Source organism: Balaenoptera ricei, chromosome 3, assembly GCF_028023285.1.
Source record: "Balaenoptera ricei isolate mBalRic1 chromosome 3, mBalRic1.hap2, whole genome shotgun sequence".
NCBI classification, from domain to species: Eukaryota; Metazoa; Chordata; class Mammalia; order Artiodactyla; family Balaenopteridae; genus Balaenoptera; species Balaenoptera ricei.
The window spans coordinates 24,395,341-24,467,429 of record NC_082641.1 but is presented as its reverse complement, the minus strand read 5'-3'; positions in this window follow the sequence as shown (position 1 = coordinate 24,467,429).

Genomic DNA, 72,089 nt, shown 5'->3' with positions numbered 1-72,089 from the left:
TGAATGCTATTATATTATTTTATTTTATTTTATTTTATAGTAAGAGTGTAGACAAATGCCCAACTTAAAACCTAGGCTCCTCAATTGAAAAATCTGCTTTCATGACACATATGTTCCTGATGGTCTGTCAATTTCACAGTCTTTGTTTAATAAACAGAGCACAATAGGACTATGTTTTAATTCATTGATGCAGTTTACACAATCAGTCTCTATGGAAATTAGTGCATTATTAGTTGCCACCTGTTAACACTCCCTAAATCAGTCATCAAAATTATGTTTTCCTATATCTCAAAACATAAGTCATCTGGAATGATTTTGGAAGAACTACAAGCTAATGGTATCAAAGGTTCCTATCAATATGCATTAATGTGCCTAACTGGAACGCTTATCCCCCAATAATACATATGGAGTTTAAAAGATTGTCTTTGCGGTAGTAATTTAATCTCTAGGAATACTCTAGTGGTAGTTATTTCAGGTTCAGTGGCACTCTGATGAGAAAAACATTTTGCACCAGAAATTATTTTTTAGTCTCTCTGCTTCTCCATCTAGTCAAAAATAAAATATTAAAATCTTGAGTCCAAAAGTTATTTATAGAAATCACTCTAAGAGGCTGTAACCTCCTCTTCAAACTCAGAAGAGTTGAAAATAGAATTAATTCTCCTTTGTTGAGTTTTCTTTGGTGGCAAGATTGCATTTGAGTAATGAGAGGGCAGCACTGGTGCCCATGTGGCTATGGGGAGAAATATGTACTTCAACTAGAATGGTTAACTGTATTAATGAAGACATTATTACAATGTTATCACTAATAAAATCTGTTAAAATTGGGTTCAAGACATTATATAAAGAGCATTCTCTAGTACATCAAAAACTAATTGGAAATCATTTAATCTAAGATATAATTAAGTGTTCATTACAAGGAAGTGAAAATTAGAGTAGCTATGCCCTGCAATTATTAGATTTTCAGATAAATGATAATTGTGCTTTTTTTTCACTTTGCAATGGATATTGGAAAAAGGCAGTGCTATAACAGTGTATAGAAAAGTAAGCTTAAGTTACTTAAATATATATATATATATATATATATATATATATATATATACATATACATTTAAAAGGAGCTTAAATTGAGCTGTTTTACATGGAGCTTAAATTGAGGACTCTCATTTGCATCTTCTTACCTCACAGTCCTAAGCATGCCTTTACTCTGTTAGATGCTAATTAATAGATGAGAAAAATTAGGCTTAACACATATTTAGTAACTTAAGTTTCCCCAGTAACGAAGTATGCAACTGGTGCTTTTGAGAGAACTTTACCTCCCAAATTAATTCCAAGTTTGTGTGCTTGATATCAAGTTTTATTCTTACTTAAAGTTCAGGATTTCTAACCTGTTTCTCTCCCAAATATATAATTATTTGCTAATCTGTAACCCCTTTATAAGTTGTGACTTTCTCTGAATCATGTTTCTTTTCTTTTTTTTTTAAGAATGCTTGCAACTTTGCCTAATTTTCTGCTCTTACTTGATTCTGCACATATCAGATTTTCCCTGTATCATGTCATGTTTCATCCCAGCTGATAATTAGAAATTTATGAATGCAGTTTCAAAAACTGCCATTTTTAATTTGACTCTTCAGATCAATTTTCAGCCTTTCTCCACTCTGCTATCCACGCTGGTAAGTTGACCTATATGGACTATATCAGTGGTCTCCCTTGATTTCTGCTTCTGGTAAAGTGTTGCCAAAAAGGGAACCAAGGTTAGAAGGAAATAGGAGAATGAGATAAGGGTGTTGACCCCTTGGCTTCCTCTCTGCAGTTATTGGGGCTCCATTGTTCCAGGTCCATTGTCACTACAACTGTTCTCTGCCCTATTCTACAGTCTCTTTGGGATTAGATACCCAGATCCTGCTACCTCACCAGGGAGGCTGCATTATCTCTTCTTGTTTTCCTCACCAACTGCCAATTGTATGAACGGTCATTTAAAAAAAATTTTTTTAATTGTCCTAAAACATGTTTGCCACTTATTTCCTACTGGCACCATGACTCATACACAGTCTGTTATTTGACCAAAATAATACAAAATAATTGTAAACAATGGCATGATTCTCAGTTTAAACCATCAATAAGTCATTAAAGCATATACTATTCCAAGTGAACCAATAATTGTTTCTTATATGGGAGATAGTTTTTTAATGGTAGAAGAATATCAAGCAGGAAAAATGGAGCATTGGCACATAGAATTCATTTGAAAAAATGACTAGAAACCATTTAGATACCTAGGTAAAATGTATTATTAATAATTAGACATTCACTTTCCTACAGATTTTCTTTGCCACTGTCCTGGCTTTTCTCAGAATTAATTCCTAAGCTGTGATCCCAAGAATGTGGAGCACATGAAAGTAAAAGAAGATTAATCAGAAACCAATTTATGTGCATAATTACCTGGAAATTCAAATGATGACTGAAGGATCTCTGCTGCACAATGAAATGCTTAGTCTTTTGAAAGCATTGTTTAAGGATTTGTTAAAATTAACATCTAATATTTTACAACTATAAACATAAAGTAATACCAAACTAGCATTTGTCAAAAAATTAAACAAATAAGTGTAAGTGTGGTCTTTTTTTCCTTTGTGTTAACTGTATTTACAAGAGCTAAATGTAGATGGGCTACTTTGGGACGCTAAATATAACTGATTCACTCCTTATGTTCTACCTGAAGCACAGTTGTGAGGCTCTCTGACTGACATGTTGATTTCCTCTCAGTAAGGGTGATATAATTAATGTGACCTTTTGATAAGGTGGGAGATATAGGGTGAGACAAGTGCTCTCCAGAGAGCTATTAGCAGCTTCTGAGCAATTTGCTAATAGTAGAGCTACCTGTATTAAAATCATACTGTTAAGAAGATAATTGACAACAATAATAATGAGTATGTACAGGGAAGGGAGAAAGTATAAAGTGAAATAAAACTGTTAATTACTTTAAAAATGAATTTTCAGTGTTAAGTAAACTTTGATCTGGGAACTCTGGCTTTGTAAACACAATGAATAATTTTAATAAGCCTGCAATAAAATGTTGACCTGTCTTGTTGGAAAATTATGTGGCTTTATTTCTACTACAGATAGCATTTTTACTAAAGTTTTTTTTTTTAATTTCTGTAAACAGCCAACCCCAGATATAGTAATGTGTATATGTAATGGAGGCAATAAAAGTTCATACTAAGGCATGAGCTCTCTTTACATTCTAAGTCAAAAAAGACCTCCTTATACTCTAGATTATAAAACCTGCCACATGATATACCTGTAATTTAATCTATCATGATTAACAAAGACTCATGAAACCACGGGTGTGCTTGAAGAATATTTTTCCCAAATTAAAATGATGTGACATAGATTACGGATGCTTTTTCAAGCTATCAGAATTCACCAGTATGCTTACTGGATCATCAGAAGCTCTCTGTTCATACAGACTCCTGTGTTTAGCTGTTATTTTCAATTAATTGTGGTTAACTAACAAGGTCAATTTATTTTTATAAACTGCAAGATTGTAATGAGAAAAGGATGTTTTAGAAAAATGCGAAGCTGGAGAAGAGAGGAAGATAGAGTGAAATATTATTACTATTATGCTTATTTTTCTTCAAATGTACTTCTAATCAAATTTTATCTTTTGGCAGTTCAGGAGAACAAAATAGCCACATTTTCCTTTGTTAAGAATAACAACAGTACTAAAGTAACCTGTGTTATCTGATCATGTGGCTGAATATTATTATTATTATTTTTTTATAACACATGCAGAGATGGTCATCTATGTATGAATAGAAATACCATGTTGTTAGGGAAAGGTCACTGGCTTTGGAGTCAGAAGCCTATCTGATGCTGATGCTGGATAAGTTTATTTTTTTCCATTATAGTTTATTACAAGATATTGAATATAGTTCCCTGTGCTATACAGTAGGACCTTGCTGTTTATCTATTTTAAATATAGTAGTTTGTATCTGCTAATCCCAAACTCTTAATTTATCCCTTCACCCCTTTTCCTCTTTGGTAACCATAAGTTTATTTTCTATGTTAATGAGTCCGTTTCTGTTTTGTAAATAAGTTCTTTTGTATCATTTTTTTTAAAGATTCTACATGTAAGTGATATCATATGATATTTATCGTTGTCTGTCTTACTTCACTTAGTATGATAATCTCTAGGTTCATCCATGTTGTTGAAAATGGCATTATTTCATTCTTTTTATGGCTGAGTAATATTCCATCGTGTATATATACAACATCTTTATCCATTCATCTGTTGACGGACACTTAGGTTGCTTCCATGTCTTAGTTGTTGTAAGTAGTGCTGCTGTGAAAATTGGGGTGCATGTATCTTTTCCAATTAGAGTTTTCTCCAGATATACACCCAGGAGTAGAATTACTGGATTATACAGTAACTCTATTTTCAGTTTTTTAAGGAACCTCCATACTGTTCTCCATAGTGGCTGTACCAATTTACATTCCCACCAACAGTGTAGGAGGGTTCCTTTTTCTCCACAGCCTCTCCAGCACTTTATTTGTAGACTTTTTGATGATGGCCATTCTGACTGGTGTGAGGTGGTACGTCACTGAAGTTTTGATTTGCATTTCTCTAATAATTAGGGACGTTGAGCATCTTTTCATGGGCCTATTGGCCATCTGCCTGTATTCTTTGGAGAAATGTCTATTTCTTCTGCCCATTTTTTGATTGGGTTGTTTGTTTTTTTATTGAGTTGTATGAGCTGTTTGTATATTTTGGAAATCAAGCCTTTGCTGGTCCCATCATTTGCAAATATTTTCTCCCAGCCCATAGGTTGTCTTTTCATTTTGTTTATGATTCCCTTTGCTGTGCAAAGGCTTATAAGTTTGATTAGGTCCCATTTGTTTATTTTTGCTTTTATTTCTATTGCCTTGGTAGACTGACCTAAGAAAACATTGCTCTGATTTATGTCAGAGAATGTTTTGCTTATGTTCTCTTCTAGGAGTTTTATAGTATCATATCTTGTGTTTAAGTCTTTGAGCCATTTTGAGTTTATTTTTGTGTATGGAGTGAGGGTGTATTCTAACTTCACTGATTTACATGTGGTTGCCCAGCTTTCCATATACTGCTTACTGAGGAGACTAACTTTTCTCCATTGTATATTCTTGCCTCCTTTGTCAAAGAGTAATTGATTGTAGGTGTGTGGATTTATTTCTGGGCTCTCTATTCTGTTCCATTGATCCATATGTCTGTTTCTGTGCAAATACCATGCTGTTTTGATTACTGTAGCTTTGTAGTATTGTCTGAAGTCTGGGAGGGTTATGCTTCCAGCTTTGTTCTTTTTTTCTCAGGATAGCTTTGGCAGTTCTGGGTCTTTTATATTATTTTATATAAATTTTAGGGGTATTTATTCTAGTTCTGTGAAAAATGTCATGGGTAATTTGATTGGGATTGCATTATCCTGTAGAATGCTTTGGGTAATATGGCCATTTTAATTATATTAATTCTTCCAATCCAAGAGCATGGGTTATCTTTCCATTTCTTTCAATCATTTTCAATTTCCTTTATCAATGTTTTATAGTTCTCAGTATATAAGATGTTCACCTCCTTGGTCAGGTTTATTCCTCAGTATTTTAAATTTTTTGATGTGATTTTAAAAGAGATTGTTTTTTTACTTTCCCTTTCTCATGTTTCATTGTTAGTGTAAAGAAATGCAACAGATTTCTGTATGTTAATATTTATCCTGCTACCTTGCTGAATTCATTTATCAGTTCTAGTAGTTTTTGGGTGGAGTCTTTAGGGTTTTATATATAGAGTATCATGTCATCTGCATATAATGACAATTTTACCTCTTCCCTTCCAATTTGGATAACTTTTATTTCTTTTTCTTATCTGATTGCTGTGGCTAGGACTTCCAAAACTATGTTGAATAGAAATGGTGAGAAGGGCATCCTTGTCCTGTTCCAGATTTTAGTGGGAAGGCTTTCAGTTTTTGACCATTGAATATTATGTTAGCTGTGGGTTTGTCATTAAAAGCTGTATTATGCTGAGATATGTTCCCTCTATACCCACTTTGGTAAGAATTTTTATATTGAATGGATGTTGAATTTTATCAAATGCTTTTTCTGCATCTGTTGAGATGATCATGTGGTTTTGTCTTTTGTTGATATGGTGTATCAATTGATTGATTTGACTATTCATTTTGAATGATTATTCTTAGCAACCCAACATATTTCTGATTCTTAAGCATATGCACTGTGAATGTTTGTCTGAGACTTTGATTCATTTTTATGTGTATATATGTTCTTATGGGGTTTCCAGGTAATTGAGTGACTAACTTTACTTGAACTTTTAATCCCTTTTATGTTGTACAGTAAAAAAGTCACCTGATAATGTTCACCAATGTTACTTTGGACAGAAACTAATGATTACTACTTTTGAATTATTATTTTATATTTCCTAAAAGGTAACAAATATATGATTATATTTCACAAGTCAAGAAAAAATATATGTTTTTTGTAGGGTTCCAGACTATAGAATTTAGCAAATTGAATGAATGGATTTAAATTTGAGAATAAACCTAGGGATGGTGCCATAAAAAAACAGAATTAAGACTGTTTGAGGAATTCACGATTTCATAGTCATGGGTTGTTCCAAGACCACAGGAGCACCAGATTATTAGAAAGTGATACGTGATTGACATAACTGGAACATAGAAATAATATTGCTTAATTTACATCTTCCAGAATGTTAAATTACAAAGTTGAGGAAGTTCCAGAACCACTTTAACTTCAAATATCCTATAACTTAGCATGGCTTAGGTATGCTATAGAATTAAAGATATATATCACAAAGTTACTTTGGTGTCACATTCTACACTATTTATGTTTCTTTTAAGCAATGTTTTCTTATTAAGTAAGTTTAAAATGACATCTAGGGCAGAACATATGTGATATACCATTTTATATAATGTCAAAAATATTTTTACATATATTTTCTTATCTTTTTATGGAGTAAGGAAAAAGGAGTATGTTATAAATACACTAATATAAAAATAAATACAATTAAATAGTGTTATTTTATAAAGTAGTTTAGGATATATAAAAACTACTCATTTAAACAAATAGCTTTCTTATACCATTTACAATTTATTTCGGAAATACTGTGACTGCAAACTTATTTTAGAGTTTTCTATAATTATTCTTACTGTTTATCATATAATTTCAAAATACCTCAGTTGTTCTAATTTGTTCTATTCTTTTGATTCAGTCTGAACTCACCAAAGCTAGATCTTATTACTACCACAATGTACAAAAACTAGGCCACCTAATAATTTTCTCTAAAGAAGCCCTGGTCAGAAATGGATGATTGCTATACCTGAAACATTTGATTCCCCTTATGTATGCACATATTTTTATTATCAAGAAGAGCAAAAAAGAGAGAAGTAAAAATTAGTTTGCCTTCCTGTGAAATTCACATTTTGTCCCCTACTACATGCTTAAAACAAATTATGATTTCTCAAGTACATCATATTCTATGTGGAATTAATAACCTGGTGAATTGTAACATTTTAATATTTTCATCAAGTTGTTGATTCATCCAAAGCAGAATTTATTTTTATCTGATAAATAATTATAGGTTTCCATAGAAAACAATAAGAACCATATACTAAAAGGTCAACATTATCTGCTTCCTACAGATGTTGGTGCAAAAAAACCCAACCAACCAAACAAAGAAAATTCTGTAATTTCTAAAGCTAAACTCAGCACAAAATTATATTTTATTTAAACATGGAAACTTCCGTAAACACTACACTCAGATAACTTGAAATAGAGTTAAAAAGTTATTTAAAGCAGCACCTACTGAATAGCCAAGATATACATTCATATGTGCCAAGAATGAAGAAAGCCAACAGTATAAAAATACTTACTCATGTAACATCTGTTACCAGTCAATGTTTCAAGTACTAAAGATGCATGAAAATTAAGACTGATTTTCTAATCAAGAGGAGGTGAACAGTTTATTGGGATAGGTATATTTAAACAAATACAGGGATACGATGTGTTAAAGATAATAATAGATGAGTAAAGTACAATTTCATTGATAATGGAGATTAGGAAACAAGAAATTTAATGATTATTATCATTTTTTAGGAGAGAGCATTAGAATCTTAGTCTAGTATTATTACCCCATCATACTAAAATCTTGTTTGGTGGAAAGGGAAAATGCCTTGATTTAATATGTTCCAATATGAAACAGTAAGATTGAGAAGCCAATACAGAATGGAGATTGAGAGCAATGAAACTAAATGTTGTTAGTTTTAAAAGGATTACAATAGATATTGAAGTCATTGAGGAATTGTTTTAAGAAATTACATAAAGTAAGCATATTTGATCTGTGGTTGATTAATATTTTTTAACAGTCATGGTACAACAAAGGCAGAGAGTTATAGTGTCTTTAAATGAGTAGATTAAGATAGATGATTTATACAGTGTTTATAGAAAAATAAAGTTCTGCTATTTGAGACAAAGATAGATGACTTATTTTGTCCTATCTGCTACTGAGTACTTCTCTCCTGATTCTGCAACTTTCCCTACAGATGTACCAATATTTGAAGAGAAAAAACCTTCCACTAGAGAGAAATCAGGTCCCTTGGTATACTATGGGGTATCTGTGTTCTAAATAATGAGAACAGATAATAAAATTATAAACAAGAAATAAATCCTGAATAAACAAGTATTTTTAGAGTTTGGAATGGATCTTCTCTATGTCATAGCAGGATTTATAATTGAGGAGTAGAGAAAGGTCAGCAAAGAAACAATGGAATGAGTGCTCCCAATTTCCAGTAATGGTCTATGAGATCATAAAACCAACTTTTCCACAGTAAACAAATAAAACTAAAATAGTTTGGTAAAAGGTTTAAAATATTTTAAAGACATTGATAAACTAAAGAAGTAGAGAGGAATTGTCAAACTGTACTATAGTAACTTATGTAGAATATGGAAGCCATTTTGATTGCAGGAGTTTATTAAACTTGTCATTAAAAAAATTTATTTTATATTGGAGTATAGTTGATTTACAATGTTGTGTTAGTTTCAGGTGTACAGCAAAGTGATTCAGTTATACATACACATATATCTATTCTTTTTCAGATTCTTTTCCATATAGGTTATTACAGAGTACTGAGTAGAGTTCCCTGTGCTATATAGTAAGTCCTTGTTGATTATCTATTTTATATATAGTAGTGTGTATATGTTAATCCCAAACTCCTAATTTATCCTTCCACCCACATTCCCCCCCTGGTAACCATAAGTTTGTTTTCTAAGTCTGTGAATCTGTTCTTTTTGAATTATTAAAAAAATGAAACTTGAAGCCAAACACTCCCACAAGATAGTCTAATAGAAGACATCATCTATAATGGGCTCAAAAGAGGTAAATTCTAGATAATCCAGCCTTCACACATATTTGCTGGTTTGTATTATTATTGATTAGGTGGTGCAGGGATAAAAGTATTGAAGTTGATTTAAATTGGTCTTCTCATAGTTTTTCCAGTCATTTGACAGGAAAGTCAATTCCTCTATGCAGTTCAGTCCCTTTATCCTAAGTTTAAAATTATCCTGTTTTTCTCAAGTGCTTTAAGCATCACTATATCAGAGATGACCAGACACAGAAGGAAGAAATGGCATCATGAACAAAGCCAGCAGATGCAAAAGACAACATATTCAAACTCACAAAACTAAAAATATTATAATTACCCAAGAAACAACATAAAACAAATATCCTTACTGTATTAGTTTGCTACGACTGCCATAACATAATATCGTAGGCTGGGTGTCTTAAACAACAGAAACTTATTTTCTTACAGTTCTGGAGGCTGGAAGTCCAAGTAAAGATGCCAGTAGGGTTGGTGACCTCCGAGGTCTCTCTCCTTGGCTTGCAGATGGCCACCTTCTTGCTTGTCCTCACATGTTTTTTTTCCTCAGTGTGTGCACACCTCTGGTATCAATCTGTGTGTCTTAATACCCTCTTCTTAAGAGGACACCAGCCAGATCGGATTAGAGTCTACCTTACATCAAGACAATAATCTTGAAGACAAGGCATAGGGCCTGACAAAAACTGGGAATCTGACAAACCCAGAGAAGAATAGGTATACGTTTGGAAGAAAGCCAGTCTTCCCATAAACGTTTAGTTTGGTTTCACATTTTATTGAATTTTCAAGAAAATTAAAACCTGTACACTTTTTAAGAAACCTACTCACACACCAGTAGCCCTGCAAGGAACTTGGGAAAAACAAACGCCATACCCCTGAAAAAAAATCTTTATATCAGGAAAATATGTTCATCTTAGTTCAAAAATAATTCTCTCAGGGCTTCCCTGGTGGTGCAGTGGTTGAGAATCTGCCTGCTAATGCAGGAGACACAGGTTCGAGCCCTGGTCTGGGAAGATCCCACATGCCGCGGAGCAACTAGGCCCGTGCGCCACAACTACTGAGCCTGCGCATCTGGAGCCTGTGCTCCACAACAAGAGAGGCCACGACAGTGAAAGGCCTGCGCACTGCGATGAAGAGTGGCCCCCACTTGCCACAACTAGAGAAAGCCCTTGCACAGAGATGAAGACCCAACACAGCCATAAATAAATAAATTAAAAAAAAAAAAAAAAACTTCTCTCAAAAACATTTTAAAGTATCATGTCCTGAACACTGACTAACAATACACACACACACACACACACACACACACACACACACTAAACAAGACTAAACAGAAATAAAAGACAACAGAACTAGATCGAAAGACTCATGGTTAAAAAAATATATATTCTGTGTAAGATAATTCCAATTAGTTACTATATTCAAAATGTAAAATAATTGTTAAAGTATTTCTCAGAGAACTAAAATTTTCAGACTCAGTTATATCAGATTAAACACACACAGGAGTAATTAAGAACTGAAATTTATAGCACAACACTTTGGAATTCAAAGGCAAATACTAAAAGCAAGTTAGATATAAATGAAAAGAGAACTAATGAACTAAAAGATACTTCAGATGCAATTCTACAGCATGAAGTATGGGACATATAGAAGAGTATATAAGAGAAAGAGAGATTATAGTACTACATCTAACATAAATTTAATTGGAGACATAGAGAATGGAGAAGAGATAATAATTGTAAACATAACAGTGGATATTTTGTGAGAAATAATCCAAGACATGAATATATACACTTAAAAAACAAGTGAAGATGAAACTTTGGAGCTGGAAGAGTGAAATGTCTGAATATCTGTTGTTTCACAAAAGCAATGAAAACACTGGCAATCAACTTTTTAGGAATTACCCAAAGCCTTGTAAAAACTCTGAGTAGCCTTTTTATAAAAGCAACAGCCCAACTACCACCAACAAAGCAGCTGAATCTCTGTAGGAACAACAGGCTATGTTGTAAGTTGACCTGCTCTCAATTGTCTCTCCCCATATAATAGCCTTAGAAAATCAGCAGCCTCTTGACCATAGAAATGGTGAAAACGAGCAGCCTTGCAGACACCAGAGGAGGAAGAACAAGTTTTGAGCTACTCAAAATCCCATTATTAGAGCATTGATAGTAATTGGCTTGTATCACAGTTCCCTGGGAAAACAAAAACAAAAACAAAGCAATTCACCAGGTGTTGTCATTATTTGACTTGACTTGGTGCTCACTCAGCAGGAAAAACCTTATCTCTCTAGGATGTTTCACAAAATATAATCAGCCATTTTTATCATCGCAGTTGTATGAAGCTACAATATCAGTGGAGACAATCAACTGACTTGCCAAAACATAAAGAAGGCATTTGGAGAGGTCATTGTGAGCTTTAAAAAGTTCTGACATATTCTAAGAGATCTAAGAAGGCCATAATCACATATGGTAATGTGTATATGCCTCAGTCAATACCCATAAGGTCTTAATCTCTCAGTCTGGCTGATCTTGAGGCATTGAACAAGCAAGAAGTGAAGGCAAAAGCAGAGCTGCAAACTGCTGGAGTTTGAAAATATTCCATCAATATAAACATAAAGCTTTTGACCAATGTTGAAAAAATTATGAGGTCAAGGCATTTGGGAAAATCTCTGTCCAATCATTATCCCATCATAAACCTAACTGAGCAGAGGCTTCAGAGGCTACACACAACAATGTATACAGACCTTAAAGTATTAGCCAAAGAGGGTCACTAAACAAACAAATACTAACAGAAGCAACTGAAACAACAGCAACACAAAACCAGAAACAACAATAAATCCAAGTTGAGGGGAGCTGATTTCCAGAGTTGTCACATTGTATTATTTAGCATAAATACTTTTCAACAAAATACTATGATACATGCAATGAAGCAGGAATGTATAGATCATTGATAGGAAAAAAAAATCAACAGAAATTGTCCCTGAAGAGACCCAAATGTCAGAATTAACAAATATTTTAAATCAGCCATTATAAATATGTTCTAAAACTGACAGACAATGATGTCTAAAGAATTAAAGGTAAGTCAGGCAATGATGTCTCATCAAATAAAGAATATAAATAAGGAGAATTTACAATAAAAAAAAGAGCCAAATAAAGTGTTGGGGGTTGAAAAGTAAAATAACTGAAATGAAAAATCCACCAGGCATAGCTCAACAACCAATTTGATCTGGCAGAAGAAAGAATCAACAAACTTGAAGATAGGTCAATTGAAATTATTCAATTTGCAGAACAAAAATTTTAAAATAACCAAGAAAAATAAACAGAGTCTCAGAGATCTATCAGACTTCATGAAGAATATCAACATATGCTAGGACAGGACAGAAAGAAAGGAGCAGAACAAATATTTCAGAAAAAAATCCCAAATTTGATGAAAAACATTAATCTGCATATCCAAGAAGCTCAGTGATCTCCAGGTAATATAAACAGATCCAGACCTGGGTACATCATAGTCAAACTTGAAAATGAAAGACAGATATCTTAAGAGAAGCATGAGAAAAATGATTCATCTTGTACAAGGGGTTCTCAACAAGAGGAACAGATTACATTTTATAAGAAATCACGTAGGCCAGAGGCAGTAGGATGTAGTATTCAAAATATGGAAGAAAAAGATGGATAACCAAGATGCTTACATCCATCAAAACTATCCTTCAGAAATGAAGGAAAAATTAAGATGATTCTAGACCACTGGAAACAGAAAATATTTGTCACACTTAACCAGTCTTACAATAAATATTAAGTGAGGTTTTCAGGATGAAATGAAAGACACTAGACAGTAACTTGTAACCACATAAATAAAGAACACCAACATGTATAATTACATCTGAAATTAAAATATAGAATAAATATATTTTTGTAACTTTTTCTTCTATCTAGTTTAAAAATAGCAGCATAAAGGAATAATTATATCATTGTCTTGATGGGCTTCTATTGTATAAGTATGTAATTTTTATGGTAATAATAGCACAAAGGTGGAGATGGAGTAATAATGGAGCAGTTTGTGTATACTATTGAAATTAACTTAAAATTAATCCAAACCAGGTAATTTAAAATTAAGATGCTAATTGCAATCCCCAGGGCAACCACTAAGATATTTCTCACAAAGATTGTATTCGTTTTCCTCTTTTCATAGAACATATAAGCTAAATAATAGGTGTAATTATATCTACTAATTCAGTTAGTATTTTAACATTTCACCAAGAAGTAGTTCAAACCTTTCTCCTTCATGCCTTTGCCATGAACAAAGTTCAGAATGATTTTTGTTGTTTTCAACAATTCTTCACCCACCTAAACCATTTACAAGTTTTAACTTTTGTGATGCTAGATATATAGTCTATTAATACTCATGGATAATTCAAAATTTTCTTGGTTATATTTTCTTGGAAATATTTAATTAATTTGAAGTCTATGTAATCTCATTGCTGGTTTGTTTGTTTGTTTTATATGTTTTTACTTTTTTTTCCTTTTTACCACTGTATTTCATTGACTTAGCAAGTTGGTTTATAATAAAATCTCTCCTTTTCCCATAAGTAGTTCCTCACATGAAGGTTTTCAATTAATGCTTGTGAGCCATTTTTGAAATATATTTTTTGAAATTCCAGGATACAAGTTTGATTATTTTAAACATTGCTTTTCATTGCTACTCAAAATTCTGTTTATTCTAGATCATCTTTCAGATATATTTTGTTAATCGAATTAAAAATACATTAAAATCATACTTCATATGCTTTTGCTATGTAATGTCACTGATTTTAGCAGAATTAAACCTCATGAATATAAGTAAAATTACTTCAGCCGACATGTGTGGAATAAATCTGCAATTTTTCTTATTTATTTTTTATTATAAAAGGGAGTCAGTTTATTTCATACAAGAATATCCTATGGTTTTAGAAAATGTAGTATTTCTCTTAACATCAATGATTTGAATATTTATGTTATCTTGGAAAATATACAGACAGTAACAAATAATATATTTTGTTTACTTTTTGCAAAATATCTAAGAAAATATTTTATCTTTTTCTGTAAGTTTTATTTTATAGCCATGTTTTATCATTTAAAATTTTGTTTTGGAAAATAAGTCACATCAAATTCTAGAGGATTTTACTTTAAGAAACAGTTTAAAAAAAAAAAAAAAAAGAAACAGTTTTCTTTCAATGAGATACAAATCTTAATGAAGAGAGTCAAAATGTCTCAGTCATTATAACAGGTCTATTGCTGATTTATCAGTTCATTAACTTCCTAAATTCCCCATTTATAAATCTGAGACATCTGATTAACTCTCTGGTTTTATTTCAAGTATCACCCATGTATGATGTATCAAATGTATTGAGGGTATATTAAGATTATTTGGCTGCTTTAATAAATGGTATCAGTGTGTTCCACCCTGCTGAAGAAAATGAAGAAAAACAGTGGAACCCAGGAAGTGAAAGCAGGCATCAGCTTTATAGTAAGAAACAAGTTATATTTTGTCTCTTCCTTGTCTCTTCCTGTTTTGCTGTAATGGTAATTTCCCCCACCCAGGGAAATATGAAATATTTTATATTTCAGAATTATAACACAATTACATATGTGAGTCCATAGAACTCAATTAAAATTAATAGATAAGAAGCATTTGGTTTTAAGTTATTCAGTAAGTGTGTATGTACACAGTATTATCCTAAGAATTGCAGAAAGAATTATGTAAGGCACTATGTCTGTCTTTATTGAGAACATAATCTTGTTAGATAAATTTACTCAAGTGCAATACTTAAGTAAGCAGACAAGGCATTACCCAGTTTTCAATGAAAGACTCTAAGTAATGTGAAATATCAGATGAAAATGAAGTCAAGGTAAATTCTTTCATTTATTTCATACACTTCACTGAATCATTTATGCATTAATCAATTCATTTAGTGAATATCAGAATTCTAGTTATTAAAAATAAACTTGTTGAGCCAATACCAGAAATATCTGCATTCATCCATTCTTCAACCAATGATTCAACATTATATGTCAGTAACTGTGCTAGGCACTGATAGGACAAGGATAATTTTAATCCAGCTCCATCACTTCAGGTCATTAGATCCCAAACAAATACATAATTTATAGCGATGCAAAAGTAAGTATCAGGATAGCTTAGAGGAAAATTGAATTTGTGTGTGTGTGTGTGTGTGTGTGTGTGTGTGTGTTGGTCAGAGATCCAAGTTCGAAAACTGTCCCATAAAGTGTTAAGATTGAAAATGAAATCCCTGTAAGTGGCCATTAGAGTCTGAAGCCTAGTATAGTCCACCTACTTAGGACACTTAGAGTAAATAATTGGGATGTTGGTGTGATTCTATGTAAGACCATGGAGTCTGCCTAACAGAAGGAGGAAGAGAACCCTTAAGAAGAGAATCCAAAGTTATAAAAAAAGGAACCAGGAGAGAAGGGTGTCATTAATATCATGAAAATAAAGGGTTTCAACAATGGAATTTGCAACCATGTCAAATGAACAAAATTCCAGTAAAAGGAATATTTAAAAGGTGTCATTTGTTGTTTTTTAACTTGACAATTAGTTTAGATTTCGTTTTGAACTGTCTAACCAGACTGTAATTGGTTAAATATAAATGATAGGTAAAGAAGTAGAGGCAGGTAGCATACTTTATTTTATTTATTTTTAGAGAATGTGGCTGCATCTGCATAGAGAAATACAGGCAGTATAGGGAGGTACAGAGACTATTATGTGCAATAAAAATACTTTTTATTTTTATATTTTGTTCATTTAATGTTCTCCTTGTTACTGTTGTTATTTAGCGTATGTCACTGGCTTAACCATATTTATGGTTTAAGGGATATAGTCCAAAAGAAGAGAAGCATTGAGCATACAAGAGCTAAGGACAGAAAATTAATGGATGAAGATGTTAATAAAGATAGGAAGAGATAATATCTGAAGAATGGATAGAGGAAATATATTGTTTCTATTGTGTAAGACACATTCCCAACCTAATTAGCTGCAGAAAAGGGCTTTAGTTAGGACTCTGATTCTTTGGGATACTGTTATTTGTTATAATGAAAGTGTAAGTAGAAGATTTAGATGGATGAATACTATTGATATATATAGGGATAAAGATGCCTGGGTTTATGCAAAGGAGAAAATCGTAAACAAGATTTGAAAGAGAGACTGAGCATAATATAATGAAATACTCAAAATGAGCGTTTATGTGGGAGAATAACAAGATAAGTTTGAATGCTATATTTGAGATGCTTGGATTGTCATGTTAAGGACTTTGAACATTTCTTATAAACAATGTGTACATACACCTATTTAATATGCAGATGTAGAAAGCAAGTGACTAGTTACATATTTATTGCAATAATACAATTAAATTCTGATTAAGTTTTTCAGCCATCATTTTAGTGATATCAGTAAATAATTGTCATATGTAAAAACATTGCCAAGAAAGATTTAACAAGAATTATTGAATAATAGCTTTGATGAAAAGTGTCAAGAATGATTTTAAGTAATATTGCAAGCATTTAATATTTTCACCATCTGAAGAGTTCACATGATGAAACAAGAGAACAAAGGATAGACAAAAATTATGATAGATAAAATGTTAATGAGAAAAAGTAAAAAAAAAAAAAAAAAAGAACAAAGTGAAATCCACAGAAATGTATTTAAATATGTATATGCCATGTGAGGCTACTTCTGGGCAACAGAGTCTAGTTTTACTAATTTACTTCACTTTGTTAGGAGAGTGGTGTAGTACTTTGCCAGTGTTACCATTTAACCATATGAATATTTATTATTTTAAATGACATGTTTATTTATGATGTATAATATTTTAAAATTTATAAATAATTGGCATACATGAATTGAGATCCAATTACTTTAAAAATGACTTTCCTAAATGCTGTCTAAGGCATTCTTAATGTATTACTAGTCAATAATTTTAAGTAAATAGCTTTATAATTTTATTTTGTAATGAAAGTTCATATTTCAATTTTATATCTAATCTATGTTTACTAATATAAAGAAATAAGTTATTCAGGAATATTGATATGCTGTCTCAAATATTTATATAAATGAACTCACAACAAAAATTTTTCCCAAGTACTGTACAGTTTCAATTAGATTTTGATTAAAGACAGTCTAAAACAGATATTAAATAAAGGTACAGTTGTTATTAAGATTTGATTAGTTACACTTAAATTGAAATTCTGTGGCTTTCTGATGAACTGTACTATTACTTTCCATAAATTTCTGTACACTTTACATATCAGATACATGATTGTACAAAGTAAAGTCAAAAGAGTGCACACATTTTTAATATTCTGAAGAATTAAAATACAAATACAAGTTATTATTATTAAAAAGCTGAAAAAGGAAAAAAATCAGCCTCATTTCAACTGTATGCCTGAAAATGTCTTTTTCAATATTTGTCACTCAATCATATTTCTACAGATACCAATGAATTGAAATGTCAAACAGGTAAAATAATGAGACATATAAAGGAAAATGAACAAATTCAATAGAAAGAGTCAATGAAATGGAAATAAAGTATATTTTATAAATCATGATTTAATCTCCTCTCTGGAATAAAGCTGTCAATTGTTACTTCATGAAATTTTTTCCCCACAAATTCATCCTAGATGGTACCTAAGTTATTTTTTCACATTTAAACATATCGAACTTCTTATTTGACATGGTTGCCCAATACATTTTTATCAGTCATCTAATAACATGAAAACATTCATGAAAGAGTAACAGGAAAGACAAAAATTTCATTATGTTACAATATCTAGCATAAATATTTCATTATGTTACAATAAATATTTTCTATCATGAAATGTCTAATGTATAGGTATATAGTATATACCATGTATGCATACATGCAAGTATATTCACATACCCAAATTATACTTGTTTATATTTACATATTTATATTTTTATAGGGAACAAGCAAATGTTCACAATATAGGTTTTTGTTTAATCATATTGGCATTTATCTTCTTTAAAGCCAAAATGCAGAGCAAACAAACAAGATATCTGTCTAGTGTATCAAGAATTGAAAACATCATAACAGATTTATATATCATTTTATAAAAATGCAAGTTTCATATTGATTTGCTTTTAGGTTGCAATATATGCAGCAAAGAACTGAGCTTTGGTATGTTACCAACTTTGCTTTTCTAATTGAAAATAGAGGAGAAAATTAATAGTTTCTTAGTTTTAATGAATTTGATTCTTTTAGGAAAATGGATTGAGGGAAAATGGATTCAATGCTCCTTCACTTTTCTCAATCTCATAGCCTATTCTAAGGACTGAGAACGATGAAGAAACACACTTCTCATTCATTCTATTTAAATCATAATTATTAAACAAACCAAACTGGTGTGCAAACTAATGGTTTGGTAATAGTGAGTACTGTTATCTTTCAGAAAAGAACTCAGATTAAAGGAATTGTTTATCAAAATGACTGGATGACTGGGATCTAGACTGGGAAGAATAAGAAAATGTCCACATATTCCATAAGTTATGCTCTTTACATAATTAGTGCTTTTTGTTAGGATCATAAACCCAACATTAAAAAGTAAGTTAATCAAAAAGGACAAATTTGGGCATCGTTTCTTCTCCGTAGATTTGAAACCAAGCAGGACCCTATGGAGCTCCTGGGCACAAAAGCCTGTGTCCCCTTCTCTGAGTTCCAAAGGCCAGATTTAAATGGTTGCTAATCAGGAGCGGGGCGGGGGGGATGCAGAGACAAGGGAGGAGCAGCTGAGAAACAATAGTACAGCCTTGGGGGGCAGAGTCCTGGTTCCACCTCAAAGGATATTCATAACAATATCTTTGAGCTCTTCTGCGGAACTAAAACCCTCACCAAATGGAAGATGTTAATTATTTGATGAAGCACTCTTCATTCCAGAGAAGGTCACAGTCCGCCCATCACTACCTGATGCCAGGTGATATCTGGATTGAAGGATTGCATGCCATGCAGGCACCCTGATCCTTATCAGCAACCCCCCCCCCCCCCCGGGCTATAAGACTCCTCACGGCCTCCGCCGCTCCACCCCGGGTTGGGACACACAGTTTTGAGGGCATTAGCCCCATGTGGCCCCCTTTGCCTGGCAAAGCAATAAAGCTATTCTTTTCTACTTCACCCAAAACTCTGTCCTCCGAGATATAATTTGGTGTTGGGGGGTACACAGGGCGGATTTGGCTTCAGTTTCACACATAGAGTGTTTCGAATGATTAATTCAAAAAAATTTTCCATAACAATTTGTTGTGAAGTAAACAGTCATGTTGGTGTTTTGTAAGACTCCAAATTACTGTTTAATTTTCTTTTTGAGTTCTTAAACCTATTATTTTTTAATCTACCAGACCTCATCAAAATGGAAAGACTACAGTTAAAATCTAATGTATGAGATAATCTGTTTTTAAAACAAATTATTTTCTATGTTGTCAATAAAATCAGGTGGATGAATTTTGGTTAATAATAATTTGTATGTAAACAAATGTTTATTTCTTTTAAATAGGACTTTTCTAGGAACTCATGCCTGTTATTAAATATTCATAATTCAGAATTTAAAAAATTCTTGTATAAGGTTAATGATAATTTGATATTATAATGTGACATTACTATTATATATTTATCATATATAAGGATGCATGAATGATTTAATACTACAAGGTAGTATAATTACAATCTACAGTTTAAAAATTCTAATAATAGTGAACAGGCTATATGAAGAAAATATTTCTCTTTAAGTGAATACTTGATTCATGTTAAATGTATCTGTCAGAAATAGATTGACTCATAGTTATAAAAATAGATTTTTACTTTATGAGCTACCTAATGGATCACTTATTAAGATATGAAATAAAATTTTCTGAACCTCTTGTAAGAGCTTACCTTAAAGAACATTTATGATTCATGCATTTATATGGAGTTAAAGCTGAATTTTTAACTCCCATATCAATGCTCTTACATATAGACTGCTGTTTTGTCCTTATGGGTCAAGAAACCCATTCCTCTGAACAGTGAAAACACACACACACACACACACACACACACACACACGCGCATGCATTTTAAACTCTCAGCTTTTTCCATATTCTTCTTTCCAATCAATGCACCTTCTCATTGACTCCCTTACAACAGGATATAGAAGAGGACTTTCTGTATTTTGCATGTTTTATAAATATTGGAGAAAATGTGTGAAAAGAGGCTCTACCTTTTAAAAAGTTTAGGCAATCTGTGCAAGACTTACCCAAACAGCAAAATCAGCCTACACCTGTCCCGCAGAATAGCCTATGTAAGGGAAGACTCTTTGAGAATAAACTGAGGAGATTCTTTGAAGGGATTCATCTAGGCAAAGAGAGGATGCTGTCATCCTCCTACCTCCATGGGACAGGGAAATTTAGGCTAAAGGAAGGTCAAAAAAAATTCTACAGAGAAAAGAGGGATAACTCACAGAAGGGGAAGCTCACACCCCACTCTGTGTTTCTATGGGAGGGAAACAAGTGAGAATATTCATTGTACCTGTTTTTGCTTTTTGAATAGAAAATGCTTAAGGTGAGAGGCTAATTAGAATCACTCGTGGTATTAGAGCAAAGAGAAAGGGCAGGAATCAGTTAACTTTCACTTGCATTAGCAAGGATTTATGATGCTACTTTTGGACCCCACTGAGATTTGTAAATGAAAAGTCGTCTTTAAAAGATTTTGCCCAGACAATATCTGCTTTGGTGAAGAAAATTTAGAAGAAAAAAAGCTGCAGATGCACTATTTTGGGGAGCATAACAGAAGTAGTAGTAGTTGAGTTCAATCACATCAGTGAATGGGACAGAGAAAGAGGCAACATCTTCAGGCTTACCATCACAAAGCCTTGTGGTACGGATGGCCAGATCACAACAGCACCGGTATTTAAGAATTAGGATCGTTTTCTCTAATTCCACTTCCTCCAATCAATTGCCTTGGAAGATCTAGCTATAGGACGGGGATGGAGAATAAAAGAAGCAGGTAGAAAAGTGCAAGATAAAACCAAGTACAGGTTTTCATTCCAAAAGGTAAACAGAGGAACTTGAATGGAACTTGGAATTGCATATGTGGATTTTGAATTAAACAGGTTAAGTTTTTGTTTGCTTGTTTATAGAATCTTGAAGTAACAAAATAGCTACAGGATCTTCCTGACAATTCCAATATACTATATTTGAAAGTGTTGAAAAGAGAAAAAATAATTTCCTGATCACACTGCAATATATTCTGCTAATTTGATGAAATGGCTTTACTTTGTTAGAATTACATTAATAAGTGTTTCAATGCATATGTTCCAGAGTTTCTGAATCTCCCATTTTTCTATGTGATTATTCCTTTATGATATATAACCTGATAACTTACAATTAATACAATTCATTTGTAAATAGCTAATTTCCCTCCATGGAATAAAATAAGCCACAGGGAATATGGAAATAATGTGAAAATGACTTCTACTTTCTTGGTAGGATGTCAGGTACTTTGACATGTAGTATCCTTCCAAGATTATAAAATAGTAAGATGACTCTTGTACATTGTAAAATGTCCAAAATGTAAGGTACATTCAGATAGATATCTCAGCACTGTCACTGTCTTTTCAAAATTAAATCACTATGATAATTTAAAAAATGATTTTAATCCTTATCAACGACCGCATTGTATACTCACAGAATTACACAAATCTTGGAAATTATATGGTTTTGGTCATTTACTCACGTCTATGGCCTCTTTCTGATAAGTTTCTTGCCCACACATTACCATACTTTTATCAGGTGATCTTTGATAAAGCCAACAAGAACCAGGATGATTTAAGATAAAGAAGAATTATTCACATTTGTTAGGAAACACAAGGGGAGAAGCACATTTCCCAATGGGGTACCTATGATCAATGCTGACTTGCTCACCTGATCAGAAAGCAGAGGCCAAAACACACAAAACTACGAGGAAATGAGTAGTAGAAGCCCTATATAAACAAGGGCCCTGAGTGGTCCAAAAAGACTGTAGAATGAGACAAAAAAATAAAATATTTCACTTGGTTACAGATGAGGGGAAAGAAGGATGTATTCCAGAGCATTATTGGTCATGAGAGCTGCTCTCAAACAACTATTTCTACATTTGTAACCAGCATATTGATGCATAATATCTCATTTTGTTTCCATGGGGAAAAGAGAAACACATAGTGAGACATTAGAAAAAGTATTATTTTGACACAGTTAAGCCAATTATTTCAAAGGAATAAACTATTAGAAAGAAAATGCAGTATTTGAAATGCAGTCATATAGAAAATTGTCCCCAGATTGAATAAATAAAGTATAAGCTGTTTGTTGGAATTTACTCTTCAATTTGTTTTCTTATGTTTCATGCTAGAAAGGAAACACTATCAAAGTTAGACTAACCTCAATTTTACACTTTCTCCATCTTCCTTCCATTTTCTTCACAAACACATTTCTCCTAAAATTGTACTACCAGAGATGACAATTTATTTGGTGGGTTACTCCAGCACAAATGACATCTTTAGTAAATTTTATTTGCCCACAGCAAATGGGGGAGACAATGATCAGATGAATACTAGAAATGTTTCTTTCTTTGTAAGAGTGAATAAGTGGATAATACAGTAAACAGGTAGAAGGCCTTTTAAAATCAGAAATTCTTGATGTAAAATGTCCTGTTCTACAAAACACACATTTTATTTGTACTTGCTACTTGCTGTAGTTATAGTAGCCAAAGTTGGAGCAGGAAAAGACAGAGCCTCTGATCTGATGTGATGACTATCATATAGCTATACGATAATCATGGTTTTAGATTTATTAAATTGAACCATAGAAAATCGACATTGTGTTAAAAAATGTCCCAAACCAGCCATTTCTTATGGTTCAATATAAAAGGATGCCTTGACTCAATGACCCAGGTGCAGAGGTATGAGACAGGGGTTGGTAAGTCACAGTGTGACTTTCTTTCCTATCTAGGTTCACAATTAGGACTCCCTTTGTCAAATTTGATATCTATCTTGATATATATATGCTGTAGTGTAAACCGTTACATCTGACTCTTCTTTTTGTAATGCAAGCGCCTGACTTGAGCCTGATAGCCTAAGCATCCACTTCAAAGATGGCTATAGATAAAGAATAAACACATTGTCTGCTGGGCTGCCCATCCTTCCTTTTTTTTAGAGATCTTGATTGATTTTCATAACTGACCATTTGGGCCATTTGATTTTTCTCTTCCTGTGCTTTAATATTCCTGCTCTGGTGTCTTAAATTCACTAATAAAAAGTGAGACCAAGAATCTCTGGGTCCCCACCTCAACCTCAATAAAAGAAGAACCCCAGATCTGCTCCCTCTCTCTCTTTCTCTCTCTCTCTCTCTGCTTGAGATCTCACAATTTGCCCCAGACAGTGCCTTATATGCTCCAGAACTTGTAAGTAATAAACCTCCTTATTTTTTCAGTTTCCTGATGGTTATTACTGAGGTTGTCTTGTAATCGTAATAACCACAAGAGCCAGTCCAGCCGCAGCACTGGTTATCAGTAGGATGAGACTGGCACACTATATATATTCCTCTATAAATAAAATGGTTTGATAAAATGTGTTGTAGTAATGAAAAGATTTAACACTTGATTTCAAGTTTCACCAGTTACATTTGTCCTATAGTTAATACTGTTCACATTATTTGGGTAATTGTAGCTTCTTTGTTAGGCCAAAAAAATAAAGGCATGAGATAAATATATTCTACAGAGAAATAGTTAATGAGAAGAAAAAGCCATATATCCCTGTCCTATCCCATTCATAGATCAGAGCTGAATTTCTAAGCTGAGGTTCTTAGCCAGTACTAAATGAAATATAGACATTTAAAATTGCAACTAAAAACTTTAGTTTTGCTTTCTAAAATGAATCACTTTACTTTGCTAGCCAAATATCACTACATGCTGACAAGTTAATTAGCTACTCCTAGAATCCATGAGATACTGAAGTGCACATTAAATTAATAAGAAGGGAAATAGATAGGAATCCAAGAATTAGGCAACGATGTCCTAATTTTTAGGTTCCATTTTCCAAGAAGCCTATTATAAAAAGAATATTTCTTGAGAAAAAAATAATTCATTCCTCCTGAATTGACCTGTCTCCTCACCTCTAATTATTTTGTACAATAATTGTGTTCTCCATTACAATTGATTGAAGCTGAAATCAAATGTTAAAAATTTTTATCAATAGCACACATTTTAGCATTTTATCAATAGCACACATACACATATATCTCTATCTATCTATCTATAGAGAGAGAGATTAGAGAATATTTGCTCTCAGTAGCACACATACATATATATCTCTATCTATCTCTCTATCTATAGAGAGAGAGAGAGATTAGAGAATATTTGAGAATTAATTGTGAGTTAAACAGTTTTGCTTTAGATTTGCACACAAACTTTTTAATTAGTACTTAAGCCATATGGATGTAAATACTACCTGTTACTGAAATTAGAAGTATAGCACTTATTTGTAATCAATGTGAAATTAAATTAAGTGACACCATAAGACAGACATAGACATAGACATTCAGTACCTTTTGCATTACAATATGTTCACTGATGTTTTGGAGAACATCAACAATCAGTATGCAAAAATTACTGGGCCAGATCATGTCAACTTCTTTAAGGAACAGATGTGCAGTTTTTATGGTTCACTCAAGAGTAGCAAGCACATTATTGTTTCTAGAGTGCACACATTGAAACAATGATAAAGATGTCAAAATTGTGTTCCATCTTTTTCCAATAGGTGTGGTGGAAATTTGTCATGATTTTAGTCACGCAGCAAGTTTTGAATGCCTCCTATTTACATTTAAGTGAATTCTCATACCATTGTTATTTCTCACCAAGATGCATGTCAGAAATTTGCTTTCCTAGCTTCTCTTACAGCTAGGATATTTCACAATGGGTCCATCTTGTCAATTCTAAATACGAGACTTTCATCCAGAAAAGAGGAATGAAGGCAGCAAACACCATACATGATCCAAGTACGGCAAGAATGATGGCCAAATCACCTGGACTTCAGGGACAAAAGTGCAAAAAGTTTCTGGCATCCAGTACCCACATCAACAGTGTAAAATGGCAGTTGTGGGGTCTTCGATGGAACGTTCCCATGTTATGACTTGTGGTTATGTAGTAAGTAATCTCTATGCCTGACTTTTTAACCCACCTAAAGATCCAAATATCTTTCAGTAAATTCCATTTATATTTTAATTGGCTAGTTTCTTGTTTTCTTTTCCTTTTTTTTTTTCTATCTAAAAATACTCACTATATCAGAAATTGATGGAAAACATGATTACAGGAAATGGAACCTCAAGGAAATGAAAATCCATCTCTGGTTATCTGCCCTGATTGCATTACCAATCAGGGAGGATCCAGCTGATATTGAAAGGTAACACTTTGACAGACAGTAACAAAAGAGTTACTTAAATTTTCAACCATGGTTACTGATATAAACTACCTACACTTAATGTTTCTAGTGACATGATGTGGGCATGAAAAATACAAGGTCTATAGGATAGGCTGATTACTTCTAATTTTACTGTAGCCTTAGAGAAAGATAATACCTCTTTCCCCCAATTTCTCAACTTGGGGAATGATCAGATAAATAGGAGTTGTCTATGGTCATGCTGAAAGAATTTATCTCAATGTCACTGCAGAACTAAAGTAACCAAAAGTCAAATTCAAAGATGGCAGAAATTTATTTTCATTTGAATCATCAGCTTTGCTAAGGTTTTTGTTAAAATTTCAGTGACTCATTGTAAAAGTGTGAGACTCTGAGAACCGTAACGGAGCAATATGGGAGGTATAGATCATTCAGCAAATTCCCAAACCCGACAGAATTTCCATTGCCGACAATAGTTTCTCCTCTTTCACTCTCTCATGTGTCTGTTTCTGTTTTGCTTAAATGTTCTATAATAATCTGTTTCAGTCAGGTGCCTTGTTGGGGATGTAGATGTTCCTCCACCCTCACTCTGGCCTCACTTCATTGCCTTCAGTTTTATACTCAAGTCAATTCCTGTTTGCTTAAGAGTGGATGACTAATAAGAACCTGCTGTATAAAAAAATAAATAAAATAAAATTCAAAAATTCAAAAATAAATAAATAAATAAATAAAAGCAAAAAAAAAAAAAAGAGTGGATGAGGTTGGGCAAACCTGGAATAAATTTTTACAGCAAAATAATTTCAAGATTTTGCTAGAAGATATTACCAGAAATGTAGATAATGTATGTGGGAATGGATTCTGATGATTTTAGGTCTTTAAGAGCTTAACATAAGAACTAATATACATATACATACCAGAGAGTCCAAATTCAATGCACTAGTTAAGTGGTGGAAAACTTTCTCTGTAAAAAGCCAGATAGTAATTATTTTAAACTTTTACAGACTACATTATTAAGATTTATCTGGTCTTCGTGTAGAAATTAGACTTGTAGGAGTGTACTAGCAGCAGTGGAGGACCAATTAGGATAAAGTTTGGGAGCACAATGCAGAGTTGATGATGGCTTAGGTTAGATTGGTAACGGCGGTGGTAGTGGGCTAGGGTGGTAGTGGTGATCATAGTAATAGTAGTATTGAATAGGGTTGTTGTGAATACCTTCATGGTAGTAGTGATAGTGGTGGTGGTGATGATGGTGGTGGTAGTGGTGGTGGTGGTCTAGGGTGGTAGCAGTGGGAATAATGATGGTTGTCTCTATTTCCTCCTCTATAAGATGAAGTTATGTGGTTCCTAGAGTGGCTATAAGAATTAAATTAACTGAAACATTAGAAGAATGAGAAATGTGCTGAACAAAGTAAGCACACAATAAATGCTGACTGAATATATTATCTTGTTTCCATAACCACTAACCTGACTAACTGTTCCACTTTCTAACTCTGTGTGGCATACCCACTCATACCCAGTGAGGTTCTCTTCTCTAGTAACATTGAACATGCTGTATATTGTTTTTTTGAACACCATACTTTAAATGAGTAATTCACCTTGCCAGGACATTCTACTTCTTCATCTTCAACTATTTGATCTATATATGTCTTTCAAAGTACAATAAAAAATGATCACTTTTAAAGCTTTCTACATCCTTCAAAAAGAAAAAGAATATTTTCTATAAATAAGTGCCTGCCCAATAGACTTCTTCAGTCACTTAGCATTTGATCATTTTCTAAATTATGAAAATAAATAACCAAAATATATTGAAAAATACATCAATAAATGCATGCACAATATAATATAGGACACTTATAATGTCCATATTCACCAGTGATAAATTAAAAACTCAAAAAATTTTACTATGCCATAGTCAATAATATTACAAAAAAAAATTCTTACAGGTATTCTTTTTCTTTAGGGATATTCAAAATGCTTACAATATTTAAGGCACAGTTATTTTTACTTCTTATAGTTTTTTAGACCAAAGCTATAAAAGGGAAAATAGAATAAGAGCACCAATTACTTGTGTAAAACTAAAAATATTTCCATAATTTTAGTCATGGGGAAACAATTACAGGGATAATCATTACATGTGTAATGTGTCTTTGTTAGGATAAATACAACTTTACTATTTGTGTGTTATTAATATCAAGGACAAATGCACTAATATAAATTTTCTCCTTATTGAAAGAACATCATTAGATTCATTCATTTTGACAGGTAGAACATTCTGGAATAAATAGACAAAGTAGACATATAAGTCACGTTCATCGCAAGTAAATTTAAAGTCGAAAAAATTAATCAATAATGAGGTGATGGAATTTTAGATGAGCTGCAGGATGATTTGGATTTTGTCATGTTAATATCATCATGTATAACTGGGAACATCTGCCATCTGCTTTATTCTGTGCGGTAATGCAAAATTTCATATATCTATATAATAACATAGTAAGTCTTATTACTCAAAAGATCTTAACCACAGTCAGGTGAATACTCTGAAACAGTGAGTGATTGGTGAGCCTTAGTTATTCTCTGTGATATGATTTATAAACTACCTAGCATTGTTAGACACAGTATTCCTAGGACTGTAACATGGAAAGAATATAGTAATATAACATCAACTTTTTGGTACATTTTCTGACTTGATGTAGATACTTTTAAAGTATTATTCCCCCTTTTTTAAAAAAATATGATTTCAAGTATATTGTAACCCTTCAGTAATGAAATAGTTTCTCATAGAAAATGCCAATATATGTGGAAGAATTATAGCATTATTTTAAGAACAAGACTTGTGTTTATACAAACCTGAATTCAAACCCTGCTTTAGCAAATTACCAAACTCTTGACCTTGTGTAAATTTATGATTTCAGATTCAGTTTGCTCAATCAAAAGAGATGTTGTAAGAAGAGGTGTTATTAAGAAGACATATGTAATCTGCTTTGTTTAGAAAACATAGTAAATAAATCAATAAATTGAAACCACTGTCGTTACTTAAATCCTAAAAATAAAGTTTTACTTCATAACTGAGTCAATTTTATGTGCCTTATCTAGGAACAAATAAAAAGATTTTTGCATAAAAAGCATATTTATTTTCTTGTGAAATATTATAATCTAAATATCATCTACTCTTCAGGAATATCTAATCAGTGCTATTTTCAAATGGAAATACAAAAAGGTGGGAAAACTGTAATGTTTAGTTACATATATTTAATAAATATTTACTTGTTATATTACTATTTAGGAAGATCACATATATATTAATGCTTTCAAATTATTTATTGTTAGGATTAATCCAGTTACTCAGATCTCTCCAATACTTAATCTTTTTGCCTATGCTTACCTGTACGGTACATTGATAATTGTTATTTTCTTGAAGAAATTCACTTTAAGGCTTCCTTTTTTTAATTTAAAGATTTTAACTTACTTGAAGTCAAAAAACATACTTCATTCTTTGTATCTCTACAACATCTAATCAAAACAGAGCTTTCACTAATGGCCAATGAAGAATACTAACATATTTTCTTTTTATCAGTTTACTGTCATGGAAAAATTAAATTGGGAAGATTGTTTCAGATGTTTTGTAGTTTAAAATCTCTAAGTAATTTTCTCAAATTATCTTTATTTTGTCTAATTCTGAGCCCAAAATACCTGTGAAGATGTCAAGTTCATTATCATTAGTCAAATAATTTGGGAAAGAAGCCAGGTCTTAATTATTCAGTCATACTAACCGTTTAGCATGAAAAAAAGTGTAGAAAAATGTTAGAATCCTCAATCTGGAAAAATGCAGGCACAGTTCACCTGTGTTCATGCATCACCTGTGCTGGTGAGAAGGCGCTCACTTGAGCGCCACAAAATTCAGTCATTCAAGCAATTGAGAGGTTTAATCCAGGACAGAAACAGAAATACGCTAAAACATCAGCTCTTTAGAGCTGGAAATGATTTTTTTTTTTTTAACATCTTTATTGAGGTATAATTGCTTTACATTGTTGTGTTAGTTGCTACTGTATAACAAAGTAAATCAGCTATACGTATACATATATCCCCATATCTCCTCCCTCTAGTATCTCCCTCCCATCCTCCCTATCCCACCCCTCTAGGTGGTCACAGACCACCGAGCTGATCTCCCTGTGCTATGCAGCTGCTTCCTACTAGTTCTCTATTTTATGAAATTGAGTTATTTGTAGTGAGGTGGATGGACCTAGAGTCTGTCATACAGAGTGAAGTAAGTCAGAAAGAGAAAAACAAATACCGTATGCTAACACATATATATGGAATCTTAAAAAAACAAAACAAAACTGGTTTTGAAGAACCTAGGGGCAGGACAGGAATAAAGATGCAGACATAGAGAATGGACTTGAGGACACAGGGAGGGGGAAGGGTAAACTGGGACGAAGTGAGAGAGTGGAAATGCTTTTAAGCAGACTCAGCTTAGCAAAGGAACCAAGAAACCCAGAATTCCAGAATTAACTATTTTTTACATTTGCTTGAACAAGTGTTCTAATCACTTTGCACTTTTGTTTTCTTAGATATAAAAGTGAAATTATTGTCAGTTCTTGTTCTCAAATGCAAATATAAAATTATATATGTTTAATATTACTTATTATTTTGTTAATATTTCAAAAATTTTATAGATACAGTTTATGATTTAGTCATAAACACATTAAAGGCTAATAGAAGAACTAGCAACCACATATTCTTAATTCAACACTCAGCATTTAAAGATATGAATACTTGCATGTTATAGTTAGAACCTTAATCCTAGTAGGGAATTCATTTATGAAATTTAATATTCATTGAGATATTGTTCTATTACTATGAAAATAATGATAATGATGGTGAACTAATGATGATGATGTTAAGGAGAAAGAGGAGGAGGATAAAGGAAGCTTCAGGGTTTTTGTTGTACAGAGTTATCAAAAATAGTAAACAAAAATAATTACCCTCTAGTAGAAAAATAAACATGTGTTTTTTATGGTTATCAATGGGGCTTTTTTGAGAATTCCTTACAATTTTTAGATGGGTAATTACATGCTATCTTATAGCCAGCTGTTATAAAAGAGAGGTTTTACAATGTTTACTAAGGTTGAACATTCATATAGCTTATGAACACTAATTTAACTTCTGTGCATATGTTTTAGAGAAAATTTGTACAAATACCCCAGAAGATGCAGACTGGATTATTTATATTAATGTTTACAATAGCAGAGATTAGGAACAATCTAGATTTCAGAATTGTACTATATTCATACAATAAATTATTATACAATATTGAGCAAGGAACTATACAAAACATACCAGTGAAACTCATGAACATATGTTTGCACAAACACAGCATGTTGTAGAAATTTACTTTCAGGATGAGGCCCTATAAAACATACAGAACATGTGATAGTGTACTATACATTATTTAAGGACACATTTATATATACAGTAAAATTATGATGCATGGAAATAAACACTAAATGAAGCATGATGACTAACATATACTGTACTATACCTGAGAGTATAGCACAAAGCAAATAGTGGTTTAAAATTTGCATAATGGAATACTTTTAAGCTAGATAATAAGCAATGGTTATTCCTAACTTTTTGCATGGCATGTTATTGTTTTTAAAAATATTCTAAAAATAATCACAAATATCATGTCCATAATTCTGGATTCTATGAAGGATCTATTAAAACTAAGCTAAAGCTATTTGACTTCACAGATGTCAGACATGACTTCTTCAGATATTTTCCACTTCTGCTCCTTCAGCATTGTCATTGCTTCACCAATGAATAATAGCCCATAGGAAAAGATTTTGATCAATAAAGAAGCCCAAAGAACAGCCATTTCTCTAACACAGCAACGCCAAATGCCACTATTTAGCTCTTCCAGATTGACCATATTTCAGGACAGACAGCAGCAGTACTTATCATTTGTGGCTAAAAGGTTGGTTGAAGTGGTTCTCCTGCACAGGAAAGAAGAAATGATTTAAGAATTGATCGATGCATCACATAAAACACCATCAGTGACCGACTATATAACTGCCAATTGTCAGTGATTAAAAAATTTATTGAGAAAAGTTTCCCTGGATAAGAGAAAGAAAACAATAACTTCTGAACCTACAAACATAGAGTCACGGACACTTACAGGGAAACAAAGATGTTGTCAATGATCTTTTAGAGGGGCACTGGACCATAGAAAATCTTCTTTTTCAAAATTGGTACTGTTTGCTATCAGTGACCAGTACATATATACCTGAAAACTATTGTATTACTTAGAGTTGAGTGAATCAATGTTTTGTAATATTTTATTCATAGAATCTAAAAAAAAGAATATAGATTTTTAAGAAAGATGGCAACATGTTCACGAGAAAAATTGCTAAAAAGCATATTCATTATGCCATGGGAACTCAGAGAATTTAGGAAGACTTTATAGTGGTAGTGATACGTAAAGATATTTAAAGGTAAAAGATGGGGAAATGAGCTAGACAGAAGACATGAGATATGTGGGAAAAACAACATGGAGAAATGTTATGTTAGTTGATGTGGCATAGAAGGTGTAGAAGTGGTAAGTGCTTCTTTTGGAAGATTAGTTCTTATCAGAAGGACTTTGATGCTGTGCAAAGTAATCCCACCTATCCTGTAGACAATGTAAAAAATTAATAAAACACAACCCTGATTAATTAGAGTTGGGAGACTAGAAGGGAGAGCTCTCGTGCCCTATGATGATAGCCAAACCCAACAGGAAGAAGAAAGACTTTCTATTCTTTCCTGACTAGAGCTCAGCCAATGAGAGACTGTCATACATCGGCCAATGAAAAGCCATGGTCTCTTGGTCTCCTATAGCTCTCCCAACTTCCTTTTCCTTTCTATAAAAGAGTTCCTCTCTCCATTTTTGCAGGGAATTTGCATGCAGCTCATCGTGGATGCAGACCCTGAATTGCAATTGTTTGCTGATCCTGAATCAACCCATTCATGACTCAAGCTAAGTAATCACACTTTGGAATGGAAAACATGTAAGTAAAATTACATTTTTACATCTCTGCTACAGCTAAGGCATTTTTATAGCAGATCTTTTTTCACAATTTTTATTTGTATTTGGCTTTTATTAGACTATATTATTCCAACTTTTCCTTTTAGCTGTCTATATATACTCAAGTTCAATCAATCATCAAGTTTTGCCGATATTGATTTTGAGAATCAATGTCCTTCTCTTCATACTCACTTGCTTCAACCATCTTGCTTAAGTCAGCTTATGTTAATTATTGCAATAGCCTCCTAACTGAATTTATCAGAAACTAGTGATTCCCAACTTTTAATCCATGATTTCTCTACCTCTGAACTATTGACACTTTGGATGGATGATTTCTTGTGGTGGTGGGTGTCTGTCCTGTTCATTGTAGGATATTCAGTAGTAACCCTGGCCTCTACACATGAGATGTCAGTAACGCCTCCACTCTTGCCAGTCTGACAATCAGCAGTGTCCCTAGACATTGCCACATGCTTCTTGGGGAACAGCATTGCCCCCGTTGAAAAATATTGTTCTAATCCACTATCCACACGGCAACTGGGAAAATCTTTAAGAACTTAGAGTTGGTTATGTCTTTTCCTAAAGTTTTCCTTAAGTTTTCAATTAAATTTCCAAATCTGTGACCCTGAAATAAAAAGCTTTTCATGACTTTGTCCTTGAGTATCTCTTTAGTCATATTTCTCTTAATGGTATATCCTACATTCCACTAGTGTCTTGCTGCAAAGCAGACAAGCTGCTTATAGCGCCCTAATATCCTTTTCACTTCTTTTCTCGGTGGCTTTTTTTTTTTTTTTTCTTGCTGCTCCCTCTGCTTGAAACTTGTTTACCTGCAACCCTTTTTAAGTGAATAAATTCTACTAAGCCTTTGAAATTGAGCCTGGGCATCACTTTCTCTTGGTAGACTTCTCTTGTACTTCAGGCCCAGTTAGGTACATTCTAGCTGTCCTGAAGAATTTTGTGCTATGATAAGCGTACGTTTTGTTAACTTGATTCATCTCTGAAACTTATTAAGCTCTCTCAGGATAGGAAAACAATGTCATTGTTTTTCTTCCTAGATGTTGGAGGTAGCCCTCAAAAAGACCTGAGTGCCAGTTGACCTGCAAACTGGATCCAGGCAATTGGAGACTCCTTACCTCATACCCTCTCCTTAGATAGTGAATACCACTTGCCTTCCCTGCTCCCAGAAGCTGCTCTAAGGATACAGCCTTGAGATAGAAATGTGATGTTGAGACTGTCTGGACATGGTACGCGACTGAATTCAGTTGAGGCTTCTATATATACTTTTTAAGACTGGCAGGTGGGTGTGGAAATCTACTCTCTGGCAGCCATCCAAAAGAAGCCTTGTAAGTTCTCTTGTTTATTAAACCTGTCCCCTACCAATCTGGAGTGGTCTGCCTCTTTCTTCAGTCTCTCTCTGTCCTCTGCATAAGGGGATTGGTTTCAGATTATACTTGGGCAGTTCCTGAGCAGGTTGCAAAGCAACACCACATTCAGCAGAACTCAATAAAGTCAGCCAGATATAATACCATATATTTTGGAACCATTCAGCTTAATATCATAAAACTAAAGTCAGTAACAAACTAAGGCATAATTAACACAGCAGCATAATTACTTATTTTACTTATTAAAATTTAAGTTAGGATTTTATTTTCTTGTAAATGATCTTATGAGTCATTCATAAGATCATTGATCATTTTAAAAATTGCAGTAAAATATATAAAGGGAAAAGAGACATACAGAAAGAGAGAGAGAGAAAAAGAGAACCTGAGACTGAATAATTAGGCACCAGAGATATAATTACTGCAATTCTACATTCAGTATGAATTAAAACCCAGAACCCTTGAATTCCAATAAGACCTCATGATTCAAGGACCATTCCATACTGAATACTCATTCCCTCTGAATTTACCCCTCATTTATTACTGTTTATTTCACTTAATTAGCAGCAGGCTTATATTGAGTTGTATGGTTTTATATTAAAGTTATGCAATCTCCCCTACCCCACCCCCCAATTTGTAAGCCCTTCAAGAGCATGTTCTGTCAGAGACCTTTTGTTTATCCCCAACTAACCAAAATAAACGTTTGATAATGGAAGTAATATGTGTATAATTTTTTATTTTTATTTTTTTACATTAGAAAGGAAAATAAAAGGGCTAGGATTTTTCCATTAAAATTAATCTGAAAAGGTAAAAATCTTTTTCAAAGTAACAATCTAAATTATTTCTTTTGAGATAATTTCACTTCATGGAAATAATATTTTTTTCCTGGTAAGGAAAAAAATTCATGATACTCTACTTTTAGTGTTTTACTGTTTTTAATTTCTCCAGAGACTTTAGTAAACCATAAAAATTAAATATGAAAGTACTTTACTGACATGATTTAAAATTACCACTTTTGAAAAATTTATATTTTAGTAGGATAAAATATTATTTTATAAATATTCCTATGTTAAAAATTACTGGGAATATATTTTAATAAACTCATAAAAATAAAAACCTATTAAAAGATTATATTTAGCTAATACAATAAATAATATATTTTATTTAACAATTGCTTGTTTCGTAATGTTATTTAAATGTAATTATAACAATTAGTATTTTTAGTTTATAAACCAATCTGAGTTTTTAATCAGTCAAAATTATTACACGTATATTATCACTCAAAAGAAACCTCTGTATATGCATATTGCAAGTAAAAAAAAAAGTCATGAAAAATAGTATCCTCTTCAAGATACTATTTTTAATATTTATAATAAAACTTATGAACACAGATTTCTCAGTATTAGCATTTTCCCTCCCTAATGATGACTATATTGACAGTTTTTGTTATGTCTTCCAGATTTTGTGTGTATTTGTATGTATTTGACTACACATACAAATGTGTAGTGATAAGCTAAAAAAATGGCCCCTGGAGATATCAGGTCCAAATCTCTGGAACATGTAAATGTTACTTTTTTGGAAGAAAGACTCTTTGCAGATGTTATTAAATCAAGGATCTTCAGCTGGGGAAATTATCCTGAATTATCTAGGCAGGCCCTAAGTGCAATCATATGTGTTCTTATGAGAGAGAGGAAGAGAGAGATTTGACACAAGGAGGGGAAAAACAACTGGAAGTTGAGCAGAGATAGATTTGAAGATGCTGGGTTTTGGTTTTTGAGATTGTAGTGATGCGGCCACAAGCCAAGGAATGCCAGCCCCATAGGCTCGAAGTTGCAAGGAATGGATTCACCTCTAGAGTCTCTGAAGGGAATGTAGACCTGCTGACACCTTGATTTGGCCCGAGTGATACTTTGTACTTTGACTTCCAGAATTGTAAAGAATAAATTTCTGTTGTTTTAAGCCACCAAGCTTGTGATAATTTGTTATAACAGCTACATAACACTAATACACTATTGCTAGGGTCTAAAATTTGATTTAAAAATAAATTATCAATATATTGTGTGGGCATATTTTATTCAATATGATAGAGTTCTTACTCATTATTATTGAGAAATATAAAAAAGTTCTTGATGGTCACATTTCTACACATTTTTTATATGGGGTGTAATATATTCATTGATAGTTTCTTAAACATAAAATGACTTGACATATAAGCCTTCTTTATTATTTGATGGAGTCTGTCTAATTACTAACTAAGACTATGGTAGGAATCTACATTTCCAACAGAAATACCTATTTCTTCATATCATGGACAGAAGTGGGCATAATAAGTTTTAAGAATAAATAAATCTACATCTTTTTATTATAATGTGGATTTTGAAATTAATATAGGATTCCTTATATGAACTTATTAGCAATTTGTGTAAGTTTATCAAAGTATCATCAATAGAGTAGAAAATAGAATATCCCTCCTGATAGTGAAATAACTGTATTATAAGTCATATTTACTGAGATATATTAAAATATAAATATTTATCAATTTTTAATTTACAAATTGATGTGTTTTGGCTGATATATGCATACAATCCTGTAACTACCATGACAATCATAATATAGATAATTTCTATTACCTCACAGAACTCCCTTTTATCCTTTCTAGTCAACAACCCTCTCCATTCCTCAATACAATTAGGGGATACTTTTTTTAAGTATTAAAATTTTGAAACACAGACTCACATAAATTTTATTATATATGTGTGTATAATATAACACATATATAATAAACTTTATAAAGACACTTATATAAATAAAATCAGGTATTTAAATTGAAAAAATATTAAAAACTGGCTATTGTACTTTAAGATAATTTAAATTGAAAAGACATAAACTACCCCATGGTGCTTACAAAGCAACTGAAAATTTTTTTTAGATTTTTGTCTTGTAGCTGGAGTAAATTAAAGAGAAAGAATTCACCATTTTTTTTTTTCAGAATTCACAAATGTATATAAGGCATAACCAATAATTTTATCTTAGACTTGAACTTTGTGTTTTACATTAGGACATTATGGATTTTAAAGGCTTTATTGTATAATGTCTATGGCACATATACAAGTGTGATTATAGATGGGAACAAGCTTTAAGGACAACTGCAATAAAATATTGATAGCAATAGAGCAAAGTTTCCTAGTAATGCCCAAAGCTAAAGACTAATAGGATCAAGAAGTAATTGACACAATTTTTCCATACCAAGTGTCTTAATTTCCAACACTTGCTTGAGGAAAGTTTTGTTTCCTTAATATCTCTTCTACTTTTGTTGGAAAAGATGTTAAATTAACTTTCATTTTTATATATTCTCAAAATTAAGTAATTGCATTTTCTGCCATTATGTTCTTACAAAGTGTACACTTTAATGAAACACCTTGCCAGGCTGAAATACACACATTCTAAATTTTAACCAGAAATGCAGTGATCTACATATTTATTTTTTAAATATTATGTAAACTTATTTGCATGGTGTGTATATATATGTATGCATATATTTGTGTTGTAGATATGTAAATTTATATGTATATTGTATATATATGTATAATACATATATACAACTATATACAACACAAATACACATGTATACCTGTGTGTATGCAGGATATGTATATATTACATATACTATATATATACATAAAACTTACAAATGTATTTCTGTTAAAGAAATTTTAAATAGCTGCCTCAATATTTAAATACTTTAACTACAGATGAATCAAAAAGAATTGTGTTTATTTTATTTTATTTTTTTTTAATTTATTTATTTTTTCTTAACATTTTTATTGGAGTATAATTGTTTTACAATGATGTGTTAGTTTCTGCTTTATAACAAAGTGAATCAGTTACACATATACATATATCCCCATATCTCCTCCCCCTTGCATCTACCTCCCACCCTCCCTATCCCACCCCTCTAGGTGGTCACAAAGCACCAAGCTGATCTCCCTGTGCTATGAGACTGCTTCCCACTAGCTATCTATTTTACATTTGGTAGTGTATATATGTCCATTTATACACTACCACTCTCTCACTTTTTCTCAGCTTACCCTTCCCCATCCCTGTGTTCTCAAGTCCATTCTCTAGTAGGCCTGCGTCTTTATTCCCATCTTGCCCCTAGGTTCTTCATGACCATTTTTTTTCTTTTTCTTTAGATTACATATATATGTGTTAGCATAAGGTATTTGTTTTTCTCTTTCTGAATTACTTCACTCTGTATGACAGACTCTAGGTCCATCCACCTCACTAGAAATAACTCAATTTTGTTTCTTTTTATGGCTGAGTATTAGTCCATTGTATATATGTGCCCCATCTTCTTTATCCATTCATCTATTGATGGACACTTAGGTTGTTTCCATATTCTGGCTATTGTAAATAGAGCTGCAATGAACATTTTGGTACATGACTCTTTTTGAATTATGGTTTTCTCAGGGTATATGCCCAGTAGTGGGATTGTTGGGTCATATGGTAGTTCTATTTTTAGTTTTTTAAGGAACCTCCATGCTGTTCTCCACAGTGGCTGTATCAATTTACATTCCCACCAACAGTGTATGAGGATTCCCTTTTCTCCACACCCTCTCCAGCATTTATTGTTTGTAGATTTTTGGATGATGGCCATTCTGACCGGTGTGAGATGATATCACATTGTAGTTTTGATTTGCATTTCTATAATGATTAATGATGTTGAGCATGCTTTCATGTGTTTATTGGCAATCTGTATATCTTCTTTGGAGAAATGCCTATTTAGGCCTTCTGTCCATTTTTGGATTGGGTTGTTTGTTTTTTTTTGATATTGAGCTGCATGAGCTGCTTGTAAATTTTGGAGATTAATCCTTTGTCAGTTGCTTCATTTGCAAATATTTTCTCCCATTCTGAGGGTTCTCTTTTTGTCTTGTTTATGGTTTCCTTTGTTATACAAAAGCTTTTAAGTTTCATTAGATCCCATTTGTTTATTTTTGTTTTTATGTCCATTTCTCTAGGAGGTGGGCCAAAAAGGATCTTGCTGTGATTTATGTCATAGATTGTTCTGCCTATGTTTTCCTCTAAGAGTTTTATAGTGTCTGGCCTTACATTTAGGTCTTTAACCCATTTTAAGTTTATTTTTGTGTATGGTGTTAGGGAGTGTTCTAATTTCATTCTTTTTCATGTAGCTGTCCAGTTTTCCCAGCACCATTTATGGAAGAGGCTCTCTTTTCTCCATTGTATATTCTTGCCTCCTTTATCAAAGATAAGGTGACCATATGTGCATGGGTTTATCTCTGGGCTTTCTATCCTGTTCCATTGATATATATTTCTGTTTTTGCACCAGTACCATACTATCTTGATGACTGTAGCTTTGTAGTATAGTCTGAAGTCCAGGAGCCTGATTCGCCCATCTCCGTTTTTCTTTCTCAAGATTGCTTTGGCTATTTGAGGTCTTTTGTGTTTCCATACGAATTGTGAAATTTTTTATTCTAGTTCTCTGAAAAATGCCAGTGGTAGTTTGATAGGGATTGCATTAAATATGTAGATTGCTTTAGGTAGTATAGTCATTTTCACAATTTTGATTCTTCTAATCCAAGAACATGGTATATCTCTCCATCTATTTGTATCATCTTTAATTTCTTTCATTAGTGCCTTATAATTTTCTGCATACAGGTCTTTTGTCTCCTTAGGTAGGTTTATTCTGAGGTATTTTATTCTTTTTGTTGCAATGGTAAATGGGAAAGTTTTCTTAATTTCACTTTTAGATTTTTAACACTAGTGTATAGGAATGCATGACATTTCTGTGCATTAACTTTGTATCCTGCTACTTTACCAGATTCATTGATTAGCTCTAGTAGTTTTCTGGTAGCATCTTTAGGATTCTCTATGTATAGTATTTACTCATCTGCAAAGAGTGACAGCTTTACTTCTTTTCCGATTTGGATTCTTTTTTTTTCTTTTTCTTCTCTGATTGCTGTGGCCAGAACTTCCAAAACTATGTTGAATAATAGTGGTGAGAGTGGGCAACCTTGTCTTGTTCCTGATCTTAGTGGAAATGGTTTCAGTTTTTCACCATTGAGGACGATGTTGGCTGTGGGTTTGTCATATATGGCCTTGTGCAATATGCCCTTTATTATGTTGAGGTAAGTTCCCCCTATGCCTACTTTCTGGAGGGTTTTTATCATAAATAGGTACTGAATTTTGTTGAAAGCTTTCTCTGCATCTATTGAGATGATCATATGGTTTTTCTCCTTCACTTTGTTAATATGGTGTATCACATCGATTGATTTGCGTATATTGAAGAAACCTTGCATTCCTGGGATAAACCCCACTTGATCATGGTGTATGATCCTTTAAATGTGCTGTTGGATTCTGTTTGCTAGTATTTTGTTGAGGATTTTTGCATCTATGTTCATCAGTGATATTGACCTGTAGTTCTCTTTTTTTGTGACATCTTTTCCTGGTTTTGGTATCAGGGTGATGGTGTCCTCGGAGAATGAGTTTGGGAATGTTCCTCCCTCTGCTTTATTTTGGAAGAGTTTGAGAAGGATAGGTGTTAGCTCTTCTCTAAATGTTTGATAGAATTCACCTGTGAAGCCATCTGGTCCTGGGTTTTTGTTGTTGGAAGATTTTTAATCACAGTTTCAATTTCAGTGCTTGTGATTGGTCTGTTCATATTTTCTATTTCTTCCTGGTTCAGGCTCGGAAGGTTGTGCATTTCTAAGAATTTGTCCATTTCCTCCAGGTTGTCCATTTTATTGGCATAGAGTTGCTTGTAGTAATCTCTCATGATCCTTTGTATTTCTGCAGTGTCAGCTGTTACTTCTCCTTTTTCATTTCTAATTCTATTGATTTGAGTCTTCTCCCTTTTTTTCTTGATGAGTATGGCTAACGGTTTACCAATTTTGTTTATCTTTTCAAAGAACTTGCTTTTAGTTTTATTGATCTTTGCTACTGTTTCCTTCATTTCTTTTTCATTTATTTCTGATCTGATCTTTATGATTTCTTTTCTTCAGCTAACTTCAGTGTTTTTTTGTTCTTCTTTCTGTAATTACTTTAGGTGTAAGGTTAGGTTGTTTATTTGAGATGTTTCTTATTTCTTAAGGTAGGATTCTATTGCTATAAACTTCCCTATTAGAACTGCTTTTGCTACATCCCATAGGTTTTGGGTCATCATGTTTTCATTGTCATTTGTTTCTGGGTATTTTCTGATTCCCTCTTTGATTTCTTCAGTGATCTCTTGGATATTAAGTAGTGTATTGTTTAGCCCCCATGTGTTTGCATTTTTTACATATTTTTTCCTGTAATTGATATCTAGTCTCATAGCACTGTGGTCTGAAAAGATACTTGTTTTCAATTTTCTTAATTTTACCAAGGCTTGATTTGTTACCCAAGATATGATCTATCCTGGAGAATGTTCCATGAGCACTTGAGAAGAAAGTGTATTCTGTTGTTTTTGGATGGAATGTCCTATAAATATCAATAAGTCCATCTTGTTTAATGTATTATTTAAAGCTTGTGTTTCCTTATTTATTTTCATTTTGGATGATCTGTCCATTGGTAAAAGTGGGGTGTTAAATTCCCCTACGATGATTGTGTTACTCTTGATTTCCCCTTTTATGGCTGTTAGTATTTGCCTTATGTATTGAGGTGCTCCTATGTTGGGTGCATAAATATTTACAATTGTTATATCTTCTTCTTGGATTGATCCCTTGATCATTATGTAGTGTCCATCTTTGTCTCTTGTAATAGTCTTTGTTTTAAAGTCCATTTTGTCTAATACGAGAATTGCTACTCCAGCTTTCTTTTGATTTCCATTTGCATGGAATATCTTTTCCCACCCCCTCACTTTCAGTCTGTATGTCTCCCAGGTGTGAAGTGGGTCTCTTGTAGACAGCATATATATGGGTCTTGTTTTTGTATCCATTCAGCTAGTCTATGTCTTTTGGTTGGAGCATTTAATCCATTTACATTTAAGGTAATTATCATTATGTATGTTCCTATTACAGTTTTCTTAATTGTTTTGGGTTTGTTTTTGTCGGTCTTTTCCTTCTCTTGTGTTTCCTGCCTAGAGAAGTTCCTTTAGCATTTGTTGTAAAGCTGGTTTGGTTGTGCTGAATTCTCTTAGCTTTTGCTTGTCTGTAAAGGTTTTAATTTCTCCCTCAAATCTGAATGAGATCCTTGCTGGGTAGAATAATCTTGGTTGTAGGTTTTTCCCTTTCATCACTTTAAATATGTCCTGCCACTCCCTTCTGGCTTGCAGAGTTTCTGCTGAAAGATCAGCTGTTAACCTTATGGGGATTCCCTTGTATGTTATTTTTTGTTTTTCCCTCGCTGCTTTTAATATTTTTTCTTTGTATTTCATTTTTGATAGGTTGATTAATATGTGTCTTGGTGTGTTTCTCCTTGGATGTATCCTGTATGGGACTCTGCTCTTCCTGGACTTGATTAACTATTTCCTTTCCCATATTAGGGAAGTTTTCTACTATAGTCTCTTCACATATTTTCTCAGTCCCTTTCTTTTTCTCTTCTTCTTCTGGGACCCCTATAATTTGAATGTTGTGGTGTTTAATATTGTCCCAGTGGTCTCTGACTGTCCTCAATTCTTTTCATTCTTTTTTCTTTATTCTGCTCTGCGTAGTTATTTCCACTATTTTATCTTCCAGGTCACTTACCCATTCTTCTGCCTCAGTTATTCTGCTATTGATCCCTTCTAGAGAATTTTTAATTCATTTATTGTGTTGTTCATCACTTTTTGTTTGCTCTTTAGTTCTTCCAGGTCCTTGTTAAACGTTTCTTGTATTTTCTGCATTCTATTTCCAATATTTTGGATCATCTTTACTATCATTATTCTGAATTCTTTTTCATGTAGACTGCCTATTTCCTCTTCATTTGTTAGGTCTGGTGGGGTTTTACCTTGCTCCTTCATCTGCTGTGTGTTTCTCTGTCTTCTCATTTTGTTTAACTTGCTGTGTTTGGTGTCTTCTTTTTGCAGGCTGCAGGTTCGTAGTTCCCATTGTTTTTGGTGTCTGCCCCCAGTGGCTAAGGTTGGTTCAGTGGGTGTGTAGGCTTCCTGATTGAGGGGACTTGTGCCTGTGTTCTGGTGGATGAGGCTGGATCTTGTCTTTATGGTGGGCAGGTCCATGCCTGGTGGTGTGTTTTGGGGTGTCTGTGACCTTATTGTGATTTTAGGCAGCCTCTCTGCTAATGGGTGGGGTTGTGTTCCTGTCTTCCTAGTTGTTTGGCATAGGGTGTCTAGCACTGTAGCTTGCTGGTCATTGAGCGGAGCTGGGTCTTGACGTTGAGATGATCTCTGGGAGATTTTCACCATTTGATATTACATGGAGCTGGGAGGCTCTCGTGGAACAATGTGCTGAACTTTGCTCTCCCACCTCAGAGGCACAGCCCTTACGCCTGGCTGGAGCACCAAGAGCCTGTCATCCACACTTCTCAGAATAAAAGGGAGAAAAAAAGAAAGTAAGAAAGAAAAAGATAAAATAAAATTAAAAAGTTATTAAAGTAAAAATAATTATTAAAAAAATTTTTATTAAATAGTTAAAAAAAAGAAAGAATGAAAGAAGAGAGCAACCAAACCAAAAAATAAATCCACCAATGATAACAAGCACTGAAAACTATACTAAATATTAAAATAAAATAAAAAATAAAATAAAAAACGGACAGACAGAACCCTAGGACAAATGGTAAAAGCAAAGCTGTACAGACAAAATCACACACAGAAGCAGATGTATACACACTCACAAAAAGAGAAAAAGGGAAAAAATAATATATATATATATCGTTGCTCCCAAAGTCCACTTCCTCAGTTTGGGATGATTCATTGTCTATTCAGGTATTCCAGAGATGCTGGGTACATGAAGTTGACTGTTGAGATTTAATCAGCTCCTCCTGAGGCTGCTGGGAGAGATTTCCCTTTCTCTTCTTTGTTCCCACAGTTCCTGGGATTCAGCTTTGGATTTGGACCCGCCTCTGTGTGTAGGTCTCCTGAGGGCGTCTCTTCTTCGCTCAGATAGGACGGTGTTAAAGGAGCAGCTGATTTGGGGGCTCTGGCTCACTCAGGCCAGGGGGAGGGAGGGCTACGGAGTGCGGGGTGAGCCTGCCGCAGCAAAGGCCAGCATGACATTGCACCAGCCTGAGGCGTGCCATGTGTTCTCCTGGGGAAGTTGTCCCTGGAACACGGGACCCTGGCAGTGGTGGGCTGCACAGGCTCCCAGGAGGGGAGGTGTGGATAGTGACCTGTGCTTGCACACAGGCTTCTTGGTGGCGGCAGCAGCAACCTTAGCGAGCGTCTCATGCCCATTTCTGGGGTCCGCGCTGATAGCCGCGGCTCGCACCTGTCTCTGGAGCTCCTTTAAGCAGAGCTCTTAATCCCCTCTCCTCACGCACCAGGAAACAAAGAGGCAAGAAAAAGTCTCTTGCCTCTTTGGCAGTTCCAGACCTTTTCCCGGACACCCTCCTGGCTAGCTGTGGCGCAGTAGCCCCCTTCAGGCTGTGTTCATGCCACCAACCCCAGTCCTCTCCCTGGGGTCTGACCTCCAAAGCCCGAGCCTCAGCTCCCAGCCCCGCCCACCCCGGCGGGTGAGCAGACAAGCACCTGGGGCTGGTGAGAGCTGGTCAGCACCGATCCTCTGTGTGGGAATCTCTCTGCTTTGCCCTCCGCACCCCTGTGGCTGCGCTCTCCTCTGTGGCTCCGAAGCTTCCCCCCTCTGCCACCCGCAGTCTCCACCGGAGAAGGGGCTTCCTAGTGTGTGGAAACTTTCCTCCTTCACAGCTCCCTCCCACTGGTGCAGGTCCCGTCCCTATTCTTTTGTCTCTGTTTTTTCTTTTTTCTTTTGCCCTACCCAGGTACCTGGGGAGTTTCTTGCCTTTTGGGAGGTCTGAGGTCTTCTGCTAGCATTCAGTAGGTGTTCTGTAGCAGTTGTTCCACATGTAGATGGATTTCTGATGTATTTGTGGGGAGGAAGGTGATCTCCAAGTCTTACTCTTCCACCATCTTGAAGCTCCTCCTGTGTTTAGTTTAATTTCCACATACTTTCCCATCAATTCTATAAAATTTAATTACAAAATTTTAAGTTTTTATTAGCACTGAAAAGCTTTAGACTCCATGGTAAATCACACATTTTTGTTGTTGTTTTTTGTTTTCCCCTGCATACATCATTGACAATTTTTATAAAGTACATCTCTTCATTTTCTAGGTCTGTAAGTAAAGTATCTGATCATATTTTAAACATTTTTTATAAGTGATTCTCAATAGATTTATTACTGTTCATCTAATTTAAATGTGTCCTTTAACAAAGTGCCCTTATTATATTACTCTAGAAACAGTGATCTTCCAGAGTGTACTAAAGTGTTGAATCTATTTATAAATCATTATCATTAACATCTGGTGAAAATTATAAAGATATCCTTATTCTTCTTTTAAAAATTTCAATCAGATTATATCAATCTACCATAAAAACCTTTTTCTGACTGACATCCTAGAATTAAATCTTAGCTCTTCATTAGACCCCAGAAGGAGTCATAGTTTGGCTCTTGCCTACTTTGCATCTCATCTCATCTTATTCTTCCACTTGTTCACTGAGAGTCACCATGCTGACATCCATTGTTTGCCTCAAAATCCTAGAATCAGGAAATTGCAAAAAAAAAAAAAAAAAAAAAAAATGCTCATGTTATTACCAAGGGTGGAATGGCTTTCATTTTCACCCTATTTTTTCATCCAGTTATGTAAGCCTAGAAAGATTTGGAATAATTTTTTTTACCTTCCAATTCCTCATTACAATTTTAACCTTAGAGGGATGCCACTGGTATTTTATAGCAATTTGCTTCACACTTGCAAAGGGAAAAGTGCCAAACCAACCCCAGGAAAAATAATTGTGTTAGTGACAATTTAACTAGAATTGAGCTCTTTCAAATTACCAAAACTCAGAGAACATATATGATTTTTAAAAATGGAAAATTAAGCAAAGTTTTTCTATAAAGGACATTTAAAGGAATAAAGCCTAATGATGATGATGTTATTTATATTCTGACTCTTCAAGTGTTGAGTTAACAATTTATGAGGAATAAAATTATTTTTATTTTATAAAAAAAAATGTCAAAGACTGTGAAGTCCCTGAAATTTTGGGGGTCCAAAGTTTCTAACAAGGATTGGATTTTGTTGTGAATTAATCCAGCCCTTAGATGCCTACAGTAAAGGTTACCCTAGACAAGAGCATTTGTACAAAAGAAAGAAAGAAAGTTTCTTGTCCTAAAGAGGGGTTAAGGCATACAATCCTGCACAACTGTTTTATTCTCTTGAGTGGGAGGATTTAATGGAAAGATTGATGTATTTGGATCCTGAAAGTGTCTATTTTAGCCCTGACTCAGCCAGTTTTTAGCTCTGCTTTATGATTTTGGGTATCACTTCTCTGATCTTCAGATGCTTTATCTATAAAAGCTAGAAAAACAATGCATGCCTTAAATCTCTCAGTTGCTTAACAGGAAAACCATACAAAGCATCAACAAACTTACCTAGCAGGATAGTGCTATATAAAAGTAAACCATTTTTCTTTAATAGCAGTGTATGAGTGGCAGTATTCATTGTTTATGCAGCTTCAATAATATTTGACTATGTAGTAGGCACTGTGCTGGGCTCAGAGAGATAATGATAGCATCAAATATTTTCTGCATTTTGGGGTCAAGACTGGTGAGAATATGGGCACTGAAATACTTCCTTTTGGCTTTCATGTTGGAAGGCCTGTAGCTGGTGTATTAGATTAATAATATGAAGATTATGACCTGCTGAATGAAGAGTCACGAGCCACCCCCACGTCACAGAGTTGGCAGATGTCTCCCTGATCAGTATCAGAGCTCCCACTTTGGGGAAGGGAAAACCCTGGGATTGTTGTGATTAAAGGCACAATTTCAATGCACAAAGGAACTAAAATCACAAGACTTATTACTTACAGATCCCCAAAGCAGGGAGGGGTAGGCACAGTGAACCAGGGGAAGTCCTCCGTCAGGTCACAAGTGAGTAGGAGCTAGAAGGCAAGGTAACAAGCACTTATTACTTATAAGGTGGTTGGAGTCACTAACTTTTCAACTCTAACTGGTTATTTTAAAAGTGCCCCAGGAAAAGCAAAGTGGGAACTTGTGGCTGGAATCCTAAGTTCATGTCCTTATCTAAATGTCCATACTCTGGGTGTGAGCAGGGTGTCATTCTGTAAAATACTTAGGCAGCAACTCACAGTAGCTGTTTTCTCATCATAGCTTTACTATCCAATCTAAGACAAGCATAGAAAAGATCTACCTGGAATCAAGAACCTCCTTATGATGTGGATAGATATGGTTTTCAGTTATCTCTCTTGAAGGTCAGGGGAATCCTGAATTTCAGGACTTTATGTCATTTTAAGCTGGTCCACACATGCATTCAGTTTTTACCTTTTAATTATAAATGAATTTTGTAACTCAACTTTCTTCTGAGTTTCATCTTGACGCAACAGCCAGGATGTAGTCTAATATGTAGTGACGAAATCAAAAGCACAAAATTTCATTATTTCACTACAAAATAATGAATGTTATGATACTCCTTATTTTCCTCTCCCAGGCTTGCCAATCTGAGTAAAGAATTAATTCATCAAGCCAAAGAGTTATCACTCCATTATTAATCTCTGTGTTTCATACTTCTGTACAATCCATTCTCAAGTGGTGTTGGATATATCACTAACACAACATATAAATCCATTGAATTTTCTCTACCTTCAGTGTCATCATTTCTACCCAAACCACCGCCATCTCTTCTCTAGTGTATGAGATGAGAAGGTAAGACTAATATTATCTTAACCAGTTTATACTATATGTTTTCTTATCACTTTATAACTCATCATCCATTAATATCCCAAATCATATTTTTTAAACATGAAGAGTGCCATGAACCTTCTCCACATAGACACAAACCTAACTGGCAAAGATATAAATGCCAAGCAAAGAAAAAACATTTAAGGGGAATTACTACAAAAAAATTTAAAAGGAAATAGTGTCAATATGTGAAGAGCAAAGAAAAAGTCAATTCATGTGAAGTGCTCACTCTAACCAGAGAAGCAAAAAATAAGAGGGAGATTAAAGAAAGAAATAGAACAAGTACAGCTTCAGAAAGGAGTTATGAACATGGTAGATATTAATCCAGCTATGAATAATCACTTCAAAAATGAATGATTGTCAGGAGTTTAGCTCAGTTACTCCATGGTATTGGGGTCTTGGTATCCATTTTGTTGGGCTAAGCAACCTTAATGGGCCTTCCACTGACACTATCTTCCTCATGCAAGCATGCCCTAGATGACAGCCCACAGAGTCACAAGCAAACGTAATTTGTTACATGACTTCCTTAACCACCCATGAATAAGCATTCTCTCCACCACCCAGTGCCTTCCCCTGTGCCCTTCTTAGATAAAACTGCCATGTAACTTACCAAAACTCCACTCATTTGGTTTGAATTGTCCAATCTGACATATGACAAAAGAGAATGCATTTGTACTGTCCTTAATTCTTTTAAATAAATAACTTTATTTTTTTCAATTGTGGGTAAACTGTAGAGTAGAAATAAACTTAGAAAATCTTGCAGCTTTGTTTTTCTAAAAACTACAATTAGCTGCTTCAGCAAAATTAATTTTGAGAAATATCAACGGGTAAGAACCCCTCTTGTTAAGTGGCAGACTCATCTGAATTCTTACTTATAGATTTTCATTGCTACAACCAGGGACAAAAATAAAATAAAATAATGAAGCCTACATATGTGCATTTTGATGTTCCCTAAGAGATGGAGAATTTAATTATGCTGATCTAATTATACCCAAATCTAGTTTGTCTGATTTGATTACAACAGAATCTAGGTTTTGTGTAAGGTTACTGCTGAATCGGGACTCCTCTAATTTCTGCCAAATCTAGTTTACTTGCTCTTTTCATGACCAAAATTATCTAGCTTATAGCTACAACAAAATTAACATTTTGTTACACAGGAATTTGCATAATTCCTCTACTCCAAAAGCAAGAAAATATAATTTAAAAACTTAAAGGGATGATTGGAATGAGCAGAAATTGTACTGGATTTATAGAGGGCAAAATAAGAATTTGCATGTTTTACAGATATGGAAAAAGTATTAACTACTCCAAATGTAACTAACTTCCTAATAATACTATGTACATTGATATTATTCATCAAATCACAGAGCCTCTCCATTTGCAGAAAAATTATGTTGTTATTAGAAACAAGTGATGGCATATTGGGAACGATAAACACAATGATTTACAAATTAGGCTTAATTTCTCGGGGTCCTTAGAATCTGTGATTAGCTTGGGAATATAGAAGTACATTTAGATAGTCTCAGCTCAGTTTCTTGAGTTGTTGTCTACTTTCTCTTGGGAGACAGTAAAACCAGGGCAAGACTTCTCCAGATTGTGAATTTTCTCAAGGAAACAATTGCTGCCGTTTATTTAAGAAGAATCTGCAAAATCCCTAACATATGTGTCACTTTAGCTTTCAGGAAAGGGCAAGAAGGATGGGCTGTGCAGGTTCAGCCCATGGCACCAAGTGAGCATTAATTATGCCTCAAATATATATGAAGCTTTTTGAAAAAGCTAATTAGAATTGCAGAAGTATTGATTTATAAATAAAGAAAGACTTAGAAAAATAGTTTTTTACTAAATAGACAAGATTTTTTTTTCTCCTTTGACTTAAAACCTGGTAGTTTATATTTGTTTCTGTAATATTTTAGTAAACTGTTTTCAAAACAAACAGACAAACATGGATATAGAATGTGGTATTATGACCACCTAAGGGTTAAAATACCTTAACTGGTATTAATTTTCTAAGAAACAATAGCATAATTAACACAAAAATAAAATAAAATAAAAGCAAAAGGGAAGGAAAGGAGGAAGAAAAGAGAAAGAAAGACAGAAAGACAGAAAGAAAGAAAGACAGAAAGAAAGGAGGGTGGAAGGGAGGGTGGAAGAGAGGGGAGAAAGAAAGAAGGCAAGAGTCTCTTTGCTATAGAACAAAAGTCATATAATGTTTCCTTAATAATGTAAGTTATTAAGAAAAATTCCCAAACTTCATAAGTGAACCTCCACTAAACAGCTCAATAGTGTTCAAGAATAGAAGTATGTTCATGTACATAATTAGTCATTTTATTTGACAAGAAATACTGTACATAACATGCTAGGAAGCAGGTTTAAATATCAATACCAACAAAATAACTGCATGGATTTTCATCTCAACTGTTTGGGGACTTATCTATCATCCTCAAGAAAGTGTGGCCAGAGTGAGAGAGAGCAATTAACCGTGAACAAAAAATTCAGTCTACCATAGAGCCCACCTTGTGGTGATATAAGTTGAAAAAAATCACTCAACATCTCTCTGGAGGGCTTCCCTGGTGGTGCAGTGGTTAAGAATCTGCCTGCCAATGCAGGGGACATGGGTTCGAGCCCTGGTCTGGGAAGATCCCACATGCTGCAGAGCAACTAAGCCCCTGTGCCACAACTACTGAGCCTGTGCTCTAGAGCCTGCAAGCCAGAACTACTGAGCCCACATGCCACAACTACTACACGCCTATAGCCCATGCTCCACAACAAGAGAAGCCACTGCAAATGAGAAGCCTGTGCACCACAACAAAGAGTAGCCCCTGCTCACTGCAACTAGAGAAAGCCCATGCGTGGCAACGAAGACCCAACACAGCCAAAAAAAAAAAAAAAAAAAAAAAAAATCTCTCTGGAAGTTTCAGTATAAAACTCCTTGAGACATGGAATTAGTTTAGCTTTAAAGAAAAAAAAAAAAGCCTTAACCTCATGACCCCAAAAGAGCATCACACTCAGGTTTCATGTCAAATTTGGAGACAGACAAACCAAAATATTTTAAGAATATTCTGTTTCAAGTCATCCAGAATGAAAACTCATTAAGGTGCATTCAAAATGAATGTAGCATGTTTCAAACTTTAGAATAAAAAAAGTTATTTTTATGCTATGAGTTTAAATGTGTCTGCAGTTGAGCTTCATTGTTCAGGTGATATTTTTAGATCTGAAATAAGTTGAAAGCCAAAGGTGGTTCTGGAGCTTTTTCTCTTACATAAAATTTATGCACTAATGCTATTTATAGTAAATGATAAGAATAGTTTATTTATTTTTTTTTTTATTTTAAAGCACTCTGCTAAGTGCTATGTCTTCACTATGTAATTTAATTCTCATAGTAGTTCTGTGAGGCAGAACTATCTCCAGAGCAGGTGTGTGAAACAGGGGAAATTGTGTCTCAGAGATGCAACCAAAATGAATTAGTTGATTCTAGATTTCAATCTTTTAAGTATTGCCTTATTTTATAATGTGATTATATGTCAAGTTGTTTGAAAATGTGAAGCACTTTTCTTAAAATGGTGAATTCATTCAATTAAAAGCTAATGGATAAATTAAAATTTATGAAGGGAAACATGTAGGAACCAGAAAATGTTTGGAAGCTCCCAAGCTGAAGTGATTTTTATTGCATATGGTTTATTGTATTGAAATGGCAAAACAGAAATCACCAAAGCAAAATTATCCAATGCAAATACAAATAGAACCCATTTAAAGATAAAATCAGTTGATATGAAAGTGTTTCTCACAGTGAAACTGCATGAAATGTTTGAGGCTATTTGACTTATGAGTGCTTTTGGAAGAGCAGATGCTCTGAAGACAATACTCAACAGATATGTTTTTAGTGTATGAGAATTAAGAAGGCCAATTAAGTTTGACCTTGGTGACATTCTTCTTTCTGGGGTAATAGAACCTTGCTTTAAAAGAATATGGATAGAATTGGAATGCACAGGGAAAGTGTTTGGTTCATGCTCTAAGAAACCATTTTTATGTGAACTTTCCAACTAAATTGTGATACAAATTTTCAACTTCTTAATATAATCCATACATTTTTATGGAAATATTTGTGGAGCAGACAGACTTTTCACTGTAAATATTGGTTCTCTCACTTTGTTTGCCAATATAGATTTTCAATAATATATGTAAATGTGACATTCAAAACTATTTTTTTCCCCCAGACTGAGAACCATATTTCCCTAAAAAAACTGCACTGAATGCTATTCAAATGCCTGTACCAGGCATTATATAGAATTTTATATTTGTTTTTTGCAAAACACTTTCAAATATTCAGGATAATATCAGTTGCAACAATAAATAGGATAAATTATTAATTTTCCATAATGAAACTTCTATTTATCACTAGTCATAGCTATATATATAATATATTTAATGATATTTTAAGATCAGGGATTTTATAAAAATGGGAAATTCAGAAGATATAGGAGGAATCTCATATTGAGCATACTTTTGAGAATAAGTCCATTTTATTTTCATTTGCAGAACCTTTACCTTTACATAAAAAAGCAATTTTCTTGAGAACACTTAACAAAAGTGGTGTTTTTGAAATTCATCAATCAAGTGACAGTGCTTCCTCTCTTAGGTAATACTTTTCGTTGCTATTTCTCTTGCTTGGCTATATACTGCCAGTAGGGATTCAAGTTATAATTATTTGATAAATCCTTAGGGTGAGAGGATTTATGTCACCACTCACACACAAAAAAAGGATTTGTTAACAAAATAGGTGTCTGGAGTACTCTCACTGAAGCGATTCTTTGCTTTACATGTTTCTAGTTTACTTTTAGATACAAGATCAGATTATCTTAGACACGTTTGGTAATTTTTCAAGGACAAGAGGAGTTTTTATTTTTACAGTTTTTAGATGAGCATTTGAAATTCTTTCCTTCTGAGAAAGCCCAGGAATTAAAGAACATGATTGGTGCAAAAGAGTGAGAAGAAAATCATGATGATTATGATGAATTATATTACAACTTGTGCCATTATCATGTTTCTATTTTGATTATTCTTCCCATAAAGGGCCAATACTATAAACAATTGAATGTATTATGAAATTATTAGCAAAATTATAGAGTTATGTATGCAAGCCTCACCCCTCTCTAATCCTCTTTTGTTCACTTTTGCAAAACCAATTTCTAAAAATCAAAACAAGTGAAAGCAAAATTTTAAAAAAAAAGTAAGAAAGAATCTAACTTATCTCACTTCTTGAAAACATACCAATCAGTTTCTAAAACTGAAAAATGCCACGATCTTTGCAGGCCCAGCATATTCCAAAATGAGGAAGCCCCAAATTAGTATTGGAACTATGGGCCTCAAAACGGATCCTGCCATTTTGTTACACATAAAAGTGTAAGTAAGTTATTGGAATAGTATCTAAATCATTCAGACCTGAAACGATAAAGATAATTTCTATATGACTGGGAAAGTATTAGGAAATGACTTGTAATAGCATAGATGTTTCCTCAGTCTTAAAATCACACATTTAAAAATATCCAATGTCTTTAAGACCCAAAAAGATTTTAGCCATAAGCATACGTATTAAATTTCAGGTCTACTTGTGAGGTTTTTTCCCCCTTAATTATATTTCTGTTGGTTCATTAAACTCAGTTTGGTAAATGTAAGCAGAACAATAGGGTTATAGTTTATATTTAGGGGAGATTCTATTTTTGAAATATTAACCATTTCTATCTCACATTCAATTTCCTGTTACTCCTGATTTTTCTCTCTATCTGACAGCTGGAACCTCCTTCATTTATTCCTTGGGAAATGGGTAATGCAATTGATTATATAGAAAAGATGATTTTCATAGTTTGGAGTTGGAAAGTTTAAGCCCTGAGGGAATAGGAAAAGTTCTGATGAAGATTTTAGAGTCGGAAGAAAACATGAAGATAATAGGTTACACTATCAAACTCTCAGATTACAACATAGGCCATTTGTGTTGCAGATTAAGAGTGAGAAGGAAGAGAGCAAGTTTCTGAGAAGAAACTCCAGGGGAGATAGGTAGATAGATGATAGATAGATGATGGATGGATAGACAGATAGACAGACAGGTGTGGGGACTTGAAAGTACAAGGAAATCACTTTTCCTCTCCTAAGAAGAGTGTGAAGTATCATCAAGGTCCCAGATTCGGCAGAACACATTGCATCTATGGACGAACTATCCCAACCATGTTGCTGAAGAATTGGTATATTGCCAGTGCACCTTAAATATTGGGACACAAATGCCAAAGGGTAGTGCCACAGAGTACCATGTGTCTCACCAAATACAGCAAGGTGAAACCTGAGAACCACAGAGAGGTCTCGTTGATTTTGAGCAGACCAGAGAGAAAGCAAGAATTTAAGAATATACAATAGTTACATGCATATACCTAGGGCCAAATAACAAAATAATCAAATTGTCTCAGTAGACGCTATCATGGGTGGGTAGAGATGTCAAAGATCATGTAACTGGTCCTTGAGCTCTTGGCATAATGCATGTTCAGCAAGAAGTTAGACTCAACCCCAGGAGAAGGATGGGGGAGACCTAAATTTACTAATGTTAACTTTACCACTCAGGAGAAAGAGGACTTGGCATTGTTTTACATAAGATTTTATAAACAAGGTTTTATTATTTTTTTTTTTTTGCACTGCACATAGATTCTAAGTGAAGGGAAGTAACAATAAGCAAATAGAAACTTTCATTCTGTCCATGTAAGGTGTAGGAAACAGAAAAATGAAATTTAGGTGAATGCAATATATTTAAATCAAGTATGATAATCCTAGTGCTAAATTAATTGCTTTTCTGGTTGCTTTGCTGGCAAGACTTAGTTTATAATTAATTTAATTGAGAAGGAAATTTGAAACTGTGGAAAAGAAAGAAGTTAAATTTGACTTAGATATTTTTGTCTTGGCTGATAGATTGGCTGGTGAAGCTGTCCAAATCCAAGTAACTAGGCAGGAGCAGATTTGGGGATTCTGAAGACCCTAGGGACACTCTAAACAATATTTACAATAAAAAGTCAGAAATAGAGGTAATCTGTCTATCTACCTAGTTAGCTAGCTAGCTGATAGAATATGGCACTTTCAGGTATTCAATAAATATTATTGAATAAATATATTACCTAAGAAAAAAATTAGATAATGAGAAAATCAAATCAGTTTTAGAGATTCGTTCATATACAATCATCATACTTACTCACATGTAACATCTTCATTTTGAGTATTTTAATATTTGATTTATGTAACATTCAAAATCTTATGGCTTTCATGATCATATTACTTTTTACTTAATCTGATTATGATCTGTCAGTGATACAGAGCTGGACAATGTTTAGAGGGGTAATTTATTTTATGTAGACAGATGTAAAACAGTTCATTCATGAGCAAATTTGGGGTAGCCATATTCAGTTAAAAAGTCCCATATGCTGAGTTCTTTGACAAAACATGTGACAAGTCAGTCAACAGCATCAAAAATTTAGAGGCCTGGATAGCACACAGGATGGGAAAAAGATATAGTAGAAGTGGAAAAAAAGTGATAGTGTCCAAAGAACTGGCATAATTGGAACCAGAATGCAAACATATGTTTTAAATGTTCATGGGCCCGAAATTACAAGGCTATAACACACACCATGTAAAATGGTGCTACTATGAAGATAGCTTCTGCAAAGTAAGAGTATGTGTCTGTGGAAATTCAGTAATGGACAGCCTGTTCCTCTTAGAAGGTAGCTTTGGTACAAACCAATTGGTAGTTGATGAGAAGATCTCTGTTTCAAGAGAAATTACTGCATGTTTGAAGAGACTAAAAAAATGGCTCAGTGTTATAACATTAATGTATAAACGTGGTACTGAAGCTTTCTTACAGTAATGGTATTTGAAAACAACACTAGCAAAAATTAACCTATTCATTGGAAGTAGTGTCTATTGAAGAGGGATACAGACTGTATTGTGTATATTATATTATATTATATTATATTATATTATTATATTATATGTATTTATATAAGTGAATTATATTTTGCTTACATATATATAAAGAGAGAGAGAGAGAGAGAGAGAGAGAGAGAAATTGATTTTTTTTTAAGGAACTGCTGATTGTTGATGATTGGCAAGTACAAATTCCACAGGGCAAGCCAGCAGATAAGAAATTTCAGGTAGGAATAGATGTTGCAATTTTAGGTTCAAAAACCACAGAGCAGGCCAGGCAGGCTGAAAACTCAGAAACTCAGGCAGGTATTGTATGTTGCAGTTTGAGAAGAATTCTGTCTTCTTTAGGAAAGCTCCATCTTTGCTCTTAAGGTCTTCAGCTTATTGCATGAGGCCCACTCACATTAAGGAGAGTAATTTGCCTTATTCAATGTTTATTGATTTAAATGTTAATCACATATAAAAAATGTCTTCACAGCAATATCCATACTGGTATTCGACCAAACAACTGGGTGCCACAGCTTAGCCAAGTTACACATAAAATTAACCATTACATAAATTAATGGGCTAGTAAAGGGTGAGAATAGTTCTACTCAGCAAGACTCAAAAACTCATTGAAAAATAGGGTTCCAGTCTAGGTTAGGGGCTCAGTTTTCACGGGCTAATGGAAGGAGTGCTCATTACTCGAGATCCTATATAGATGAAGTGCACAGTGTTTTCTCCTTCCCAACAGTACAACAATATTTTGTGTTACATGGGAGTTGCACATTTTTATATGTGGTATTCTTTAAATCTATTTTGTTGTAGACTCATGACAACGTCTCATCTTTCTAACTTCTTAGACTGTGGCATATTGCTCTAATGTTACAATAAAGGGCCAAGACTTTAATACACTGATATTAAGTATTAATTTTTTAAGTATAAATAATTTCCACTATTCATTCAATGAAACGAATATATTTGGAATACATAGTGCCATGTTCTATGCTCAAAGCTAACATGCAAATGTGATGATACAGAGTTGAAAGGTGAACTACAATGTCAAAGAGCTATATGTTAAGACTATGAGATGAGACAATGTTGAAAGCAATTACATAATATAAATCCAAAATGTTAAAATTGCACAAAATAGTAATTATCATGCTTTCATCTCTACATACAGACAAGGTGCAATATGTGAACTGTTAAGATCTACAGAAAACTCATAGACTGGGATATAATTAAAACCATGTCAGTGCACATTTCAGGCAACCAAAATTCCATAAAACTTGTCTCAGTAAGCCTAGCTATAGGTTGATCAGTTACACTTTTGTGTAGATTCTCACTATAAAATCCATCTAAGAAATCATATTAAACATTGGGATGTGAATGTGCGGCTTAAGAAAAAAGTGGCCATGGTATTTCTAGCGTCCAGTTTTGACTAAGTCACTGGCACTTGAATGGTTAGAAATATTTCATAGTGACATTCTATAGCTATCAGAGAGCCTTTCATCAATCCATATGTGATGGATTGAGGTTGAGTTTGAGCAATTCAGGGGAGTTCATGACATTTGTATCTCAACACGAATTTTCCAAATCACTGAGTGCCTAGCTTTTCACTTTTCATAATTGCCATATCAATTTGGCTTCCAAAGTGGAGACCTTACAGAGAAACCACATCACTCTCTACACAAAGACTAGTTTCTTAGACACTTTTCTCAGTAAAACCCTCTTTGTTTTTTATTCTATTATCTATTTTATGCAATAAGCTTGGCTCAGCCCTGACAGAGAAGGGTATAAGTTAAAATGATTTAATAAGCATACACTTTTTCATCATTTAGTATTTTCCAAATATAACCTATATTACATTATTAGGACAAATTTATTAATAATTGAATACCTTAAAATTGTCCTTCAAGGATTTTTTAAAAATCTTTTTCTTTGAATTAGAAATCATTTGACATTGGCATTACAGTTCAATGAAATCCTTAAATAGTTTTCAACATAAAGTAGTGCAGAGTTGCTAATTTGGGCATTATAATAGAGTTTCTATACACATTGAGTTAAAAATTTAAAAAACAAAACAAAGAAGAATGTGATGTTATGCTTTAGTGTGTACTAGAAATAAACAAATGTCACAATAGTATCCCATTTACTTCTCTAGAAATCTCTGCAGTACTATAGGTCAATTCATAGCGACAACAATTCACTTTCACCTAGGGAAATGGATGTTAAAGCAGCTCATAGAAGAAATGACAATATTCATTGCTGTTACTCAAAGTGAAATTCCCCATGTGGCACTGCCAGGTGATATGGACAAGTAGGCTCTCTAGAGACTGTCTAAAAAATAAGTAAATAAAATACATATACAATAACACCCATGTGAAGCTGCATAAATATCATTCCTACCTAATTCAGCTCCTAGAAATCAATGTCTGAAAACTGACCTTTAAGCCCAGAGGTCCAATGGATAAAATTGCTTATTCATAATTTACTTCTTCTGTGAATTGTTACCATGCTTGCAACTGTACACCTCCTTTAAATTCCCAACTTGGATTAGAATAGTCATCTCTATGGGCAAAATAAAAATAAATTAATATTGAAATGAATAAAACTACAGTAGAAGCAGGGTGGTATATATCCAGTGACAGACTATGAATAATATCATTACAGTTTGGTAATAGAAGAATCTCTTATTGTATCGATAAATAAATATATTGTACAATTTTTAGAAGAACTCCTTCAAGTATCCAGCCAGTGCTAGGTAGTTCTATTCACTCCTCTCTTATTATTCTCCTCACATCTCCTTAAGCCCTCTTCCTATTTGAGAGTAATCCTCAGAGGAGTAGATAAGATTCTTCCTCCCCACGTGCTCTGAAAACCAAGTCTCAGGTACTAGGAATAGGTTCAGGTTATTACTTAGCTGGGTAGAACTGAGAAACTTGTGTAAATGGTATAAGATTAAGTGACTTTTCAAAAATCAATCATGACCATGAACTTCTGCAGTAGCGGCTAGTATTCTGGAGCTGTTGAAACTTTTGTCTGGTCCCAATATTAATTCTAATAGGTTATTCTTTTTTTTTTTTTTTTTTTCCTAAAAGGTTATTCTTTTGTTTGTTTTATGTTATATTTCTTCAAGGACCTACCATGTGACAGGAATTGTCTAGGTGTGAAGGTACAAAATGAATAAAATAAAATTTCTGCTGTCAGCTTAAATAAAGAAAGATATATTTTGCAGACATAGAGAATGGACCTGAGGGGAGGGGAAGAGTAAGCTGGGACAAAGTGAGAGAGTGGCATGGACATATATACACTACCAAATGTAAAACCGATAGCTAGTGGGAAGCAGCCACATAACACAGGGAGATCAGCTTGGTGCTTTGTGACCACCTAGAGAGAGAGGTGGGATAGGGAGGGTGGGAGGGAGACGCAAGAGGGAGGAGATATGGGGATATATGTATATGTATAGCTGATTCACTTTGTTATAAAGCAGAAACTAACACACTATTGTAAAGCAATTATACGCCAATAAAGATGTTAAAAAAAAAGAAAGATACCTTTGATAAAAAAAGATATTTTCTTTGATATGATAATATTTAAGTAAAAACAAGAAGAAGAAGAAGAAGAAGACGAAGGAGAAGAAGAGGAAGGAGAAGAAAAAGAAGGAGAAGGGGGAGGGAGAGGGGAAGAGAGGGAGGAGGGACAGAGGGAGAGGGAGAAGGAGAAGAAGCAAAAGGAGAGGAAGAGGAGGAGGAGAGGAAAACAAAAGATATAGCTACAAGACTATGTGGAGGGAAAACTATTTTTAGGCAGAAAAAGCAACAAGAAAAAAATCCCTACCCCTATTCCTTTATGAAACCCAGGGTTACTTTCTACGTCTTGCTCCCTTGAAACACTGAAAGGATTTACTTCAGCCCATAGTTCTCTTTACCTTTTTGTTTCTTTGATGAGGTCAAATTATGATCTGAATAGCTCTTATAAGAATAGCATAGGAAGGCTCAAGGAAAAATGTGGAGTATTTTACCTACTTTTATATAGTTTCTGGTCTTTACCTGTACTTTGTTTCTCAAATCAAATGGGTAAGATCTGTGCATAAAAACAAAAACAGTAACAAAATCACAACTAACAAGAGTAATGAAACAATGAAGTAAGTCAGAAAAGAAAGTAAAAATTAGCTTCTCCTGGGAATTTCAGGGAAAACCACAAGGAGAATGTTACATTTATAGAGAGCATAGAACATAAATTAAGTTTTAATAAAATATAATACAAATAAAATTTAATAAAAAAGGGTGGAATTGTTAGTGTCCCACAAAATAGTAAGAACAAAGGAGTAAAGGAATAGATGAACAAATTCAGCAAGATTGTGTGAGGTTTGGTGTGGCTGGAATAGGCTTTGTTAAGGTTTGAGTAGAGATTAAAGATAAATAGTCATATTTTGTCAATGGCAAAAAACTTGTAGTCAGGGAAATTCAATGTTTGTACATAAGCTTATATGATAAGGAGAGGTGGGGAATTAGGAGTACTTAGAATTAGCATATAAATTACACTATTTTTCCAGCAAAATACTGCAGAAGATAAAAACAGGGTATTGACAGTACTCACTTATGAACAATATAGAAAAATTCATTAGGAATTTTTATTTGTTAGGCCTTTACAATAAATTCAATGCTGGCAGTGATGAAGAAGAAGTTCAAGGTGACTTTTTAGATTTCTAATATGGTAAAATGGTGATTCAAATTACTAAAAGGATTAACAGGCAAATCACGGAGTGTGTTCAAAAGAATTTCAGAATAAGATTTGGAGAAGATAATTTAGAAATTACCATGAAAAACAAGGTAGAATTGTCTACCAAAGAGTTAGAAACATGCATCTGGAATCTAGAAAAATGATCAAAAAAGAAGATAAATATCAGGGAGTTATTAGCACACATGTGCAACAAATTTTGTACAATGTGAAAAGAAAGGTAATAGTCGACACAGATAAGCATGAGACCAAGGACTGAGTTTGAGGTCATAATTGCCGTTATTTTTCCTAATGAGAAAAAAATGGGACAATAAATAAAGCAAAGAAGTTGAGAAAAGCAGAAGTACTATTAAAGAGAAGTATAATAGAAATCAATGAAAAGTTTTTTCTGCATGGAGGATGCTTCTTAATGTTAGTAATCATTAAATCAGTCACAAAGCAGCTGTTTTTTTGTCACTTAACCATTTTCACATGCATAATTCACTGCCACTAATTACACTCACAATATTGTGCAACCATCACAAATATTTTTGGAACTCTCCAGTTCCAAAATATTTCCTCACCACAAATAGAAACTCTGTACCCATTAGACAATAATTTCCCATTCCTCCCTACTCTAGCCGTTGATAATCTCTAATCCATATTCTGTGAATCATATCTGTGAATTCATATCTCTATGAATCTTACTGTTTTAGATATTTCTTACAAGTGATGTCATACATATTTGTCCTTTTGTGACTGGCTTGTTTCACTTAGCATTTGTTTCCAAGGTTCATCCATGTTATAGCATATATCAGAACTTTATTCCTTTTTATGGAATTAAATTTATGGAATTCCTGAGTAGTATTCCATTGTATGTGTATGTCACATTTACCTATCCATTCATCTATTGATAGAATCATGTTTTTGCCACCTTTGGCTATGGTAAATAATGCTGCTATGAGTATTTTCATACATATATCTGTGTTCCCCAACTTCAGTTCTTTTGGGTATATACCTAGGAGTGGAATTGATGGGCCATGCAGTAATTCTATGTTTAACTTTTTGGAGAATCACCAGACTTTTCTACAACAGCTGTACTATTTCACATTTCTACCCACAATGATCAAGTGTTCTAACTTCTCTACATCCTTGACAACATTTCTTTTCTTTTCTTTCTTCCCCCCCCCCTTTTTTTTTTTTTGATAATAGCTAACCTAGTAGTTGTGAATTGGTATCTCATTGTGGTTTTGATTTGCATTTCCCTAATGACTAATTGTATTGAGCCATTTTTTCATGTGCTAATTAGCCATTTTTCAATCTTCTTTGGAGAAATGTCTATACAAGTTCTTTATCAATTTTTTAATTGTGTTGTTTTTCTTCTTATTGAGGTGTAGGAGTTCTTTATATATTCTTCTTATTAATCTCTAATCATATATGTGATTTGCAAATATTTTCTCCCATTCTCTGGGTTATTTTTCATTCTCTTTATAGTGTCTTTTGATGCACACTTTAAAAAATTATAATGGAATACAATTCTTTTTTCTTTTGTTGCCTGTGTTTTTGGTATTCCAGTTAAAAGTCATTGTCAAATCTACAATTATGCATATTTGTATTTATACTTTTTGTAAAAGCTTTGTAGTATTAACTCTTACATTTATGTGTTTGAATTGTTTTGAGTGACTATTTATATGTGGTGTAAAATAAGGGCTCAACTCCTTTCTTTTGCATGTGGTTATCCAGTTGTTGAAAAGACTTTTTTCCCCATTTAATGATAAAGTTGTGTATTAAAGTATCCATCTATTATTGTAGACCTATCTATACCTCATTTCAACCTTGTCAATTTTTGCTCCATATATTTTGGGACTCTGTTATTAGGTGTGTATACATTTATATTTGCTATAGCTTCCTGATGGATTGAAACTTTTATCAATATATAAAGATCTTTGTCTTTTGTAATTATTTTTTACTTAAAATCAATTTTTTCTAATAATAATAAAGAGATGCCAGTTCTTTTTGTTTACTATATATTTATTATATATATATATTCACATGGGATATATTTTTCCATTTTTTTACTATTAACTTCTTCGTGTCTTTGTATGTAGTGATTCTCTTGTAAGCAGCATATAATGTTTTTTTAATCCATTCTGCCAATTCCTATCTTTTAATTGGAGAGTTTAATCCATTCACTTTTAATTACTTATAAGGAAAGGCTTAAATCTGCCATTTTGCCATTTGTTTTCTGTATCTCTCATGTATGCTTTCTTCAATTCAATTCCTCTATTACTGCCTTAAAAAATTTTTGTAGTGTATCATTTTGATTCACTTCTTCTTTTGTTTCCTATATATATATTTTTATTTTCTTCATGGTTATCTTGGAAATTACAATTAACAATCTAAACATTTAATAACCTAATTTGAAGACTACTACCTTACTTTCAATAGTGTCCAAACACTGATCCTAGCCATCTCTGTCCCTACCGCTTTGTTTTGTTAATGTCACAGATTACTTCGTTATACACTGTATGCCCATTAATATAGATTTATAATTTTTATACATTTGTCTTTTAAATCATATAGTAAAACAAAAAAGGAGTTGCAAAACAAAATACAATGATACTGGTTTTTATATTTACTTATGTTGTTACCTTTAGCAATGTTCTTTATTTCTTCATATGGCTTCAAGTTATTGTCTAGTGTCCTTTCTCCAGCCTGAAGGATTCCCTTTAATATTTCTTGTAAGGCAGGTCTACTAGTAATGGACTTCCTTAGCTTTTATGTTCTTCCTTAGCTTTTAATTTCTTCTTTATTCTTGAAGGATAATTTTGGTTGATAGCTTTTTTTTTTTTCCTATGTTCAGTACTTTGACTCAGTTATCCCAATGCCTTCTGGCTTCCATGGTTTCAAATAAGATATCAGCCAATAATTTATGGAGAATGTCTTGTACTTGCAAGTTGCTTTTCTCTTGCTGCTTTTATTATTCTCTTTTTGTCTTTGTCAGTAGATAAATTAACTACAATGTGTCTCAATGTGGATCTCTTTGAGTGTATCCTGTTGAGTATCTGGATGTGTAGATTCATTTCTTTCATCAAATTTGCAAACTTTTCAGCCTTTTTGTTCTTCCTCACTGTTCCTTCTTAGACTCCAATAATGAATATGTTAAGCTGTTTGATGATGCTTCATAGGTTCCTTATGCTCAGTTCACTTTACCTCATTATTTTTTCTTTATGTTCTTCAGACTGTCTAATTCCAATTGCCCTAAGTTCATGTTCACTGATTCTTCCTTCCACCTTTTCAGATTTGTTTTTGGAACTCTTTAGGAAAAATTTTGTTTTAGTTTTTGTACTTTTCAATTCCAGAATTTCTACTTATTTCCTCTATATAATTATTATCTCTTTATTGATAGTCTCATTTAGTGCATGCATTGTTCTTGTGGTTTCCTTTAGTTCTTTTCCATGGTTCACTTTAGCTTTCTGAGCATATTTAGTACCGTTGATTTGAAGTCTTTGTCTAGTAAGTCCAATGTCTTAGCTTCCTTAGGGACACTTTGTCATTTTTTTCCTTTTAATGGGTCATACTTTCCAGTTTCTTTGTATGCTTTGTGATTTTTGTTGTTGTTGTTGAAAATTGGACATTTAAATGTTATAATGCTACAACTTTGGAAATTAGATTCTTCTCTTCCCTAGGATTTTTATTGTTGAAGGCATAGCTTGCAATCAATCAGTTGACTGATATTTATTTGCATTCTAGGAGCATTTTTAAAGTTACCTTTTATTGATTCAAATTCACTTCATTGCTGTAAGGCTTTGATTGTTTTCCAGAATTCTGACATAGTTAGTTCAGATAGTTTCTTTTTCTTTTTTATGTTTCTGTGGATAGGCTGGAGTTTGGAGTTACCTACTCCACTATTTTGCTGGTATCACTCCCCAAAGCAGCCATGTTAAACATATTCAGTCAGTCTTTCTTCCCAAAAATGGTATTTGGATTTTTATTTGCTCACATTGCTCATCATATGATATCATCACTAAAGTATTTTCAGCACAGCTTCAAAATTATGAAAGAGTGAAATTTATGTTCATATTGTAATTGCATTCTTAGCTAATGGTTTATGATAATAAATTAACAAATTAGGGTAAGTTAAATGAGTAAGTTTAGTTCTATACTTCAAGGCTCAATTTACTGACCCCAGTGAAATATTGCCTTATTTTATAATTATATATTTCAGATTATTATGGACATGATTTGAAGCTAAAATAAATTTATTCCTACATAAAATATAAATGCATGGGCTTATAGAGGTGAAAGTATGTTATAGAGGCAAAATTGTCTTATCAAAAAAAGATACAAAAAATATGTTAACTCCTGGTCATGTGATATGAACTATTCATTCCCAGTATGGTTTTAGTGTGATTTAACCATGTAAAACATTAGTTCTTATTCATCTTTCTATTTAACTACTAAATGCTCATAGTCAAATATTAACTGAACCTGCAGCACTTTTAACACACACCATATTCAAGACAAAGCAGTCTCAATAACAGTAAATTTTTAAATTTACCTCTAAAAAGTTCTTTTTGAAAAGTTAAATTTACAAAAATAAAGGCAACCCTTAAACTTATTCTATATATCTAAGAAAATACTTATAAATGCCTGGAATGTGTGTGAAAATGTGAGATGACGCTATCACACCACAAGATGGCAGATTAAGGCCACTAAACCAGTATTTCTTGCAGGAGTAAGGTTCTATTTTCTCTTTTATATACATGTTGACTTTCTACAGAATTTTTAATAAAATAAGCTACATATAATTCAGATGTAAACTGATAATTAGAGCTCTAGTATAAGTCAAACATTATTTTTCTATTGAGAATCTCTTTCCTGTTTTGTTATATTAAGACATACTAAATAATTTTTCTTAAAAAGAGAGAATTATTTTCTATAATTTAAATGTCTAAGGGTTTCCCTGAAACTACCAAATCTCCTATGCATCCAATAAATATCAAGGTGAGCACAACGCAATTTTGGCTTTATTTCTGAATAAAATTTATTTTGGCCACATTTGGAATCATGAGACATTCATAGTTACTAAGAACAGACAAACTAACTGAAACAAAAACAAAAATACTTGAAACATTTCTACTTTGAAATAAGCTTATTTCAAAATTTTGGTGTTATTATTTAAATTCCCTGAATCTCTGCCTGCATGATCCTTTCTCATCTTGAATTTTAAGTCCTCTAATATCCTAAGCTTTGCTTATATTTTAAAATATAGGATACTGATCATAACACTTGTGTATGTATATGTCTAAACACACCAAATTGTATACATTAACTGTATGCATTGTATGCAGTATTTTGTATATCAATTATACCTCAACAAAGCTGAGAAAAAATAATCTGTTTGTTTTTTAAATGAATAAATAAAACATACGATGTGTTTTTATCCTTATATTTATATTTGAAATTATATTAGAATTACCATTATAGAGTCAAGACAACTATATTATGGAATTAAGAAAATCTACAGTGAGGATTTGGTGAAGTTGCAAATACAGGTAACATCTGGAGAGAAAGCTCGTAGACATAAACAAATTGTAAAAATGTGTTTTTTTGAGGGAATAGCTAGATGTCCAATGAGGCTGTGTCATAGAAGATGCATTTTGTTACTACAGCTGGAGAGTGAGACTGAGAACATGTTTTCAAAGACAACTCCCAAAAGGAAACGCTTGGATGATCCAATCAGTGTTGAGAAATCCTTTCTAAAAATTTTTTAAAGTAGGAGCTTGTTATAATTTGATTTAACATTTAAAAAGATCAAATTTCCAGCCCTATGGAAGATGACATAGATGGGAAGGGAAATCTAATTTGGGTCATAAAAACCAACTAGGAGTCTTTTCTAATACTCATGATAAAACCTAATGAAGATTCAGACATAAGAATTGAAGCAGGATAAGATGCCTGCTATGTTGGAGTAATTGCATAGTTAAGTGTGAGGGATTCTTAATTAATAACCAGTTAGTTCAAGTTTACTTATTTATTAATTTAACAAATTAGTGAGCTCCTACACTATGCCAGGCATGTTTTTAAACATTAGATTACAATTTGAAAAGACAAAATCCAAAGCATTATAGAACTTATCTTTTACTGGGAATACATACACTCTGATGGTGTATTCCAGGCAGAGGAAATTAAAATTGCAAAAGCACTGAAACTAATATGTTTTAAATACATCACATAGGCCAAAGCTACAATACAGGAATGAAAAAGGGAAAGGATATTAGGAAATACCTTTTAAAATCACCTACTAATTTGTGTATCAACATTGCATAGGCATTGGATGTCTAGAAGTAAACAAACATAACCCCTTTTTGACAAATCACAGCTTGGAGAACTTACTATACTGGGGAAGGGGTATGAACCAATGTAAATAAGAGAAATGTCTGCAGGTGTGAAGAAGAAGAAGGAGTCGAGTTTAACGTCTGCAGTGGTTTCTTGGTAAAGCCAGCTAGTTCTATAACAATGCCGTTAACCTAGATAAAAAAAATCACAAGCAAAGCAGTTATTTGTGAGGCATGATGGAAGAATGGCAGTAATAAGTGCTGCTTTTTTAAAGAATTTGCCATACTATGGAACTACTAGAAGCTGTCAGTGCAAACTAAAATTTTAGAGAAAATGATACATAGTCAATATTTTAACGATAGAATATGATTAGAGTGAGTGAGGTGCACAGTCCTATTGAAGGTTAAAAAGGAAGATCAATATTATGTTGAGGAACCAGAGAAATCTTCCTGGAGTATACCACCTGACATAACACCTCAAGAATGGGTAGGATTTTGGCAGAAGTAAGGTGTGTTAGGGAGAAAATTCTGTTACTGAAGCAGAAGGCAAAGCAAAGACACAATCAAGGAAATTTAAAAAGTGTAAGAGAAGGGCTGTTTTAGAAACAACAAATGGTTATAATTTTTTTATGCATAGGATATAAATAAGTAGAATTAACATTATCTTACAAATGTATTCATTCAACTGGGAGAGTAAATTTCTTATTCATTCAATCATCTTATATTTTCATCTAGTCTGCATGGTATCAATGATAATGCAAAGGTAAATTGAGATAAGGGGTGAACAAGACAGGAATGAGAGTTCTGTTTCTAACACTGAGGGCATAGAGATTGTGTTTGTGTGTGAAATGAAGAAAATCTGGCTCAAACATCGATAGACTGAGTAATCGTGCATCGGGCTAAACAATTCTCTACACAAAGCATCCTGTATTTCTTCAGGATGAACCTTGACCCAACAGTTTTATAGTAGCTCAGAAAGAATAAGTTTCTTAATAAAAGGCACATATTGACTCAAAGGAGGCAATATCATGCAAGGACCAGGCTAGACTGCAGTACTGGCATAGAAATATATAGACTTCATAGATCACTAACGCATATCAATTTGCTTGGTTGAGGTTGAAGGAATAGGCTTTTTAATTAGCTGTGATTTGCTATGGTTTGTATGGTGAATATCTTCATATACTGACAAACTGGGAGAGGGGTATCAACTATCAGAGGAAAAAACATATGCCCACAGAACATGAGGAAGAATATGAGTGAATAGCTATACATGTAATAGTATCTTGCTAGGTACAAGTAGGTGTATACTAATACCATTAATCTGGGTAACAGTTTTGTGAATGAAGATTTTGGTGGTGCAGGGTAAGAAGAAGGGAGAGCAATAATCAGTAATCTTATATACATATAGAATTTACCATTCCTAAGAGAGTTCTAATGGAGCATATAAGTGAGAACTCAGAGAAATAGTCATATGGTAAACATTGACATTGATATATACAGAAGACATTCATTTCATTTCTGTCTTCTGAAGCAAAGGGCAGAAAATGTCTTTGAATTTGCATTTCCTTCTGGCTGAACACTGTATCACAGTCAATGTTTATATAACTCCATCCTCATTTTATTACTATCTCTATTTATGTCACTTCCTCAAAGAAATCTTCACTCAAAAACATATCTAAAATAATCACCAGTCATGAATTTGCCGTGCGCTCATTTTCTTCATACTGCACTTAGCACTTCCTGGGATTACCTTGTGTATGCTATTTGTCTGAGGCTATTAATCTGAAATAATTTAATAATAATTTTGGAAATAGGGCAGATGGACTAGATAGCAGTTATGATCTCATCCTAGCCAGTGCTACAATTATAAAAATTGATTGCTATTAATTTTACACTATAAAGTTATTGTTAAGAAGCAAAATATTCTTTGCCGATTTTAATAATCAGAAGGACAAAAGTTCCTTAGTTCAATTATAAGTCATAAAATTCTAATGGGAAATTGTACTCCTCCTTTGTGCTTTCTAGATCTGTGATTGTAAATTTATTCTGGTGACCATCAAGGCAGAAAATGACTTCATCTTTTCCTTTGTTTTCTGATTGCAAATAATTAGATTCTACAGAATACCTGAAGACTGTAGCTTATGTAGGTGTTGACCAAAGTGGCACAGATATTTAGACCATGTGGCACTCTGTGTGGTTCGTTTGCTGTCACACCTTTGGTTAGATAAATCCAACCTTTTGTCATTTAGCCATTACTGAGGGAAAAGAAGATTAATGTTCTAGTTTGAACTTCTCCTGGTCACAAAATATGTCTAATACCTGCTTTCCTTCCATTGTTAACTTTCATTTGCCACTTATTACATTTAGTAATAAGGAATATTTATAAGAAACCATATATAGTTTTCCAGTTTTTTATTGTCTTACTCAGAGTTTTTAATGAGGCCTGACATTGGGTTAACAAGCCTTTACAGTGAGAAGCTTTACAAGAGGAATTTAACTAGTATCTCAGGTTTCCAGGGATAATACACAACAGCTAAAACATTAAGGTAATTACAGCGACAGAGAAGTGAACTGAGGCAGTTTGTCAGACCAAAAAATAGTAGATCTAACTAAATTGAACTCTCTGAATAAAAATAAAAAAAAAATGAATCATCTCAGGCACAGAGAGAAATTTTAAGCCAGTCCTGAGCCACTGGCAATATCTCATTATAATAGACATCCCTAAGTAGAATGATTTAAATATGCTGAACGTAAAACTTTTGCTAATATATAAAAATAGTTTGAGTTTTAAAAAGTCTTTATCATAATATTGGAATATTTAAATATAAACAGATTTTAAGCTTTGCTCTATTTTTGCCAATTTAAAAAAGCATAATTAGAGCAGATTTATTTTCCACCAACAAATGAAGTGATGGCCATAGGTGATTTAAGTATAATGATTATTAAGGAAAATGATCCATAATAATATAAGGGAGGATTTACTTTAATATTTTATACATACTAGGAAGAGAGAACAGATAGTTTTTGTGTTTATTTACATAATTTGAAGCTTATACCACCTAATTGCTTTATATTCCACTTACTGTAGTTCAAATGCATCTTACTGTAAATACTTCTAAAACAAAATGTATTTATTGATATTTAGATATATCAGTTGAGACTTTTTATCTACAAAAATGTCCTGTCTCAAATTTAAAATGACATTGATTTTTTTCAACAAATCATGTAGAAAATTTGCTATTAATTCATTAAATGTTTTTAATAAATCATTCCTTCCTCTTCCCAATAGATTTGAAAAGTCAAAAGTCATTAAATGCTTTCAATTATTTGAGTCTCTTTGGTTTTGTACATTTTTAACAATTAGAAGAATGGGGAAATATACTTTCAGTATTTGTACAATGTGGCATATACTATATATTATTTCATCTTTACAGACAAATAATCAGAAAAGGGTAACACCTTAGCTTCTTATCATAACAATTCATTCCATTAGATTTGCATCTAGTAGCTTTGACTGCAAAGGCACTGAGTATTTATCACTTTTATAGCAATGTTTAAGAACCTGTCAGCCAAAGTAAGAGAATCTGATGGACCCCTCACTACAGAAAGAAGTGATTACTGGAAATGCAGTCTCTAATGTTTCAAAGTGTATTGATTTGAATTTAGTTTCAATAATTTTTGCCCTAAAACTGGATACATGGACTCATTAAAATGCATAATTAGGCGTAGAACTTGAAGGCTTACTACCATTTATAGGCAACGTGTTCAGTTGGGAACACTGCCATTCCTCCAATTTACCTCCTGGTAAAATTACCTAACTAATTCTTTGAACCTCAGAACAGAAAAGCCCTGGGGAATGAACAAAGATCACATAGTCTATACAAAGAGCCTACTTTATATAACCTTACATGTAATGAATGACTGAAAATAACAAAGTTATTTTTATTAAGATCTCATATAAATTGCTTGTCTTTCCTTTACCTCCCCAATTCACATTTAGTTGCAGATTCTGCAGGAAGAACTGAATGCCCATTCATTACACACCATATCATTTATAATGAAATATGTAGGGCCACTATTTGTGTCACATGGACTTGAGTGTGTTCTGTTGTGCACAAGCAGATGAGAATTCAAGGAGATTTTAGATATTATCTTCCTGGGTTTATAAATATGAAATTACTCTGGGCATGTGTGTAGAGCAAAAAAACAGGGTTTTATGGCATATGGACTTTCCAGATCTCAGCTGAACCTGGCAAATGTGACCTAGTTTCATTGATGAAAAAATATAATATACTATTGAGTATATAAACTAGATGTAAAATGACAAGGATAATATGATAAAATCCCTTCTTACATAATAGCTCATCAGTTTTATACTACCTCGGTCACCAAAATAATAATTAATTTACTTATATTGATTAATTAAAAGGTAATGATCTTGTAGTTTATTTTACAGGTATTGCCTAAATAAGAAGTAAAAATGAACAGTTATACATCTTCCAGTTCAAGATGTTAAACTGAGCACACCAATGAGACTCATCTTACTAGCAGGATCTCATTTAAATTAGCTTACATATAAAAAGATTTAAATCTCTAACATGCTAAAGAAAAGAAGAGGGCATCAGTATTGAGAGATTTCAATACATTTACAGGAAGTCATTAAATAGATGGATAATTTATAAAACGGAAATAAAAACAGCGAGATGGAATATATGCAAAGAGAGCTTCATAGTAGGAACATATATCAGCAATCTAAATAACAAGATTAGGTAAAGAAACAGCACTTTTAAAAAAGGAAAGAAAATAAAGCAAAAAGAGAGATATTGGATAACCTGAGCTAAATCTTTATGGAACTGCAAAGCTAATAAATTAAGCAATAGAGGTATAAAAACCTTATCTGGAAATATAGTAATAACCACCAGATGATTAAACAA